General features: G+C 37.2%; 1 protein-coding gene across 1 annotated transcript; it reads left to right on the top strand.

The window, feature by feature from the left end:
• Positions 1-29,165: 29,165 nt before the first annotated feature.
• Positions 29,166-68,837, top strand: DEUP1 (deuterosome assembly protein 1). The gene is made up of 14 exons (XM_054269890.1): positions 29,166-29,209; positions 32,948-33,119; positions 34,455-34,550; positions 39,733-39,867; positions 42,718-42,831; positions 45,236-45,448; positions 49,469-49,614; positions 50,274-50,379; positions 51,971-52,168; positions 53,151-53,237; positions 55,721-55,920; positions 62,285-62,420; positions 67,161-67,202; positions 68,667-68,837. The coding sequence occupies exons 1-14, from the start codon at positions 29,166-29,168 to the stop codon at positions 68,835-68,837; spliced, it is 1,860 nt and encodes a 619-aa protein (XP_054125865.1).
• Positions 68,838-72,089: the final 3,252 nt, after the last annotated feature.

Below are 72,089 nucleotides of genomic sequence, written 5' to 3'. Positions count from 1 at the left end.
GAGCACGTGTGTGTGTGTGTGTGTGTGTGTGTGTGTGTGTATGTACACCTTAGAGAAAACAGACCTCCTACTTATTCAAAAACCAGCAATGAAAAATATTCATAACTTGGCCAATAAAAACAACAGCAATCTTATTTTTAGGTTGCTCTTTCTTAAAGATAGAATTAATTACACCTATCCTTAAAAATCTAATAAAACGTGTGTGTCTTGTGGCCCTATGGACAATGGAGGGTAGTTCCACTCAGGTTAATATTACATGCCTAAGAGAACTACTTTTTAAGTAAAAGCAGAATACTTTTTTTAAAATTGTATGCCAAAATTTCATCACTAAAAAGAAGATCAACCCCAAGACTTTTCTAAACATTAAGGTTAGGAATATATTAAGGTTAGGACATAGCAGCGTGACTTGGTCAGTTTAAATTCCTAATTCATCTGCTTGCCCTATTTTTTTTCACAAGGTGCTTGCCCTAGCTTTCATCTACCAGTTGATCGAATAATCATATATTATCAAGAACCTCTTGTTGATGTCTGCTTTTTTCAAGGTATTTAAATATAGCTGTTAATATTTTCGATTACAGACTGTTGGAACACCATGAAAATACTTCATGTAGCTTGAAGTATCTCCAAACATCTTGAAGACATTTACTTTGAAGAGTCTTGTTGTTTTTACTTTATTATTTCAGCTTTCATAATTATCCCATTGTATGTCTGGAGAGCAGCAGAACATGGTTTTCTCCATTATCACATAAGCATAATACCTTAGACAACAAGGTGAGGAGGATGAGAAACACATTTCTATATAGTCATTCTTCTCTTTAATGACCAAATTGGAGCAACTGAATTTCACAGAATCACAGAATCACTAGGCTGGAAGAGATGTTCAAGATCATCAAGTCCAACCCATGCCCTGGCACCTCAACTAAACCATGGCACCAAGTGCCACATCCAGTCCTTTATTAAACACATCCAGGGATGGTGACTCCACCACCTCCCAGGCAGACAATTCCAGTACTTAATCACTCTTTCTGTAAGAAACTTTTTCCTAATATCCATCCTATATTTCCCTTGGTGCAGCTTAGGATATGCCTAAGATGAATTTCTAATGCCACATATTTCTAATGTTACACATTAGTACAGGCAGATTATTTTTGATTGCGCTTTTCATTCATTTCAAGAATCTGTAAATTACACCTGAGCTCGTCTGTAAATTTTCTGTAACAAATGATTATATGAGAAGCATATAACCATTCACACTACTTTTTTGATGGTTGCTTGCCTGGTTCCATGCCAACTTGCTTGCTTTCTCAGCAGCTACCAAGGAACTTAGAAAAATTTCAGGTTCCTCAGCTTTTGAGCTCTGTGACTACAGAGGATTAAACACAATAGCTAAATTCATTGATTCTTCAGAAAATTATTGGCTGACTAATGAAAGAGCACTTGATTAGTTACCTCTACATTTTGGTTCTTAAGAGCTTCATAGTGTCCCAAACAAAAAACCCTCTTAGAGCTCCAACTGCAAAACTCCCAGACTCTTCTACAGGCCACCAGGCAGAATATTTTGGAACAGGAGACCTCTAGATCCCTGGAATAAATATTATCCCTTCAGGTAAATAGTAAGGAATTTTGACTCCATGAAAAGTTCTGGAGTATTAATTACTCATCCCTGTTCTCAAAACTAATTTTTAAGATGCAGACTTTGCTTTTTCAGCAAGCTTTGAACTAGACACCATGCACTAACAGATGTTACTGAACATCTCAGTAGACATCTCACAGCTCACTAGAGTTTTCATATTTGTTTGATGCCATGCTGCAAGATTTTCAAGGTTTTTACATATGCAAATTTTCAGCTAGAGTACTTTGAAGGCTTTACAGAACGGCCTATAGACATCTCATTCCACTGATTTCAAACATGCTTTTGCATTCTGTGTAATGAAAACAAACATTTCTGAAGTTGTCATTATTGCCTCTGTGGCAAATACTCTGCAACAGGAGACCATGTTCTGCAAAGTAGAAATTTCTCTCTATATTACAAGAATTACTGATGTTCTACTATTGGGCTTTAGAGCCCAGAAGGTATTCAAAACACAAAATTATTGTCAAACTGTGAGCAAATTAGCACTGTTTTATAAAAATTGCATGTATGGATTTCCATTTCTGAGTGGAAACTGGTCTTTAATATAACATAAATAAACTTTAGAACAGCAAGACAAATTCTGCCTTGACAGAAACACAGTAAATTCTCTGTGTTTTCCTGACAATGAATAGATTGCAAATCAAGACAGATTTTCACCAGTACTGAGCAATGGAAAAGTACCAGTCTTGGAGGAGATATAAGTTAATTTTTCTATTAAAATTGAGCTGGCACAGACAAACCACAATTCTCAGTCAACAGCTTTACCCATATGAGAAACAAAATACTATGCCAACCTTATGCTTTCAAGTGAAAATACATTCTCAATGTTATTAGCTATTTAAGGATGGATCCAAAACCTGTGGAAGCCTGCCATGTATTTTAATAGACTTTGGAAAAAGCCTTACAGAATCATAAACAGATTAATAGTAAATAGAAAATACTACAGAAAGCAATCTCAATGATTGCTCATTAATTTAGAATGCCTACTGTTGGAAAACTCCCTATAGAATGGAACTACCTATAGAAGTTGTAAACATATTTCTGATTTATGAAATTACATGTGCAGAGAAACTTGCACACAGAAAAAAATTCTTCATGTTTTATCTTTTTTTCTGCATTGTATACATAGGCTATTTCAACCTGAAACTCAGCAGCCTGAAGAAAGGTGTAGAGTTGGTAAAAATGCTGAATAAAATAGAAAAGGCAAAGAAATTGTATGTCAGAAATTCTGAGAGAAAGCTTTGTTGAGTTTAAAATGTTTCTGTAGATTACCAACAATTATATACAAATGGACTCATTTAAGAAATCAATGGTTGTCAGATTTATATTCTTGAAGGAAATTACTAATGTCACAAATTTTCTAAATTTTCATAATTTTTTTATATTTAGTGCTATTCTAATAGTTCTAGATTCTTTGAATACAGTAATAATATAGTAATTCTGGGCTTCATGAGAAGCTAAATGAAGTTTCAAATCCCTAGAGCTAAAGAGAAAGCAGCATGCCAAGGCAAAAAACCAAGTAACTAACTAAAAGGATCAATTAAATCTACAGGGGGTTTTTATCCCAAATCATACTTTTTAGAACTACTAGGATTTAGCAGCTGTTAGGAACTACTGCTAAGAATACAAAAAATTCCAATCTTGCATAATTTGGGGTGTTATATTCTCATTATGTGATTATATCCTCATTCAGGCTTTGTTAATCAATGTAATTTGGGGCTGGGTGTAGGATTTTGTTGGTGAGCCAATTTTTCTTATGTTACTGGCCGTCCCTTTATTTTTCTCCTGAGATGTATACTTGTCTGAAAAGAAGACTGGAATCCCTGGCAGTGCCCCCAAAGGAGTAATTTGAGCAGAATCAGTCAAAGAGAGAGCAGCAGCAAGTGTTAATACTTGGGTTCAGAAAATATGACCTGCTGGGGGAAGTTGAAAGAATCAGTATTGTTTAGACTAAATGAAAGAAAGGACATCATGTTTGTGTGCTCTTATATAAAATATTGCCAAAAAGCAGAAAAGACTAAGTCATTCTGCATTCCTCTGATGGACAGCATGAGTCACAGGATTAAGCTACAAGAAGGCTCACTTAGGTTAGATATTCAGTAAATGTAATTTGCCATGGTTTTACAATAGTCCTTTAACGTGTCCCTCACAAACCCTATCACTGAACATGTGTTAGGGAAAAAGCTGACATAGAGAGGATATTCCTTATATTACTGGTAACAGAAAAAAATACAGCATTCAGTTTTAAATATGAGTAGCTTCCTAGGTTCTTTAAACTATGGAAAGAAAAAAGACCAAGAAGGCTGAAGAGTAGAAATTCAGAGGTGACTTACAGATGCTTTTTCTGTACCCTTCAAGAGTACATTTTATCATAATGAATTCATAATTATAATTATAATAATGCAGGATTCCCCAAATGCTAGAAGAATTGTCCCATCATTCCCATCCAATTAACAAAAATTAATCATTCTTTTCTTGAACCACACTAATCCTGTCCCTTTTAAGACATTAAGATATATTATATTCACTCAATCACAAGTTTCATATAGCAAGAGTTTGACGTAAAGGGCTCATTACGCCAACCACTGAAATTATAAATTAACTTCTGTCAACTGCAACTTCTTTTTTAATCCACTAGAAAAATTATGTAGTTACATATATTTACTCTTTTTACCTGGAGATAGCAAAATACTTGAGAAATTTTAATTATCCTCACAACAATCCAATAAGATAGCAAAGTTTTAGTGTGACCTACTTAATTCATAAGAAAATTGAATGACAAAGACTAAGTCATTTTCCTCAGATCATGCAGAAATTAAGTGACTATCATTAGAGCATATTAAATAATTCTTCTTTTCTATTTACTAGATAGTGCTTCCTCTCTAACAATGATAATGTCACGATTGCTTATTTATGGCAGAATCATGCAGAAGTAATTCCACTACATTGCAATAACTGATGGAAATAAAATGAGAATCTGGTCCATCAGGTGTGGCATTTCTACTTCTGCTGTCATTTGGTCTTTCTCTCAATTTTAACATACAAATTTGGTGTTCCATAACAGCATCTGAACAGATTGAGCTTTCAGAACATCTAATTCACTGAAGCTGAAAGTGGAATACTTCACTAGGGAGAACAGACTCAATGCAAGTGGTTAAAGGTCAGTTGCAAGGTATTCTGCTTTTTAAACTGCATGTGGAAATCGTATTACTTGTGCAGCACCATAATAGAATAGCTGTCCATTAGACAAAAGTAGCAATGCAGAAACCTCATTGTGATAACACTGTCCTTCAGTAATGTAATTATTTCATTTGCCTTACAGCTTCATTCAGGTTGGAAAACATCAAGTCCACCCATTAACCCAACACTGTAAGTTCACCACTCCCCATCTGCCTATTTTACATACCTCCAGCAATGGTGATTCTACTACTTCCCTGGGCAGTTTGTTCCAGTGCTTGACAACCCTTTCAGTGAAGGCATTTTTCCTAACATTTAATCTAAAAGTCCCTTATTACCAGGCCATTTCTTGTCCTCTTGTTGTTTGTCACCCGGGAGAAGAGACTGACCCCAACCTCTCTACAACCTCCTTTCATACAGTTGTAGAGAGTAATGAAGTCCCCCCTGAGCCTTCTTTTCTCCAGGTTAAGTGACCCCTACTCCTCATTGAACTTGTGCTCCAGACCCTTCCCCAGCTCCGCTGCCCTTCCCTGGACATGCTGCAGCCCCTCAATGTCCTTCTTGTAACGAGGGGGCCAGAATTGGACACAGCGCTCAAGGTGTGGCCTCCCCAGTGCCCCCTACAGAGGGACAATCCCTGCCCTGGTCCTGCTGGCCACACTATCACTGATACAGGTCAGAATGCCACTGGCCTTCTTGGCCACCTAGACAACAAGCACTGGCTCATGTTGAGCCACTCTTGATCAGCACCCCATGTCCTTTTACACCGGGCAGTTTTCCAGCCATTCTGATCCAAGACTGGAGCACTGCCTGTGGTTGTTGTGACCCAAGTGCAGGACCCAGCATGTGGCCTTGATGAACCTCATACAATTGGCCTCAGCCCATAATCCGGCCTGTCCAGATCCCCCTGCAGAGCCTTCCAGCCCTCCAGCAGATCGATGCCGCCATTGTCTGTGAACTGACTGAGGGTGCACTTAATCAAGATTTATTTTTGTGAATCCAGTGAATCACTCTTTGATAAGTTTACATTTAGTTGTCTTCAATATATTTTTGTCTCTTGAAGAGTTTTAAAAGTACATTAAGTTCCTGAATTACCGTTTCTAGGTTTCATCCATACCCATAACAGCATAGAAACTAAAAATTTCTAATAACTTCTAATCAATATTCAATAACTCTATTTTTTTCTTGTCATTCTGGAGTGATTCTTGGATGTTTCTGAATGCTTTGAGAACTCCAGTTCCAAGTTACCGTAGCAATGAGTGTATACCAACTCATAACATCTTCAACTACACCAGATTTCTCAAAGTCCTGTCTAATTTCACCTTGAATGTTTCCAGGGATGGGGCATCAGCTCCAATCTGGGCAACCTGTTCCAATGTTTCACAACTCTCATAAAAAATTGCTTTCTTTTACCTACTCTGACCTGACCTCTTGCAGTTTAAAAACATTAGCCCTTGTCCTATCACATTCTACAGGTCCTATTAAAAATATCTCTCCATCTTTCTCCTTTTAAGTACTCAAAGGCCTCAATGAGCTCTCCCTGGAGCCATCTCTTCTCCAAGCTGACCAACCCCAAGCTCTCTCACCACATCTTCATATGAGAGGTGCTTCACCCTCTGTTCAGCTTTATGTTCCTCCTGTGCACCTGCTCCGACAGGTCTGTGTCTTTCCTGTACTGAGGACCTCAGAGCTGGACACAACACTGCAGGTAGAGTCTCATCAGAGTGGAGTAGAGGGGCAGAGTCATCTTCCTCAGCCTGCTGGCCACGCTGCTTCTGATGGAGCCCAGGATTCACTTGGCTTTCTGGGATCCAAGCACACATTGCCAGGTCATGTCCTGCTTTTCATTCACCAGTAGCCCCAAGTCCTTCTCTACAGGGCTGCTCTTGAGCTGGTCATTCCCTAGCCTGTGCTGATATTAGGGCTTGCCCCAAACCAGCTGCAGCACCTTGTACTTGGCCTCTCATGAGATTCCCATGGACACACTTCTTGAGCTTGTCCAGGTCCCTCTGACACACCTCTCAGGTGTGTCAGCTGCATCACTCAGCTTGATGTCTGCAAAATTCCTGAGGGTGCACGAAATCCCACTATGTCATCAATGAAGGCATTCAACTGCACTGCTCCTAATACAGACCACTGAGACACCACTCACCACCAATCTCCATCCAGACACTGAGACATTCTCCACTTACCCTCTGGATGCAACCATCCAACCAATTCCTTACCCCCTGAATAGTCCACCCATTAAGTCCATATCTCTCTAATTTTGACAGAAGAATGTTGCGAGTGGCCATGCCAAAGCTTTAGCATAAGTCCAGGTAGATTACACCAGCAGCTCTTCCCTTGTCCACTGATACACTCACTCCATTGTAGAAGGCCACTAGTTTACTCAGACTCCTCCCTGTCCCCCATGTGCTCCTATGTGTCTTGCTGACACTTGAACATTTATGCTTCATCCTATTAAGCCATTCAGATTCTTGCAGATAGGAACAGATCTACAGCAGATGGGAACAGATTCTGGTTCTTCAAATGAATGGGTTTTGTCCACCTAGCAGAATACATGCAGTAGGCTTGGTCCAGCTCTGCTTTGCTTCTTCTGAATTACGGTGCAAAGTAGTTGTAGAGTGTTTTATTAATAGTCCAGTGGTCTTCATTGAGGGTTCACTTAGCCATCTCTGCACTACTTCTCAGAGGCCCACTTAAGATGGTTAAGCAGATAATTCTCAAATGTCTTAAACTTCCTTCAGTGAAAAGCTTTTAACAGCAAACCATTATTATAAAACTGGATCCATAAATTCCTTTGCGAAAAAAATACAACAAATCAAACAAAAGAAGTGAGTTAGTCCTATGATATTTTTCAAATAAAACTATATCTTTAGGAACACAAAGATCTTTGTTATTTTATTTCTGAGCTCTTCACAATGACTTTTCGATATTGAGGTGTCCATAACAGTTCATTGTTGTGACAGACTCTAATATCTAACAGCCCTTTAACACCTCTGTGCACTCCAGTCTCCCATATCTTTTCACAGTAGGATCTATATATTCTCACTGCCCCAAGGGCACTAACAAGTCTACAGTTCTCTTTTTCTCTTATTTTGTTTACTTTTTCTAGGAAGACAGCATGATTAATATCTCCATGGAAAATGTCAGGCAGCATTCACTCCACTCTAAGTCAGCCAAACCAGTTCCCTTCTAGATTTATTAAACAAATCAGTCCTATTACTAGCAGCACTATTATTACTCATTAGTTGTACTGCAGGAACACTGCAGCACCTCAGTTCATCTTGTTAAGGCACTCCAGCAACATATAGCAAATAACTGAACCTGTTCTCATGAAAAAAAAATAAAAGAAACAATGGATGTGACTAATACATGAGAGGAAATGCAAACTAATAATGGGAAATATTTTATACCAAATTGATTACAGAGGGGAAAACAGAAACAATGAACGTAATTTTGGTGACAGGTAGGCAAGCTACTCATTATATGTAATTACAAACAGATGCTGTCTTCTCCAAAATATGAACATGCCAGTCTGGAAAAGGCAGTGCATCCTGGAGCAAAGGGAGAATCCCGTTTTTTCTTCTCCAGGCAGGAAGGCTTATAGCAAAGCAGACACAGAACCTGCAACATTTGTAAATTCCTTCCATCCTATATTGTGATTTTAATTTCATGATGTCCATGCTCTCCCAGCTCTTCATAACCAGCTTGGTATTTTGATACTGTGATCTCCCTAAGGGGATAAACAGACCCTTCAATACTTAAAAGTCCCCATTGAAACAGAACTTCACTGACATTACTTCTTTTCAGGAGTTCTCATTTTTTTCATATCTAATATCATCTGCCCTCTGGCGCATTCACATCCTGAACAGTGAGTATGGTCATAGTGCTCAAAGGGCAGTAATATTCTGAAAAACAATATTCAGAAAAGAAACCTCAAATGGCACTGTGTGGATGCAGCTTCCAATTTCTTCTTGGTGCCTCTAATGCAAGCTGTTTACTTTGGCATATTTGAAAGACCACGCTGTTATTTGTCCTAAAACTTGCTACAGATTGATTTGATAATCATGCCAAGTTCTTTCTGTTTCTTTCTTTCTTCAGTCCTAATAATTCAACTCATTTATCAATGGCAGTGAAGGAATGCAATGCCTCTTGCTGTGCAGCACTTGCAAAGTATGAGTCAAAGAACTTTATCAATTTACTTGTCTAGAAAGTGCTATGAAACACTCAGCATGGTTCCTATGTGTTGTGTTTCTGAATTCACACAACTGTAACTACTCTATTTTGCCCACTTTTCTGACTTTCACTGTATTTTTCAGAGCAGTCCTTGACACAGATGCATTCAGCCCACTGAGGATACCCTGCCCTAATATCTACACGGAAAAGCAGATCACCAGAAACATAAAGGCTAGCTTCAATCCTTTGTCAATTATAAACTTATATTCTGTTGTAAAGAAATTAAGTTTGAGGAACACTCAGAACTGTGTGATCTAAATCTACCTGCACCTATTTCCTGCAACATTTAACTGAATTTTCAGGTGAAATCATCACAAATGTAAATAGAAAGAATCTGTGTTCATCTGGGAAAACTCTGCTCATGGTTTCCATTTGCATGCACTTTCAAACCTCACAGTTCCTTGAAGAATGACTCTTTATATTGCATTGGACACAGTCTGAACGAGTGTGACTCATTTGCCTGTGCTGGAGATCTTGACATATCACAACACAAGAGCTCCTAATCTCAGAGTCAATATACAGTTCATTTGGAATAGGAAATCAGTTTGCCATGCAACAAACTTAATAGGAGGTGTAATTAAACTCTGAAGTGTCTGAAAGACCCACAGAAAATAGCACTTGATCAACAAGGGCAGGCGATCAGCAAGGTGTGCAAAAATGAGCCACTAACACTGGAGCTGTATTCATGGAATTTGATGTCAAAAGGACATCATTATTGTTTAAGTTAATCATAATAGAAAATAGTTGGTTTAACACATGGCAAAATAATGCAGCTAGCAAGGCAGCAAATGCACTTCTATAATTTGGCTGCCTTTATATAGGAACTGAATCTTACAAACCTGTGTAGCGACACAAATTCTGCTCTGCAGCTGTGGTAAAATCTACAGCAAATACTTTTTTATTTTCTTTGCAGCTTTAACAAAACTAAAAAACTGAGAGAAAGACTGTAAATAATGCATAATTGTCTTTATTTTATATCTTTTCTTATAAATACTTGACCTTATTTATCAAATAGGGGTAATGGATTTTTTCTCTACTCCCTTTTAAGTCTGTATGTTCCTAAAATTGCAAACTGGATACAAGTTTTACAATCCCCTTATTTTTACAGTGATTAGTATGCATTTAATCATAAGTATTTGTTCATTTTTTCCTTCCAGTCCTACTTCAGTGCTGAAGAATCTCATATACTGATAGACAGTTGGGTCCACTACAAACCAGTAAACAGAGCACTCATATATTTTGATCATTTTCGTCTCAGTGAAGCGAAAATATAAATGCATACTAAAGTATTTACATATCTTAGGCAGCAAGACAGCTGTTTTGTTAAAGTACAATGTCCCATAGGATAAGGACTGCCACTGCCTCTGGGTCCTTTGAGGAAATTCTCTCTCTTCACAATTTCAGACTGTGCCTATTAATGCTACAAATGCCCTGTTTTCATCCTTCCTGTTGCAATCTGTTCATACTTTCTCCTGCAAATAAAGCATACCCGGTAATCTGTTTCTTGAGCAGAAGTAAAAGCAATATATTCAAGCCCTGTAACATCCTAGTTTCTTTGATCACAGCTGGGTGGCAATATAGACTAGAAAGACTAATGACTTAGAATGAAAAAATATTCCCCACACATTCAAACACATTTACCTACCATTTGTACACCTTCCTGAAGTAACATGAAGAAATTCAGACAGTCTTTTTGGATAAAACAGGAGTTAAAAGCAGTGGGTACCAGATAATTGTGATACTAATTAGCTGTGATTTTCTTTCAAGCTTTTGTTTACCTCAGCTATTTAGATTGCACTTTATCATTAGACTGCCTTTTCTTTTCATGGGTATACTTACATCGTGGGCTCTGTAAACCAATTATAACAATGTTTTTGAAAATCATTTAGTCTTTAAGTCTATGAGGCAACAAGGACCAGGATACAAGATTCTTTTCCTGTCATCAAAGCATGTCCTCTTCCTACCAGTCTGTAGAATTCATCTCTCATTAGTTTTCCCTCTGGTTTTGAATTCTTGTACACACAGTAGCTTGATTTATCTCCAACAAACGTGATAGAAAGTACAGCCTAACAGAGACCCTCCAGATTTTGGAGGGGGTCAGTTTACCACAACTATTTTTTTCTAAAGTTTTCTAATCTCAAGGTTATGATGCAAGAAATGTCTCACAGCATTAGCGGCAAAGTCCAGCATTTGGCCTTCTGATTTCTGAAAGACACAGAAATCAGACATAAAAAAGATAAACTCTGGTAAAGCCAGGTTACCGTTCAAATATAGCTGCATCTTGTGTTTCCTATTGCTTTCTCCAGTGGGACCCTTCAATGTGATATGGAAAGTCAGAACACTGTCAATGGGGTGTAAAAGGACAGTGTAAGAGAATTTTCATGTTAATACTTCTGGCAATAAACACAGGAAAGCAATAGTAACTTTATGTAAACTGTGATAATTTCTAACTACTTCTAAAATCCTTAGTCATTATAACAGTCAGTCTTTTGTACATAGAATTTGTTCATCGGAAAGAGGAGACAATAAACTGAATCAAAAGCTTCAAAATGTACTAAAAATGTAGCAGCCATTGAATACAATGTGAGACAATGGGAGAGGAAGAGGGGTTCAGCAAAGCTGGTTGCTATTCAAGGATCACTTCCTCCATGCTCAGGGAAGATCCACCCCAACAATTTAGAAACCAAGCAAAGGTGGCAGGTGGCCAGTACAGGTGAGAAAGGAACTCCTGAGTGAACTTAGACATAAAAAGAAGTGTACAAGAGGTGGAAGTAGGGGTGGGTTAGGATGCCAAGGCCAAACCAGAGTTGAATCTGGTGAGGGATATGCAGGGCAACAGGAAAGGTTTCCACAAGTACATTTGCAGCACAAGAAATACTAGGAAAAACATGGCCCCACTGCTGGATGAGGCAGAGGAACTGATGACAAATTACATGAGAAAGGATGAAGTTCTCAATGCCTCTGCCTCATTCTCTACTGGTGAGCCCAGTCTTTAGGAACCCCAGGCATCCCAGGCCAGATGAAAAGTCTGAGACCAGAGGAAGACATACCTTCAGAAGAGGAGGATCAGATGAGGGAACCATTGAACAAACTGGACCTACAGAAGTCCTTGGGGCCAATAGGCTGTCCCCACAAGTACTGAAGGGGCCAGCTGATGTCACTGTAAGGCTACCCTTGATTATCTCTGAAAGGTTAGGGCAGCTGGAAAAGGTTCCTAAAGACAGGAAGGGAACAAATTACACTTATCTTCACAAAGAGTACTGAGAGAGGTTCAGAGAACTACTCCAATAAGAAAACCCAAAAAGATGATGGAGGAAATAATCCTGAAAAACATTTCCAAACTCATGAAGGACAAGAAAGTGACTGGGACTAGTCAGCATGGATTTACAAAGGGGAAGTCATGTTTAGCCAACCTGATAGTAACCTAACTTGATGGATGAGGCAAGAGAAGTGAATGTTGTTTAGCTCAATTTTCATATGGCTGTTGACACTGACCGTCTCCCTTAATATCCTCATCTACAACCTGACAAAGTACAGGCTAGACAAACAGACAGAAAGATGGAATAAAAACTGGTTGAACAGCCAGGTCCAGAGGGTTGTGATCAGCTGCAAGAAGTCCAGTTGGAAGCAAGTCATGAGTGGTGTGCTCCAGAAGTGAATACAGGGGCCTATGCTTCTTTAATGACCTGGGTGGTGGGACAGAGTGCACCTTCAAAGAGTCCAAATATATTACAAAACTGGGAGGACTGGCAGATTGGTGTGCCGTCAGAACAGACTGGATACATTGGATGAGAGTGACCTCCTGAAGTTCAGAAGAGGGAAGAGCAAAGTCCTTCCCCTGGGGAGGAATAAGGCAGTGGATCAGTTCGTGCTGACAAGGCAGACAAGGACCTGGGGTCGCAGCAGACAACAGTGCTGACCATGAGGCAGGAAATGTGTTGTGGCAAAAAGTCAGCAGCTTCTAGGGCTGCATTAGGAAAAGTGCTGCCAGCAGGTGGAGGTCCACTCAGGGCTGGTGAGGCCAGATCTGGAGTAGGGAGTCCAGTGCTTCCCAGTACAGGACAGATATGAACTTACCAGAGTGAGCCAGAGCAGGGCCACAAAATTGATTAAGGGAATGGAACTTGTTTCATAACAGGAGAGGCTGAGAAAGATGGACTGCTCAGCATGGAGAAGAGATGCCTCAGGGAAATCTCATCAATAAATAAATATAAATGCCTGGGGAAAGAGAATGAAGAAGAAGCAGTCAGACTTTGCACACTTGTGCCCACTGATAAGACAAGAGGTAATGGGCACAAATTAAAAAACATGAACTTCCATTTGCTTTTGTGCACTCTGCTTGAACAGTGGGATTTGACTTGATCTAAGGAGATTCTTTCCAAACTAAATAAATCTGTGATTCTGTGACAAAACAGCAATGAAAAATCAACTAATTTATCCTAAAGTGATGCTGTTCATAAATCAAGACACGGTAAAACATGCTGAATGCCTCATTCTCAGGAAATAAAATAATAATTTGGTCTTACAGAAAACCTAGTCTTGCAAATGACTGAAAGAAAAGCACAGTGTTTCTACAGAAACACTACGTAGCTCTGGAAACCAAAATCTTCTGTAGAATTATGAATATCAGTCATTTTGAATTATATTAGAATACATTATTGTGAGGAAAGATAGCAGAGTTCTAAATCAAAGGAAATACAAATTCTGCTCTCTTTTAAAAGCCCTGCTTTTCTCATTAAGAAAGCCTTAAGAAAATTCAAAGCTTTCAGAACTTACTATTATTGAAGCACAAGATATCTAATGGTAACTGCCAAATTAAGATGGTCAGGTTGAGCAATCTGGTAAAAAAGAATATATTTTTAATATACCATACCTCCCATGATGTTTATCCTATTTAAGCAAAGAGAAAAAATTCTGAATTTTGAACTGGGAATATAGTCCATGCCTTCTGATTCTGTTTTCTCTGTTTCTTGATGTAAGTTTTAGAACAGGCATCCCTGTATAATGTCTGATAAATGAGGCTTGAGATCCTGTGTACATTCTTAGGAGTCACTACAATGCAAATAAATAGCACGGAGAGCACAAGGTGAAAAAGAGATGGAAAATAAAACAAATTAATTTAAAACATAGTCTCTGTTTCTGATTGGAAAATGAATGGAAGGTTGTTGCCTGAGCTTCAGGAGAGTCATAGAATGCTGGAAAATCTGGCTAGACTATGAATCCCCAAAGCCATGAATCAGAAGGCCAAAATTATCTTTTTCTCTCATTTCCAAAAGAGAAAAAAATATGTTGGTTCTGAGGTCGGGCAGAAGAAGGCAGGGTTTGGCTGTCTCAGCACTGATGTCTGGTACTATAGTAGACACTGTAAGGTAACTAAAATACTAGTATGTATGAAATATAAAGGAAAATATTCAGGGAGTGCAGAAGCCCATCCAGATGAGAAAGAAATCATTTAGGGGCACATATCATTGCATTATTCACAGTTACAGACCTTCAAAAGATAATGCAAAGCTCCCTAGATTTTAGTATGCAGTCACAGAGAAATAATCATCTGAGAAAGCAGCATACACTCACATTAACTTTGTGCCCAAACTAAAAGCTAATCCATAGTAGTGCACAAGATAATGACTGCTCAAGATGTTAGAAAAATTCTCACATGGAATCTATGGAGTCTGGGAAAAAACCCTATGGATTAGGACAGAATTATTTAAGCCACTAATTATTGGTTTGACTGCAACCTTGGCAAAAGATGTGCCGATAATAGAACAGAAAAAGTCTGAGTTTGCGATCCCACTGGCAGAATTATTGTTGAAAATTCACAAGTCAAGGCATATACATTACAATGAACTGTAGAACTCTCAGATGGGTTTGTTTCCATACTTCCTTTCATCCAAAATTATAAAATAAGAATAAAACCTTCCACTTCCAAAGCACAGTATAATGAATAAAAAAGCTGAAAGTTATTTTTACTTGAAGAGGAAATATGCCTCTCCCAGTCTGAAATCACTGTTCTCTGAGAATAAATGCTATTCTAGAACCAGTGATGTCTGAGCATGATCTATACAATCCAAAGCAGCCAAGTTTGCCAAACACTTCACAGCTAACTAGCTACAATTCCTAAAAGCATCAGAAAATAGAATGAAAATAAGGGAATGTCAGAACATCAAAAAAGTCACACAATTCTAACTGCAGTACTATCTTCTTAACCAAAATTACTTATGTGTAACTCATCTAAAAAACCAGTAACTTCCAAGGCAGGAAACCTTCTTCTTCATTAACTGCTGTTTAATAAAACCCCACTTAGATCTCAAAATAAAATGCACATAAATACACTGTCAATAATCTGGCTTCAGGGTTCTCTGAGAGGTTGTAGTTTTCTACTGATAAACCAAATAAACAACACTTGAAAAACTACTCTTAGAAAAATTTCATGCTTTTCAAACAGGTGTTAAGGACACATCACTTCCTGTTCCCCGACATCCAAAACTGGATTCAAAAAGCAGTCTTTTGAAAAAGAAAACAGCAAGTCAAGGAATCAAAATTCTATTAAATAACATCTTTCACTTTCTGAGACATTGTTTTGACAAGCTTCTCTATATCATTTCATTAGCAGCAGCATTTTTAAAGAAAGAAATGTCACATTAAGTAATAGGACATATTCAAGCTACCTGTGTATTTTCTTCTATACTACTTTCTCTAGAGGGTGGAAAGTATCACATTGATGTGAAAAGGGTTTCCCAAGTTTAAGATTCAGTTCACTTAGCTTTAGGCATATAATATACAGTTTTCTATGTAAACTAAGCATTGTAACTCTCCTTTATAGTCACTGGACAGAAATAAGGACTTTGAAGGCAATTTTCAACAACTTCCTTTTAGTTATAAACAGAAGAAGAGACTAATTGGGCCTAGAATGCTTATTCCTGTTCACAGACAAAAAGTCAGAAATTTTGGCTATGGACAACAACTATGTAGATCTTTCCAGGTCTTGAGACCTAGTTTAACTTCATTTGACCTAAAATCATAGAAAAGCAGTCTGATTTATAACCAGATTTTTAGGAATTTGTTGCATACTTAAATGACATCTTCACAGAGTAGGTAGACAAAACAATTCCTTCTCTGACTGGGGACCAAGGACAAATGATCCAAATTTCAGGCCCAAGAGCATAAACAACAGTGGACTGAAGAGAGAAAAACAAGAAGGATGGGACTTCACAAGCTAAAGCTATAATTGGACCATTATCCCCAATATTCTAATGGACCAGAACTTATAGAAGTGAGACCCTGTGACAGGTTGCCCATTTTGTTTCTGGCACCCCAGGTGGGACACGAATCCACAATCCCTGGCTTAGGAAGCCAATGCCTTATCCGTTGGGCCACTGGGACCTGTCAAGTCTGAGGGTTCATGTCCCTTTGTGGTTGCCAGAAACTGATGTCTTGTGAAGGCTGACTTAGAACAGAGACTAGACTGAGTTAAAGAATAAGGTAGGTATTTATTAGGAGGCCTCAATGGATCCACCTTGGGCAGCACAAGAGGCCAGCCAGGGCTACACCCAAAACGAACCCAAAATGGTCACAAAATGGATGAACAGTCATGGGATCATCCCATCCACACTAATTGTCCAATTATGGCTTTAGGGTATGAAGTCTTGTCCTTCTTGTTTTTCTCTCTTCAGTCCACTGTTGTTTATGCTCTTGGGCCTGAAATGTGGATCATTTGTCCTTGGTTGCCAGCTAGAGAAGGAATTGTTTTGTCTACCTACTCTGTGAAGAGAACTTACTATCCCCTAATATGAAGCTCAGAACTACACACTAAAGCAGTACAGAATCTGAGAAATACAAAAACTAAAACCTGAGGCATCATCTTCTCTAAACTATGCACATACCAAACATGTACCAACAATAACTAGCTTTCCAGACAGTGAGATGGATGCAGAATTATAAGCCTGAGTGCACACTAAAAATTATAGAAGGCATTTCCAAATTCACCATTTATATAACAACATGTCAAGTTTCATAACTAAGAAAAATAACCTATTAGACCCTGAAAAATTACAGAAGGCAGAAGCAGAAACGTTCACAGGTTTGGCTCCATGTGGCAGTAACAGACGACTGGCCATGTGGCTTGGAAGTGCTCTTAGAAAAAAAAAAAAAGTAACATTCACTTCCCAAAACTCAAGGAAAGGACAGCAATGTTGTGAATCTGTTTAGACAGCACTCTCTAATGCTGCAAATATGGTTACTCTCTTTGCACTGATAAAGAATTCAACACCTCACAAGGACACATGCTTTTTTTTTCCCAAAGGTTTGGAAAAATGCAAGAAGAACATAAAAAAAATTTTTATCAGCATGTCAGTTGGTGCTTTGATCTATGAAATTCCTTTCAGCAGAAAACTCAGTAGGAAAAATCCTTTGCACTCTATAACAAGAATCATCAAAGCAGCTTAATTTTAAATGGTCAGAACTGGTGTATTTTTAGCACGAAGATGCTAAACTTCAACAAAGACATTTACAATATTTCTAAACAAATAAACTATTATTTCAATAATATATTAAAAATTGTATTAAATACCTAATTTTCAGACGTGGTAGTGCTTAAAAGCCATATAAAAATTTCTAATATCCCACTGATTCTGAAAATCTGAATGCAACCCCTCTGATTTCAATGCAACTCTAATAGTAATTTTGTAAAATAATCAATGGCATGTGTTGAACCATACTGGAAAACAGGATGAAAATGCAAAATACCTTTTCATTACAAGGTATTAACAGAAACATTAGTTTGCTTAGATTTATTTTTCTCTGTCAAAGAAGGCAAGATGAAATCGCATTAAACTACTTTTAGCTAAAGTGAATAAGAAAAACAATCTGTGAATGAAGAATGCATATGAATAATTAATGCCATGGCCACTGAGTTATTGAATCCCAGACAAGAGAATTATTGCATGAGATGACATGTTAACCAAGCCAAAACTGTTTCTTTCGTATTCCATGCACAACAAACAGGAAATGGTCACTGCTGCAACAGCCGAAGATAAAGGATAGATAAACAAATGAGAATATAATTAATAGTATGTCGAATTTCTGTGTCTGGAAATCAATCCAAATAGTTTGCTGAAAAGTGTATGAAGCCTATGACAAATTTCAGAGTTGAGTCCAGAATTCATGAGTTCAAAGAACCACCTTTTTTCTTTAATTGTTAAAGTTAGGATCATAAATTTGGCCTAGATAGTTTCCTTTTTTCGCAGTGACCATACGTAAGATGGCCAAAAATCCATTGCTCTCAATCATCCTCAGATACTTCAGGTGATCTGTTATCATACTGAGTAGCTACATTGACATAAGTGCAAGGTTTCAGCAGGAAGCATGAAATGTTTCAGAAAAATTGCTACCATGTAAGTGGCTAGCCCTATCTGACTGGCCTATATACACTGTAGAAATAGGAATTTGGGGGTTTGGAGAAATGAAACTAAGAAAATCTTGGACATCACCACTGGTGAGGTTCCAGATGACTGGAAGCTGTCCAACGTGACGCCCATATGCAAAAAAAGGGGGGAAGGAGGATTCTGGTAACTGCAGGTCATTTAGCCTCACCTCAGTACCTGGTAAGGTGATGGAACAGTTCATACTGAGTGTCCTCACACAGCACTAACAGGGTGGCCAGGGTATCAGACCCAGCCAGCATGGACTTAGGAAGGGTAGGTCATGTTTGACCAGCCTGGTGTCCTTTTATGACCAGGACACTCACCTGGTGGATGCAGGAAAGGCTGTGGATGTTGTCTATTTGAATTTCAGCAAAGCCTTTGATGCTGTCTCCCACAGCACACCCCTGGAAAAGCTGGCAGCCCATGGCTTGCACAGGAGCACTCTGTGCTGGGTTAGGAACTGGCTGCATGGCCGGGCCCAGAGGGTGGAGGTGAACAATGCTGCCTCCAGCTAGGGCCAGGTACCAGTGGTGTCCCTCAGGGGTCTGTGCTGGGACCTGCTCTGTTCAATGTCTTTACTGATTACATGGATGAGGGGATTGAGTCTCTCGTCAGTAAATTTGCAGACAACACTAAGCTGGGAGTGTGTGTCAAGCTGTTGGAAGGTAGGAGGGCTCTGCAGACCTGGAATGGTTGAATGGATGGGCAGAGTCCAACGGGAAGAAGTTTAATAAATCCAAGTGCCGAGTCCTGCATTTTGACCACAATAACCCCCTCCAGTGTTACAGGCTGGGGATGGTGTGGCTGGACAGTGCCCAGGCAGAAAGGGACCTGGGGGCACTGGTGACAGCCAGCTGAACATGAGCCAGCAGTGTGCCCTGGGGGCCAAGAAGGCCAAGGGCATCCTGGCCTGTGTCAGGAACAGTGTGGCCAGCAGGAGCAGGGAGGTCATCCCTTCATCCTTCCCCTGTACTCGGCACTGGTGAGGGCACACCTTGAGTGCTGTGTCCAGCTCTGGGCCCTCAGTTTGGGAAGGACCTTGAGACACCCGAGCACATCCAGAGGAGGCAACGAGGCTGGAGAGGGGCTGGGAACACAAACCCTGTGAGGAACGACTGAGGGAGCTGGGGGTGTTTAGCCTGGAGAAAAGGAGACTCAGGGGTGACCTTATCACTCTCTACAACTCCCTGAAAGGGGCTGTAGCCTGGTGGGGTTGGTCTCTTTCTCCAGGCAGCAACTGACAGAATGAGAGGACAAAGTATTGGAATGGTCTTCCTGGGAAGGTGGTGGAGTCACCATCTCTGATGTGTTTAATAAAAGACTGGATGTGGCACTTGGTGCCACATGGTTTAGTTGAGGTGTTAAGGCATGAACTCGATGGTCTCTTCCAACCCAGCGATTATGTGATTCTGTGATTTACCCAAAAATCACATCATTGAGGTCTATCTGCTTGTTGAAGAAAACCTCCTGAAACCTACTGTTTCAGTCAGTAGAATCTAGACTGGATATAAAGATGATTAGAACTGGCCTTTAAAGATCATTATGACTTTGAGAGAAGTAGGTAAGGTAGAAGGTTCTTTATAATACCGTGAATTGAGTGGGGGAAGCTATTTTTAGTCCTCAATTTTATATTTGGGTTCTCAATTTAAACTACTGGGAATGTGGAGAGCTGAAAATATTGCTTTAATATCTCCCCAGCTGTGAACTTTCTCTGATTAGATGGAAAATACTAATATCACCTTATATGTATGCAGCTGCCTTTGTCCCAGAGGATCCTAGGACACCAACAAGCTATTCATAAAGAAAAGTATGTTCACTCAATCATAGATTGCAGCAATCAGGTAATAGTCAGGAATACAAAACAAGTAAAAATACGAGAATAAACAAGGACATTTTGAGCACTGATCTCACACAAATCCCTTTGCTTATAGCTCATGATTAGACAACCCTGTAAGATAATAATTATTCAACAATTGAATTTGAAAAGTAAGCAGCCTCGGAAAGGGAAAAAAAATTGAGCCCTTCCTGGGATGTAGACGATGCAGAATACAGCATTTGTAGTCAAAGGTGAACTTTTAGCTCAGTGTTCCTAAACATGGACAAAGATGTGCAAGACAACTGTGGAGGATATGGAAAGTTTCAGAGATGGAACTGGAATTGTTTTAAGGCAGAGGAAGAATATTCAAGACTCTGAAAAAAATCACTATAGAACAAATCCATGGTGGCTCTAACATTACTTCATAACCATGCTATTTAACAACAAGGTAATAACCATGTTATTTAGTAGTTAGTAATAAGTAAATAGTAATTAATAACTAATAATAATTTAGTTATTAGTAATAACCATGTTATTTAGTCATTTAGAAAAAAATTAAGTTCCTAATGAACCAAGATCTTTTCTGCAGACAATTGTTCTGTAAAACAGAAAAAACAGTACATCTGGTTTTATGCACCATTATGAGAGTAGCTAACGAAGTTCTGGAAATCCCATTCAAATGTTCTTCATCATAACTGGTGCAAAAGTTTGAGAGGAGGATTGATTCTTCATTTAGTATTTGTTCAGTTCTCTGTTTCAGATAGCCTGTAAGCCTTTCCTGCTCCAGTAGCAAGGCAGTGCTTCATGAACAGCAGTGTGCTTATACCCCCAATGGATGTGACAATTAAGTAACACAAGTACATCATAATGTTTGTGCCAAAAAGCATAAACATTATTTAATGGATATGATTTGTCCTTCTAATGCTCCTTTGCCCAGCATCAGTGTCTGTACAGCTAGCAACTAGCATCCCAAATAGCTCCCAATACACAAAGGTGATTTGGGTCCTTGCTGGCAGAATATCATTCCTCTAAGAACTACTGTTGTCCAACACCCTTCCTCATGTGCTCTGCACCTCCCTTGTCTTTCATCTACCTAATCCTTCCTCAGCCTCCCTCAGCTCCTCCCTTAATCTTGGTGTTTCTCATGCACCACACTTATATCTGCAAGGACTGCTAAAAGACCATCTTCATCTTCAAGTCTTGTGTTTCAGATAGGAGGAAGCAAGCAGGAGATAAATATCATTGCCCAAAGGCCAGAGACACAATTAAAACCAGGGCTGATTTCTATCCTACTTTCTTGTTTACCACTTTACAGCAATGGTAGTAGGTGCAAAGGTCTAAAGTATGTGCACATATAAAAAAAAATACACAGAAAATCCTGATCTAATTGCTATTTCCTAGAAAGAGCAATGGAAAAGGTAACATGTCGGACGTTGAAGTTCATGACATTCAACAGTGATGTTTCCTGTTTCCTTGTTCCAAAAACAGGCTCAACCCTGGCATATTATTCATGAGAGAAAATTTGAAAATGTCCAGTAGCCTGAGGAAACCATTCCCTGGATATACACTTTGCAGTTGATATCTTCATTGCTTTGCCTTAAGACGTGATGGAGGTCAGGCTGAAGCTAACAAGTAGCAGAAGGTGGCAGGTTTGAAAGTACTAGAAAGGAAAAACACAGCCCCTACCCCAGCTGGCTCAGCCTAGCTGGGCAGGGAGGTCAGCACGGGCAGCTGCTCTGACGAGAACTCTGCCTTATGTCCCAGAAATGCCAATCAGAAACTTGGCCAAGCAACCCTCAAGCCATGAAGGAGCAAAGGCTCGAGTCAACTGTAGCATTTTTCTTGCCACATGTACTGTGTTGGAAGATGGAATACTTCAAGAATACCTCTCCAAGAATCTTTTGCTCTTGACAGTCAAACACTCAACACAAGTATAAGATTCAGACATCTGTGTTTGTGCATGCTTGCATAGCCAAGGGTCTGTGTTTTTCTCCATGGGTCCTGCACAATTTTTCCCCACTAATTTGATTAGCTACCCTAAATAAAAAACAAACTGACCATGGCTTATATCTGTCTGGTCAGTTAACTTTTTGGCTAACAGCAGAGTGCTTATAATATAGTAATTAGTTATGCCTGCAGTAAAGTTGCAATGTAGTCTTACGAGATGGTGGTGTTCGGGTTCGGAGGGAAAGTCAAGGATTAAGGCTCCACCCTTACAAGTAATTGGGTTACTCTGATGAACAATCCTCATTTTCAGCTTGTAGAAAATGTAGAGTATTTCTGTTAGATTGAATTTTCTAGGAACGCTTTGCTTGCTTTTGCTTTTTTTACCAGGAAGGTGAAGCGAAGTTTCCATTGCTGCTGGTGGTGTTATACATTTGGACACAGTTGGTCCTGCAAGGAGCACTCACACTAACCCAAGTCTCATCACTGTGAGCTGCCATCTGCTAAGCACAACAGGATGTTCAAGCAGATGCAGTATTTGCTCATCCCAGACTCAGCCTTGAGCATGTAAATGCTCAGAGCAAGTGTCTGCAGAAGGCAGGGACAGCGAGCAAATACTGTGCTACTGTTATTTGCACTCTGATTAGAATTATGGCTCTCAAGGTCAGAAGGGTGAGTTTAGATGTTAGATTGATAAAAAGCTCTTTTCTGTTTCTAGAGGAAAGCAAAATAATGACAAAGCCAGTATCCTATGTGCCTGCCTCTGAATCCCCAGCCAAATATCTCTTTACAGTCAAGTTAAATGGGGGTTTTACTGTTCCAGGTAAGCCAAATAGCTCAGGCCTCATCATGCACTTCTATAGAACGTAACACAGCAATACTTTTTAATTGTTCTACCACTGTACCCCAATACTAAATCTGAAAATCATGACATTCAGTTAATTAGAAAACTAAACAGGGACTCGAAAGATAAAAGAAATAAAATTAGTTAAGGCAGAGCACCTGATCACTCAAGCATAACCTGAAAATATCATCTTAATACAACCAATATAGCACTGTATTCTATATTAGTACATTCTTATGCAAGTGAGCAATGTGAACTCCCATAACATCTACTCAATTGCTATCTCTGAAACCCCAAATGACAACTTAAATGTCAGCACTGTTAATTATTTTTCTACAAGGTATTTCAACAGAACATTCACTTAATGTGCTTGATTCAAAAAACAAAAACTTAAATCTGTGCAACATTACAAAACTTCCAATTACACACTCTTCCATCATTAAATTTCAATATGATCAAAAGTAGTTTGTACAATTGTTAGCACATTTGTGCCATTGAAAACTAAAACTGTCAAACTATCACAAAATAATTTACATTCAGGATGAAAACAAACCAGTTTTTTTCCTGTAATCCTCTCAGACAATAAAAGTCAAATTTATGCTTCTAGAGTGTTTATTTTTTTCTATAACTTGCCTATTTTAACCAGAATATTTTTTAATAAATTCTTATGTCACTATGGCACAATATAGAAACTGAGGCAACTGTGGCAGGATATAAAGCCACAGATGAAATGTACAATCTGAAGTTAAACAGTCTTTTTTTTAACTGCAGACAAGATCACAGATAACATTTGAGAAGTAAAAACAAGTTAACCAAGAAGTATTTTTGTCTATAGAGCTAGAAACCATCCACATGCTGCCAAACCATAAAATATTTTTATATTTTTCTGCTTCAGTAGGAATAACTACAAAGGAAAGACTATGCCATACAGAAAGATGTTGCAGTAATGCTAAATGCTATTATGAATTTCCAAAAAAATATTAGGAGCAAGCTTTAAACAAGTGATTGCTCTTTTGTGTGGAAAATATCTAGCACTATACAGATAAAATTCAACAAAGATCTTAGGTCACAACAACCTCACGCAATGCTCCAGGCTAGGGTCAGAACGGCTGGGAAGCTGTCCAGTGGAAAAGGACCTGGGGGTGCTGGTCAATGAGTGGCTGAACATGAGCCAGCAGTGCCCAGGTGGCCAAGAAGGCCGATGGCATCCTGGCCTGGATCAGCACTGGTGTGGCCAGCAGGAGCAGGGCAGGGATTGTCCCCCTGTACTCAGATTGGTGAGGCCACAGCTCCAATCCTGCGCTCAGTTCTGGGCCCCTCAGTGCAAGAAGGACAGGGAGGGGAGTGTGTCCAGAGAAGGGCAATGGAGCTGGGGAAGGGTCTGGAGCACAAGTCTGGTGAGGAGTGGCTGAGGGAGCTGGGGGTGTTTAGCCTGGAGAAAAGGAGGCTCAGGGTGTACTTTATTGCTGTCTACAACCATCTGAAAGCAGGCTGTAGCCAGGTAGGGTACAGTCTCTTCACCCAAATAACAAAGAATAGGACGGGAGGAAATGGCCTCAAAGTAGCATCAGGTGAGGTTTACATCCTACATTAGGGAAAATTTCCTCTCTGAAAGGCTTGTCAAGCACTGGAACAGGATGCCCAGAGAAATGGTGGGGTCACCATCCCTGAAGGTATGTATGAGATGTGTAGATGTGGTGCTTGGGGTCATGGTTTAGTGATGGACTCGGCAGTGCTGGGGTAGAGATTGGACTCCATGATCTTAAAGGGTCTTTTACAGCCTACACAATTCTACCATTATTTTTTGTCATCCTCAGGGACACAGAAAGACTAATTTGTGTCACAAAAACAGGCCTAATGGCACCTTTCTCTCCTGTCTACATCCTCCTACAGCACTACCCTTAATTTTCAGGTTTCCTCTTACAGGATAAATTCTCAAAATTCTCCACTCCAAGGTTTCAGCCTACAGTGTGACATATCAATTGGTTTACCTGGCAAATCCTACTAAATCCAAACTCTTTCTGTTCTTTCCTTCAGTGATTTCATAAGCAGCTTAAGAAAAGAGCAGTTTTCAGTTTAAACTAGAAACAAAATATTTAGAAACAGTACTTTTCATCTATGTCTGTATTATGTCAGGATTTAGCAGCTCCTGCCAGTAAATTAGTTAGGCACTTTCAAAATCTTCAGGCACATTCTATGCCTGTCTCATTTTCACAAGCAGAAATCCCTCTTGCAAAGGTTTGGGTTTTTTTAATGTCATTCTTCTGTTATTACTTACGTCTTAAGGATCTTTTTCATAGATTTTATTGTCTCTCAGTGACTCCTGCATAGTTGTTGATGGATGGCTATTCCTTTTCTTTTCTGTAAATTAAGTTGGGGTGTCCATATGCATTCAAACTAACATGCAGAATGCAATTAATAAACTTTTATGGAGCTGCTATGAATCCATCACATAAATATCACTAAAATCGTGTGGTTTCTATGCTAAAGAAATGAGTCTGTTTCTTATGAGAATTATACTGAGCTTACTGGAACAAAATGTTCAATCAAATCTGTCATCTGAGATTGCAAAGTAAGTTGTGAATATATCCTGTAAATACAATCTGTATTTAAAGTTAAATACACAAATGCACTTAGGTTTTACCTGTTATTACATATTGCACTACAGACCCAACAAATATTGAAGAATTCAAGTGACAAATACCTAGGAAGGAGAACTAGTAGGCATATAATAATTTATCACTGAAATTATATCTAAATTATGCTACTCCTTTAACACCACCACTTTTATCCTGCTCTGAAAATATTCTCTATTGAATTGTGTATTATTGCTTTATTATTAGAAACTCTCACCTGCTAGGTACAGAATCCAACATTTTGACTTGTTAAATTCCATCCCATTAATCATTGCCCAATCTGAGATCCCTCTGCAAGGCAGCTTCCTAGGTAATGCTTAGTTCCCCGCATTTTTGTAAACAGATCAGTGTTGCACCTTGTCTTGCTTGACATTTGTTCACACTCTGCTGTGCACCTGCCCTGATCTACTTTCTTTTTTTCCTGCAGAAATGCACTTATAGCTTTCCATGAATTTTAATCTAAAAGCTGATTTGAAATTAGCTTTTTTTTTTTTTTTTGGCTGACTGGCTGTCACAATTTGTAAAGCATGTTCTTTAAAGTCAACAAATAACAGTTATGAGTCTCACAAGACAAGCACTAGTCAAGAGATGATGTGGATGAGCAAAAGCAAATAAAAAAGGTCAGAAATTTGACATGGGAGTTTTTTAATATAGTGGGGGAGGTATTTGGATATACCTAAGAGAGTTAGAAATACAACTCCAGCTAGTGGCAGTGGAATTGTCCTTCTAAAAAGCTTTGAAAATATAGAAAAGTAATTTAAAAATTCTTCTTCTGTATTTTTTTAAGTTGCTCCCCCCCAATTCCATTTAGGCATGACAGATGGAAGTTAAATTTCTGAATAACTGATTACCACTGAGAGAGGGTAAGACATGGAAGAAATTAAAATATATACACTGGGAATATGGCTGAAAAGTTCATTTCCATTGAGCAGATGAAAAAATAGAAATTTGCTGGCAGTTGCATTAGAAATTACTTCTAGTACATAATACTTCAGATCATCTCAAAGCTCTGTATTTAAAATAAATAAACCCAAATTTCACTATTTAAAAAAATCTCAGAACTATTTCAATTATAAGAAATTATATTTGAAACATTAACTCAATTACAGTATGTAAATAATGAAGAAAAGTGTAATGAAGTATTAAAAGTGTAATGAAGAAAATGTTTTCAGGGCTCAGAGTGCAGCAACTGGTTCTACGGCTTTCTCCTGTCATCCTGACTGGCTTGGCTACAAGGGAAAACTCTTATTTTCTAGAATGAACAGACAAACCTCATCAGGGAGTTCCTGTCACCTATGCTAGGTGACCCTGCCTTGGCCAGGGAGTTGGACAAAATGATCTCCAGAGAGATGATCTCCAGAGGTCCATTCCCATCCTAATAATTCTGTCATTCTGTAACTTTCCTGAAGCTCCACATTTAATTTTACTTTAGTCTCTTATTTTAAAAAAAATTAAAAATCATTTTTCACAGCTTGAAACAGCATTTCTGCTGACACGAAAACCATCTGACACAGCACAGTATGTAGAAACCCAATGAAATAGATTATTCCTTAGAAATGGTACTAAAGCTTCCATTCACTTGGTTAATTTCAGTAAACATATTAAGAAGAACAAAGCAAAAGATGGACATGTAGTGCACAGAAATAGACTAGCAGGTCCTGAAACTGCTCTGTGAAATTTCAAGACAATACACGCAAAGTGAACGGTACCATCCTGGTAGAAAACCTCACTGGTGTTTGAAGAAATTTAAAGTCCTTCAAATTATTACTGTGAAGAGCTGAAATAGCTGTGATTCCTAAAAGCAATTTGTTGTTCAGTAAGACAGACTGAAGGCCACAAGAATGGAAAGGCATCAGGCCAAGGTCGTTTGCAAAATAATCTGAAAATCGTTTGATGCCCTTTGACAAAAGCATAGCTAGTCATTGAGGGAGGAAAGGGTAATGTTCAGCGTTTTCATTATCTAGTAATAACAGAGTTTTAAGATGAAGGAGGAAAAAAAAAAAGAAGAAAAAAAAAAAACCACCTTGCCTACTGATTTCTGAAATTATCTTAAAGGAGAAGTACATGTTCTTCACCCCGGGTAAATTTTCCCGTGGTGAAATTCACTTCAGCTACCTTCGGCTCGAAGGAGGGATGGGGGCAGTGACCCCGGGACGCCCGCGCCCCTCCCCTGCGCCCGTCGGGGCCTGTGCCCAGCCCTGGCCCTGCACCGACCCTGCCCCGGCCCTACCCCTGTCCCGGCCCTGCCCCGGCCCAGTCCCGGCCCAGTCCCGCCCGCCTTCCCGCCTCGCCTGCCGCCCTCCCGGTTACCGCGGCGACGGGCGGGCGCTGCGGCGGGACGGGCTCGGGGCTGGCCGGGCTGCGGGGCTCGTACCGCGGCCACAGCGAGGGCGGCAGGAGCGGAGGGGGGAGCACGGCAGGTAACGGGAGGGGAGGGGGGCGCGGGGAAGCCCGGGGAGTGTTGTCCGTGCCCCGATCTCCTCCTCAGGTGCCCGGCACACCGTGTGCCGGTGTCACCTCACCTCAGGTGGCGGTCTTCTACGGCTGGTCCTGTGGCAGCATCATCTCCGGTGCCTGGTCCTTTTTCAGCCAGTGCCCCTCTGGCAGTGTCGCCTCCGGTGCGGGTCCCCTGTGGATGCAGCGCCCCTTTGGCCGTGTCACCTCAGGTGCCTGCTCCCTGTGGAGCCAAGGCTGCAGTGCCGTCTGTCATTGCCCACATGTCTGTGGGTGCTGGGACCGTGCCCTTGAGAGCCCCACTGCTGTCCCCACCAGGAATTAGGAATTAGGGCTGTTTCATGCTCTCCCGTCACCCATACTGTTCTTGCATGCAGGCTGGCATGCCCCCACACACCCCTGTGTCCTGCTGGACCCGCAGAACTGGGCTGGTCTCAGCAATAGATTTGTTCTGACGGTCCTGCCGAGGTATTTGAGGGCTGCGTGTCTCAGACTGCACCTGCCAGGAAAGGCAGCGACCGGACAACAGGAATTTGTGTTTGAGAGTAGCTACAGCCGGCGTGCAGGTTAATCACGATGTACAAAGGTACAAATGTTTGATGAGCGCAGCCATGGATCTATGGCAAATTAAGATTCATGTGCTTCAGAGTCTTTGCAGATCGTTGACATCACACAACAGGGAATGGTCCAAAACAAATTTCCATATGGAGACCCAGGGCAAGGTTCAAATTCAGCACCACCTCTGGTGTCTCAGTGTTGCAGCAAGTGCAAGAATTGCTGTCAGAGCTGAACTTACTCCCAAAGTTTTTGTCTTGCCCATTCCAGCCTGTTATTAGAGCTGCACTCTGCTGTCCTTGTTTTTAATGAGAAAATAGCATAATATGAAAGGAAAGCACAGAACTATCCAGTTTGCCCTACTTGGCTATGTAAAGGAATGCATTTAAGAATCCGAATTATTTGATTTTTGGTGTTTTAACAGACTAAAACGACCATCAGTGGTATGGAGGAGGACTTAGAAGTGTTCCAGGAACAAGCTGTGACTAAGTACGTAATGACTTACTCTCTTGGGAGTTGAATATATGATGGAATTGAACTATGTATGTTTATTAAACATGGGAAACGCAAAATATTAATGATTTTGGAAGCAAACTTGATTCTGTATTTCTTCTGCTTTCCATGCAAACTGGAGAAGGTGCTGATAATTAAGACAAGACATCTTATTGCTTTGGCTAGTAGTCTACTCACTGTTTCTGTTCGTTATTTTAATGTTTTAAATATTCATACCTGAACCAGAGGTGGAGGGGGGAGGATGAAAGCTATGTAGGGTTTTATTAAGATGTTAAGAAACATTATTTCAAACTTTTTTTTTTTTTAAGTACTTGGAGTTGCTAGGCTACAGCAATATAAACTTACATATCACAGCTCTTAAAACATTAAGAATCCTGAAAACAAGATTCATTGCTAAAGCCCTAGCCTTTTTTGCACAGATAATAACTACAACTGTTCCCCCAAAGTATTAAGCGCACTTTTCATAAGAGCACATAATCATTTTTTATTTTTATATAATCCAAGTTTAGTTCTTTTAATGTTAATCTGAAAAATATGTTAGTATTTAGTTAATCTAAAAAATATGCTAGCATAGTCTTTCTAAAGAAATGAGAACATGAGTAAGATTTGATGTAGGAACTCATCCCATTCAACAATTTTAAGGAACAGACAAATATAAGAAGTACTTCCCCACTTAATTACTTAAAACAGAATACTTATCCATCATAATTTTGTAAGTAAACTTACTAACTACTTTTCAAATAAACCAGGTTATTCTGCCATCATTACCAAGAAACAACACAACGTGATATGACACATATTAAGTGTAAAAGTATTTCTTAAAATAAAAGAGACATGATCTGCCATACCTTATTCTGGCCCAACAAAGTTTTCAATGGGATTTAAAAGTGTTCTTTGAGGGAATTCTTTTTTCACATCATGGTTACATTATTTGTAAAAGTAGCCATATAAAAACTTGAATTAGAAAAACCCAAAAGTATTGCTATTCTTTGACTACAAGTCAGAAGCCTATTTCAGAAATTCAGAATTCTGCCTTTCCTTTATTTTAATCAATATATGGAATTTCAGGCTATTGGCAGATGCATCTAGAAGAATTTGTCCCATCATAAACCACAATTCTTGCTAGCTAGTTAGTTCCATTAACTATACAAAGATGCTGGAAGAGTAGCTTAGGATACATCTTCACTGAAAGGAAACAATTTCAGTCCATGCTGACAGTATTCCAGGGATAATACAGTGCCTTTAAAACTTGGGATAATGGCTGAGTAATGGTGGTGAAAATCATGACAATTACATTCCAGCTGCAAGGACTCATAAATCACAAATTGTCTATGCATAGATGTGTGTGGCTGTATGGCTGAAAGTTATTAAGTGAGTTGGTTGTAGTTCTTATAATGGAACTTTGGGGTAGAAGATTCTACCACAACTGGTTTGTATATTTCCTATTTTTAGAGCACAGTTTGCAATAATTAAATTCATTAGTATTGACTGTAGAAGCTGTGGTAAATATACAAATCTAATGAATATACTATGTAAGATTGAATGTTTTACTTTTGTTTGCATAAATATGGCCATACTTACTTGCCTATTTGTGAGCAAATGTAAATAATATGGGAAGAAGGTATAAATTCAAGACAGAGAGTATGAACCAAACATTTCTTAAATCATCTGTTTTTAAGTAACAACTTTATTCTAGAGTGTATGGACAATACCATTCTTTCTATCATTCATTTTTCTGTCTGTTAGGAAACAATCACAAAAATGCAGATCTATGCAGAACTCCAAAGCAAAAGATGGATGAATAGAGCTAGAAAGGTCTAACCAGTGCAAAAATCCTTTGTGGTAACGACAAAGGCCTGAAGGTGGTGAAACTTTTTATCTGGATTTTTGCCTTAATTTGGAAACATTTTGTTTTACATGAAGATAAATAGTTATTAATGACAGTAGAATATGACTCATCTCTATTTTCACTTATATGGAGACAGAGTAAAAGAAGACTAAGAGCTTGCCTGCATCACTTTAAAATGAGATAACTTTAAGTGTTTTGAGCTGTTTCAAAGTAAATGAACAAAAAAAAAAAAAAGTAGCTGCCACTTGCTGAAGTACAGGTCATTACTTCCCTGTGTGGCAAATCCATTTGAGGTATGCATTCAGCAAACTGGTAATGCTGAATCCACATGGGGAAAAAAACCTATGCATACTTCTTTGCTTATGAGAAAATGTGTTCTTTGTGTGTTTGCTTACACATGTCTTACTAAAGAAACCATTGCATTATATATCTAATGATCAAAATAAATTCTCATGACTGTGGTGCCAAAAATTTGGCCATATTCTGAGGGAGCTAACGAGCACTCTTTCCAAAACAGTAGTGGACTAAAGCAATAGTTACTGCACCAAGTAGCACCTCTCTGCTAGTGAGTGGGGATAACTGCAGGTCTGTCTTCAATACCAGAGCCTTGGTACAGAGTAGTTTTGGTAGTAGAACAGCAGCAGTAATCTACAACTTCACATATGGATTTCCTTTTGCAGCTGCAAATGTGATTAGAGCATCCAGGTAAGAAATTAAAGAAAGTGAAGACAGAGAAGCTGTTTCAGAAGGGGTTTTTCTTTTAACAGTTCCCTTTTATATAATCATGACTCTTGATTCAAGGAGCATAGAAGAATTGTTAAGAGAAATTTTTTATTAGCAGCAAATGTGGAATTTGCCATGTGCAGGAAGATCTGAAAGAGGCAGGTGAAATTTAAGAGTGAAAGGTGTCAGCCATGATGGATCTGAAAGGGTAATGTGATGATCTAGGCTAGAAGTTGAGTTCTTACTTGCATAACAATATTTAGATTATCCATATGACACACGATAAAGCAAGCACCTGTTTCTGAAGGCTAAAATAGTACAGCTGAGTCATTGCTGGTGGTTCAGCAAAGCGTTGCCATCAGAGGAGGCTGAAGTGCACAGGTCTTTACAGCAGTATCAAGGAAAAGGTATTCCTGATGTAACAGATAGACCTGATAAAGCAGTATCACTTCATCTTCTGTTTTCAAAATCCCATTTTATATTCTACCCAGAGGCAGCAAAGTTTACCCATCATTAATGCTACTTTTGAGCTGGGTTCCAGGCACTTAGGAGAGGGGTGTTTTTGTTTTGAGCAATATACATCACTTGCTTGTATTTCGGCTATTGTCATCCTGTGATTCACATTAAATTTCAAAACAGCATTACCAACAGTTTTAACATTAAAAAGTCATTAAGATTTATGTGTGCATTTAAAAAGCCCTTCCAAACTTAACATTGATACCATCACAGTTTCAAGGATTTGTGGATATAAAAGAACCTCTAAAGAATTAAATTCAAAAAATTATGCTAAGTTTTAATTATGATGTTATAAATCTAACAAATTCACTCAGATTTCCTGTAATAATTATCAAAACAAGGGATGTACACAATTTAAGCATCAAATAAAAGATTTGTGATATCCACATTAAGGAGCTGTTTTTTCAGTTTAGTGCAGTCAAAAGTTGAGTATGCAGGCTAACTCAAGATTGATGAGTGAGGTTCCACCTACAGTTGAAGGCATCATTAAACTTTCCCATTTCTTTCTGTTTTTGAAAAGGAGTTAGTTTGGTCACAATTAAAACAGAATTATAAATAAATGTACATAAAAAATTGTTTTCTCCCTTATTCTTTATTTGAAAAAATAAATTTCTTCATGTTTTTAGAGCTTCTCTATGTGAAGCTGAACTTCAGGAATTAGTGCATCAAATTGACATCATGGTAAATAGAAAGCAAGTAGAATGGGAAGGAAAGATGAGAGCTTTGGAAGCAAAGATGGATATCCAGGATCAAGAATTAGCAAGTGCCCAAAGCAAACTGGATCAAAAAGGTCAAGAGGTATTTAAGAATATCACATTCTATAAAGAAAGTATTTATTCTTGTAGTTTCTTATTAGCATGCTTTAAATTCTCCATAAGACCATTTGTTCTATCATGTAAAAATACCAAACACCCCTTAAAGGTCACTAATTATCCTTAGTGTTTTGTTTTAAAGTGTGCTTCTGTTCTGAAAAGTGATTGTAAAAATGTCATTGAAAATCTCATATTTCTTCTATTTCCCTAAAGTCTACATCAAATATTCTCGGGTTAGCTGTAAAAAGATAGTTTGGTGTTTTTTCTAAATGCCAGCATTTCTCATTTCATCAGAAACTTTAAATGGAAGAACGCAGTTCAAAAAGGTTCCCAAAATCATGTCTTTGTTACTCCTGTTTATTCGTGGTTTTTAACATTTTACATAATATACTGTCTTTGTATGATAATTTTACTCATTGTGAAGAGTTGAAATGTATTACTACTTCAACTTTCATATGAAACTTAAAGCCCCAGTGTAGCCCTGGAGTTGTCTGTATTTCACAGTCTTTTCTTCTGAATAATTATTCAGAAGCATCAAGAAATCCTTGCATAGCATTCAGTTCTAGTTCAAGCCAGCTGAATTTTGCATGAGGGAATCCTTGTGTGAGCTATGTGGATAAATTGCCTGTGGGAGTTTTGAAAATGGAGTGACTTTCCCTAATGAGCAATTAGGAACTTCCCCTTAGTCCCTGCAGTCAGAGGAACCAAGACAAGAATTCAAGTAGCCCATCCTGGAAGCATCAATTTATTTGCTGTATAGAGACATTATCTGAAATACTTCAGCATATTCTACCAAGCTTCCAAGTGCCCCTCCAGAAAAGCACAGGTGCTGTGTATGCTCTCTGTTGTGTTTCTCAGGTCTATGTTAAACTCAGTAATAATTTATGATATCACAAATGGCACTGCACTTAGGGAGCTGAAATGAGTTCACAGTGTCTTCTGGTAATTTGTACATAAATACCGGAAGGTAATTTGTATCATTTTATAAGCCAAGCAAGGAAAATTTTCACAATGGGGAACACTGTAGTTGCATTGAAAAAGCTTTCAGGAATGGTCTTTCATGACAGACTTGTACAATATTATGACTAAATCATAACATCAGCGTGTAATGAGATTTTTTACCACAAAATTCCTAGTTTGATGTTGACAATCTAGGTCTGTGGTATGCAGTTCTATTATCAAGCTACTGATTTAATACTTATTTTTAATATCTCTTCTTAAAGCAGTGATCTTCTTTTAAAGTTTCAAATTACTTTCCCAAAAATTACATATTTTGAAAAATGTCATAAAAGGTACATTTGAATGCTTATTTTAACTTTAGGTGGGACTACTTCAACAAGAATTGGAAAACTTACAGAAAACTAAAAATGAAATGGCTCAGAGTTATGAAACTCAGCTTCAAGCACTGAAATCTCAAGTAAGAAAAATGTCAGTTTCATTATTTTGTGATTGCAGTATAAAAAGCTTACACATGCCAAATTGTATAGATGTGCCATCATGGATTTGGGAAAGATGAATCGTGTCATACAAATGATGATGGCTACAGCTTCCTACCAGGCTCCATTGTAATTTATGTACTGTCATGTCAAAACTCTTTGGATGGATTTTGATGTGAATGTGACATCTGTTATGAAGACAAATACTTGATTTCCTAACTTCAGACTAATAAACTAAAGTCTTGGTGAATGAATAAAACAGGTAATTGGATTCATGTCAATATGAGTCTGATGCATGCTAGGGATTTTAAGAGTTATACTGTGTTTATCATGTCTTTGCTATATCTTTTTCTGGTTTTAGTTTCATTGATTTACACAACTGTTAAAGTAGCCTGATAGCTTTCCATAAAGTATAGATTTCCCTTGTATCAAAACTGGAGTAACCCACATTAATGATGTTGGAAATTTGTTCTGACTTTATTTATTTCAGAGTGTTCGTGCAGCCTAGAAAGCCAGTTGCATCCTGGGCTGCATAAAAAAAATGTGGCCAACAGATTGAGGCCACAATCTCTCTCTTTTCTGCTCTGGTCAGGCCCCACCTGCAGTGCTGTGTCCAGCTCTGGGGTGCCCAGTAGGAGAAAGATTTGGACCTGTTGGAGCAAGCCAAGAGGAGGCCATGAAAAAGATCAGAGGGGTCTGGACCAGCTCTCCAGTGAAGACAGGCTGAGTGAAAGGACAAGGGTTTTAAACTGAATGAGTGCAGATTTAGACTGTACCTGAGGAACAATTTATTATTTTTTTCAGTGGGGGTGATGGGATGTTGGAAAAGGTTGCCCAGAGAAGTTGTGGATGCCCCATTCCTGGAAGTGTTCAAGGCCAGACTACATGGGGCTTATAGCAAGCTGGTCTAATGCAAGGTGTCCCTGTTTATGGCAGGGGAGTTGGACTAGATGGTCTTTGAAAGGTTCATTTCAACCCAAACCATTCTGAGGTTTTATGATGCAGTTTGGCTGTGTTTGCTCTGCACCTGTCTGTTTGTTTCTTCAGTATTTTCTACTTCAATCATGAATATAAATTCAAAACAAACTTGAGTTGATTCTGTTTCTCAGATTTTAACAACTAAGCTACACAACTCTGCATTGTTTTTCCTGCTACTTTTCTGTTCCCTTCACTGGATTCTTCTACCAGAGATGTAGTGTTATAATTCAGAATTTCCAGTCACCACACTTAGTACATAATGATGTCAGATTGCATAAATTGAGTGTCATTATTTTCATTTAGAAGTGATAGTACACCTGAGTCCATCAAATGAATAAATCTATTACTTATTTTTAATGTTATGTTGTATTTAATTTATATTTTCTTTTACAATTGAAAATGGATTTGGAAAACAATTCTTTAAATAGGCAGTGAATGCTTTGGCTGTTTTGTAATTAACACTTCTAATCATTTGGGAAAGTAGCTAGAAATAAAAGCTGGTTTATAATTTACACAAATCGCAGAAAAGCATCATCTTAGCATGATTGTTGAGAAGATAAACATCACATAATGAAAAGGAGTGTGACATTTTATGCATAAGTAGTGGGGTATCTTTTAGCAGTGCAGAACTATTCTCAGAAATATAGTAAAGCTCTTTTTTCTTTATAACATTTGCTGCTATATTTTTCACTTCTTAATTATTTTTTTTATCCTGTGCTAAAAATGCTTGGGTTTATGTTACATGTTGTTGCTAATATCTTCACTGAAATTGAACCTTCTGAAATTGAAAGTCCAGGCAATTTTTCATAAAGATTTTTATTTTGGAGTGTTTAATTATCCTACAAGTCCTTACCACGGGCAAATACAACGTGTTTTCTCTTTTATTTTTTTAAAGAACCTGACATTTTCTAACCTACAAGCTTTTCTCTTTAAATCTGGTTATATTTCTTCCCCAAACTATCCTTTTTAGTTACCACTCAGACCATTTAACCTTTCTTTGGGTTTCTTGATTGCTTCTTCTTCTATCTTTATGCAAGATAGACTTGATAGAATTTTGGATTTCTAGCTCTTAAGAATATAGGTCACTTTCCCAATCCATGTCTCCAAACAGTACATTCTCTCAGTCATCCTATTCCTTTTTCTAAAGGTTCCCGCACTGATGCTGTTTGCATTTTATTTTCCAGAGCCCATTCCTCTCCTTTGACCAAACCATATTTCTTGATGATATATCCACCTCATTCACCTTGACTGAAAAAGAAAGTTGTTAAATGCCTCTGTTAAGGGGCCTGCCTTGATTCTCCATGTGATAAACAGAAGTCTGCCTGTCAGAACAATTCCTAGCACCTATGCTAGACAATAGGACTGTCCCACTCTGCTCCTCTAGCTTTTGCCACATCTCCTTACTGAGTTTCTTTCCTGGATTACAGTGCTGCATTTGCTGCAATGGAATGACTTTAATGTCCCAAATTCTGAGCTGCACAAGCTCTTATCTAAAATACAGACTTTCTGTGGCAATATTAATTTTTGCCTTATCTCCTTTGATTCCCTTCTTTCAGTTCTTATTCTCACTTGGAAGGTATCCCACCTTCTAAACGGTACAATCTTATGAGCTGCAATTTAGTTTTGCACAAATTGTGTGTTACTATTTACCAGTAGCATTGTATCTTCTCTACAGAAGTATTCTTAAAATCTCACCCAAGATTTCTTCCTTCCTAATCGTGATAAAAATAGTAAGGATGACTTTTTCTAGCTGTCAGAATGCTAAGCTATTCAGAATGAATTTATTTTCTGTTTAATGAGCAGTATTCCCTCTGAATTGATTGTGTGCCTGTTGAATGCAGTAAAACCTATATTTTTCTTGTATTAGGGAAATAATTCCTAGTATGTAACCTGAAACTCCTAGACTACACTGTTGTATTCGTTCAAACATTCGTTCAGCATTTTTGTCATAACTAAATAGCAAAAATTTCTGAGGTTCATCTGCATTACTTTGATCCTTCTTTTTCTTTTTTATTTTTTTATATTAATGCCTAGTAAATATTCTGACTTTGAAAGTGATGGAAATCTCTCAGCAAAAGAACAAGGAACCTTTCTTGCTCTAAGAACTTTGCAACTAATTTCCTCACTTAGACGTGTAAAACCTACATCTGAGCTATCCCAGGCTCCCCTTAGAATCACCAGAAAGAAATGGACACCCTCAGAATACAATTTGTGTCAGGGTATGACAAGAATTTAAGATAGCTGAAATGACTAAGCATTTACAGGCAGATTTTTCTGATGCAGTGTATCTCAGGCTTGTATGTGTAACTTTCAGAAATCTAAACTAAGATGGAATCTACCCCAGAACTCACTAAAATGCCTTTTTTTTTTAACGTGCACAACATTCAAACAGAACAACTTGGATCTTTTAAAGCAAATATCTGGCCTTAAATGAAAGGATTTTGTCTTTCAGTCTGGTTTCCAGTGATTGTAACATCCAGACAACAATTTGCCTTTAATATCCTGCTGTCATTAAATATCTAAGATTCAAACTAAATGTTCTCATTTTGGCCACTCTGTTCCATTTTGGCCTGATTTACTAAATTGTTTGGATACTATATTTCCTAGCCTTTTTAGCATAAGCATTCCAATACCTGTCTTATCTGAATTGAATCTTCCCAGGCAGTTCACATATGCCATAACATATTCAAGAGCAAATCTCTTATTTGAAAAAGGATATCTTTCTTCCAAGGTCAATGAGTTCCATGTTGTTTGAGCCTGGATACTCTGACTCATTTTAAATATTTTATCTTAACTCTGTTCTCTGACAAAGTCAATTTCAAATATAGGCAGCTTCACTGCAAGACTTTTGATTTGGGTTTAAAGGTGATAACTCAGCTCTGTTATGCCCATGTTACAGAACTGCTATTCAGACATTCTGAGTTGGTGAAATCTGTGCCTGGGCCTCTTCATATCATGAAACTTCCTAGTCCAGGACAATCTGTCTTCTTGTCATCTTTTCAATTAGTTTTTGCTGTCCCATATTATGATTCTCAAGTTCATCTCAAATGTGTCTAGGAAGTTTCCAGATTATTTTTTAATTTGTTTCTGTTCTGTATCTTTTCTAGACTTCTTTTTGCCATGTTTGTTATCTGAAGAGACCTCAATTGCTCATTCAGTGTTGACTCAACAGGATTCCATTCCATTTCCAAACAGTAGTTCACTTTGAGCTGTTAACAAATATATGAGATTTTATGGATTTTGTTCGGGTATACAAAGAACTTTACGTGAGAGTTAGGTTTTTATAAAGTCATATATATTTTAATGTAAAGGAACTAAACAACAAGAGACATGATCACTATTTATTGAAAGCTTCTTTTCTGCATAATATTATTCCCAAAGTCCTTTCACTCAGCTTTCCACACAACGGTATTTTTAGTGTTTCCTTTATCAATATCCTTGGGTCTGCATTGTTTTTTCAAAACCAAATGTACATATTCCTAGCAAACAGTATCACTTTTCTGTATCAAATCTGTAAACAGGCACTAGACAGACCCTTTGTTTTGTGCAGTGTGATGTGAAAAAACTGATGTGAAAACTGGCTGTTTTTCTGGAGAGGCTGGTCCTTCTCCTGGCACCTTTTCTGCTGTGCCTCTGACTCCTAAACCAGGCTTTCATGGTGACATGTAGGCAGTGTCTGTTGTGTATTTACTATCTAATTCTGAGACCCACACAGTAGTACCAGAAGAGTGCCATCATCACACACATAACATTTCAACAATTTTCATCATAAGAAAGAACACGCAAGTTTAGCGTACATTAATGATAATCTTTCATTCTGACTAGTGAAGCACCCTTTAAATTGCCAACACAAGATGGCAGTAAACAAGTATAGAACAATCCATTTGAACACCGTAGAGGAAATGACTCTGAGGGTAGCAATGCCATGGAGAGCTGCAGCAGAATTAAGTAGCTGTTAAATGAACCCATTCGAACAGTTAGTTAACATTTATATGAGAGCATAGTCTTGTTCATCTGTGATAACTTTATTAATTGATTTTAACGTCATTAATAGATTTTTTTTGTTACATTGATTAAACATTTAGAATGCTAAAGATGCAGTTGGTGATTCTAGTTTAAAGAAAACTTTGGCCATGTGATCCTCCTTGATAGATTCTGCATGTTCAACTCTTCTTTTGTTTTTAGTTTTCAAAGTTGATACATAGCTATGAAAAGCTACAGTCATACCAGCTCAAACAAAAAAAGCTCGAAAGTAGAGAAAAATGTGAGGAAAATCTGGAGGCATCATCTAACCCAAGGAATTTATATGTGAAACTGGAGGTAAGAATAGTTGTCATTATATTTTAATTTTAATCGGCTTCTAGAACTAATCTTTGATTTAAAATTGTAAGCTTTATTTTGCTCATAGTTCTATGAAAATTATATCATTGTCTTGCTTTGGTGAGAATGGTTCTTAGTTTTAATATTATTTAATAGCAAAATTTTTGTAAATGTAACTATAAATAAATTTTACTTTTTTCCTGATGAATAGATGTGTACTGGGTAACACAGTCTCTTTTGAGGCATGAGAGGTTGTACATGTACAGGATACTGTCACATAATACCTATCATTAATTCAAGTTTTATAGACCTCAGGACAACCTTGAGCACATTGGGCTACATAGAAAAAAGTTTTTTGGATTGGAAAAGTGCTTGTTAAACCTCTATCCTGTCAGTACCCATATGCCTGTAGCAATCCATGAGCTTGACCTCAGTGCCTAATTTCCCTAGGCAATGTATGAGGAAGGATGAGGCACTTAAAAAAACATTCTGCAGAATCCAGCATACTGGCTGGGGGACTACATAATAGATGCTGAGGATAGGATTCAGTCATACTCCCTATCCCTTTGGACACAGTCTGGATTTTAGTGGACTTATTCTTGAATACAGGAAGACACAGATTTTTTTTCATAATTCCCAATCTTGACTTCTCAGAGGTTACTTTATGATCTGCGGAATAATATGATAATAATATGTGGAATAATATGATCTGTGGTATTTATTGGACCAGCAGGAAAGTCAGGCAAGATAGAGAGCTTGTAGAGAGTGTGCCCACAAGTGGTGTCTTCTCTCCAAATGGCTCTGGCTACATTCACTGGGGCAGAAACTGATATCCAGTATTATTTTCTCCAACTGAGCAATATCATCTCTAGGTATGCTAATTTTTGCTACTTCTTTTTTATCTGATAAATTTCCTGATATCCTGAGCTAAATGAAACAACTTCAAAAGGAAGAATTTTGGAGCCTGTTGAGAAATAACATTTGTGTGTTAGGTAGGAAACTAACATGGGAAGATTACACTTCAGGTTCTGTCTTGAAAGATTTTTACACTGAGCCTTCCACTAATGGGAAGAACAGTCTAAGCAATAATCTGATGAAGCATAGGATGATCACAAAGTCCATGTTTTCTCTGTCCATCCTTTGTGAAGAGCATAATAAAGTAGTGTGTGCTCCACGTGCTTACTGGGCTGGGTGCTGTAGGCAAAGCAAGGAGAGTGGAACAAGTTGATTTGGGAGCTGCTTGCCCAAATCTAAGCATGGGGAGGACTTACATGTTTATGATGTAGATTTATGATGTAGGTGATTTGGACACTTTGAGGACTTCGCAATCAAGAAATTCAGCACTAGTAGATTTTAAGTAGTCTCCTACTTTTAACCCAAATTAAGCAGGGTCTTAGGATCTGTATTTTGGACTTGCCTTTTACGTTATTCTGTAAGATATAGGACTAACTTCTGTGACCTCCAGGTTCCTGTATCCACATAGACACATCCCAACTCTATCTGTGTTGAGATGTGTCTGTCTGATGTTGACTGTCTGATGTTGGCTGTCTCCTCCACATGGAAGTTCTCACCATCAGAAAAGCTACGATGCTTTGGACTGCAGCATAGCTGCCAACATTAGCTACTACAAGAATAATAAATGGGTTGTGCATCTATCATTGATATATCACTGCTGTCAGCTAATTTGAGAATAACCTTACTCAAGATTAAAATGTGAAAATAATATAAGACAATGCTATAATTTGATTAATTATGCAGTATGAAAAATGGGTGCTTGGAATATATTCAGCAAATTCGAGTATTCAGGAAATAATTACTGTGGTGAAAATCTACTAAGCTCAGCAGTACTTTAGTAAGGCCTTGAACCTACAGTCCTTATTAAGTAGTCTGAAACTCCATTTGAATCATGTTTTATAAAATAGGGAGATGTTTATTGTTATAAATGCCAAAGCAGATATCAGGAAAGCTGTGAAAGAAGATTTGTATTAATATGTGTTGAAAAATAGTCAGGTTTTCTTCAGTAGCAAAAAAATTCCTTATTGTTTTAAATTTGGGGAATATGCCAGTTTAGCTTAATTAGAAAATATCATCTGTCTTTTTGAAACAACATTTCCATTAGTTTTCAATATATAAATCCGTGTACTGTTATTTTGCTGAATTTTCAAACTAAAAGAGCAATGGTTCTAGTAACTGAAATTTTGCTTATTTTTGGGTACTGCCTTTAAAATATATTTATGAACATACAAGGTTTGGCATGAGTTTAAAGCATATTCAGATACACTATAAATATAAATGTAAGTGAAAATACAAAACCAGTATTAGATATATCTAATATAATACAATTTCTTAAAAAGCTTTTTGTTTAAACCAGATGAACTCAGAACCTGAAGCAGCAATTTTAAAGAGAGCAGGAAGTAAAATTTATTCAATGTAGCTGCTGTCCCATTAAAAACCAAGGTGAAAAGTGATCACTTTGTGTCTGAATATTAAGGGTTTGATTCCCTGCTGATTACCCTGCTCAACACTGATACAGCTTTAAACTCACAGGAACTACCATCCAATACAATTTGTGTATCATAGTAATAACTCTATTTTATTGGTTTCATTCAATTATTATGTTTACACTCATTGTTCTCAGATCAGTAGCCCTTAAGACTGGTCTTTCTCTGGTGGGGGTGACTGGATGGCTGGTTTATAGAATTGTTCTTTTTTTAACTTATTTCCAAAATTGTGGAAAGATTAATTTAAAAACTAGGTATTTCTTAGAACAATACAATTTGCAAAATTCTTTATATTGAGGAAAATAGATATTTCCTCCATGTTTCCTAGGCTTGTTTTGCTGTCTTTCAGGGATTTAAGGCAAAATCACAAGAATGGGAGAAGAACAGGACAACCTGTGTAAATAACCCTGTTTATGGAGATATGCAACAAAAATTATTGCCTGAGAAATGTAATTTATTTCAGGTAAAATTCCTACCTTCCTGCTTGAGGAAGAAAATTAACTCTTTGCTCAGCTAGAGCTTACTTTAACTTAATTTTTAAAAACTAAGATTACAGTGAATCTTACAATGCATGTGTGTATTGGTAGTGAATATATGGTAAGGCAGAACCATACTGGAACATCTAATGATACATGGACTTATTTTAATTTAGTTTTTCTCATGAAAGTGAGAAAACAAATAAAGATCATGATGAAAATGTTAATATTTCTAAAAAAAAAACCACAATGACAAAAAACACTGACTGTTCCTTTTTGCTTTTTAAGCATATTATAGATACACTTTTCCATGTTATTTGCTAATATGCAATTAATTTGACAAGTTATTAAAAAGTATCTTACCAAGTAAATAGTGCATGCCATTGAGGTATCGATGCAAGTATAAAGTTCCTTCAAATCTGATAGCCTTCTTTTTTTTGAAGATCATAATTATACAGTAGCATCAGTTATGCAGGAAAATGAATTTTCATATGCCTCTCCAGAATCACTCTTGGAGTTGTTTGTTGGATTGCTTAGCCCCCTTTTTTCATAGTTTTCAGCCTTCTGGTTACTATGCAGTTCCTTGCTTGACTTTATGACTATTTTTTACTTGCCAATTTGCTTATTGCTTTTTTTATAGATAGACTATTGATACTGTATATTTAAATTTTTTTAATTCCTTCTACTCCAGAAAAAAAATGCTATTTAATTCTATCATGGTGACCTATCCTTCTCTTAAAAAAAACCAGAAAATAACTTACAAATTTACTGCACCACAAGACAGCTTGAAGATTAAGTAAGGGGAAGCCAATTATGTTGCTCACTGGTAACTCCCTTTTCCACTGTTACTAAGCTCATTGGATCTTAATCTAGTGAAACACTTTCTTAACAATTCCTGTGAGACTCTTTACACATATCCAGAGTTTCCAAGGATGACAGTTATGTTTTGGGTTTAGGTGCTGTAAGCATTATATTCCAGCAATTGAGCTTTCATGCAAATGTGTTAAAAAAGCAAGTCTTTGACTAGACAAAACTATTGACTGATGACATGTTGATTGTACACTTAGACAAGTCATAATAGAGTAGTGAGGGTGATGATTCACATTTTTCTGTTGAAGCTTTCAATTCCATCAGTGAACTTTCTTTGAAGACAATTTCCTTCACAACTGTAACATAACACCAACTATTTCTTAACATCCAAGTCTGATGGACCCTTAGCTGTTTCAAAAGTGTTAATTGTTCCTGCATCTTTGCCTGAAATTCGTCTTTCATGAGACCTTTGATTTTCAGTTGCAGACTTGCAGTGTGGTTTTCACAGGATATATTGACACTTGGATATATCAGAATTCATAACTTGGATGTCAAAGGGACCTTAATTTTTTTATCTATAGAAATGAAACTTAACCTGCAAATATTTTTTGGCTTTTTATTTGATATGCAGCCAGTGGTCCATTCTGCTTAGGTTCTCAGCCAACACAAATTATGGGGACATAGTCAATAACATCAAAAACTGTCTAAAGTATGACTTTTTGCAATCCTTGTCAGTGAAATATGGTATTTTTAACCCTATTTATTTTCACTTTATATTTTCTTGCCCAACTTGTTCTCTGCACATGATGTATGATTTCCAGGTCATATTTTGTTGTCATTTTTCAAGTAATTCTCAGTCTTCTGAAAGATTAGTGCTGCTTTTTAATCTCCCAGTAGTGGGATTCATGTGGATAATTTTCTAAACAGCAAAAACAGTTGCCATAGTAATTATGCTTCTTCACAATGCCTGTGGATTCAGAAATACTGGCAATACCAATTTTCTGAAGTTTTGTGTTTAGGATTTTAATTGGTACAAGAAGCTGCATGGGGTGTAGGACTCTGCCAAATGTACAAATGATTCTTTCCCAAGTTTAAGGATAATGATCTCAAAGAAGTGCAGTTCCTGTAGTAACTGAGCTGTTTGTACATGACCTATGTAATGGTAGCCCTCTAGTCAAAGGTTAATATCTATCCTGAGGCACACACACACACAGCTCCTACTGAGTTCAATGAATCAAAGAGGAACATTTCTCTCAAATTATTTCTCACAGGTAACTGCTTTGAGTAGGTCATCATAATCACCTTTTTCACATTTGAGGCTCATTAACATTAAGTATTAGGAAAATACACAGCACAGGAGGAAAAAATCCTTGAAAAACTCCCGTGCCCTTGAAGGTTTTTGAAACTTTTCTTATTTTTTAACTGAGGGCAAGTAATTCAAACTGTTTGAATTGTATCATCTTTTATAAGCAAATCCAGGTGAAGACAGGAATAGCCTTACGATTTTAGTAGTAACGATTTGGTCCGAGCAATTTGCATACAATTATTGAGTTTAATTTAAAATATTTTCTTGTTTTATAGAGGCAGAGCCAGAATTATCAACTCCAAATATGCAATAAGAAACAAGACCAGGAAGAGCTAATTACCTATACCCAGCCCAAAAGTGAAAATGATGATTTGATTATTGAAAAGCTAAAGGCAATTGTGAATGAAATAGCAAGAAACAAGAATAAACTGGTAGAGGAAAATGTGAAACTCCGCGAGGATCTAAAAATTTACCAAAATCAATGCCAGGTAGTAATGTTTTTTTACGATGACTGTGGAATTAATATTGGAAAATCAAGATGAGATGCCTGCATAAATATACATTAGGTGTATTCTGTGCTTGAGCAAAGAATAATCTGGGAGCAGTATGGGTGGAGTATTTTAGTAAAACAGAAATAAGTTTGAATTGTAGCAGTATATTTTTTCTCTTGTCTATGTATCTAGGGCTTTATAACTCTCCTATATCCATGGCATCTACTAGAACTTCCCCTGGTTTGGTTCCTTGAATATAAATGACTTCTGTAAAATCTCTTTATCTGATTTACACTTTGTTGTTCATTGTGCCATATAACTAGTAAATAAGTATATACAAACATGTATGGTATATTTTGTTTGTTTTGAAATGAGATTATGCAGTCAATTAAAAAAAAAATTCCATTTCTGGCTATTGTAAATAACCATCAGATAACTAGTTCACTGTTTTTCAGCATAGCACAGATCTATGAAGGCAGCCATTTGCTCCTCTTCTTTTGGTCATGGTATATGAATTTTGACAAGATTGAGATAATACAAGATCTTTACAACCTTTTTATTATCTCTGAAACACATCAGGAATGAGATTCCTGTTGATTTTTTTTCTGGTGACATATATCAGTTATGCTTTTGCTTATTTATTTAAGCACTACTAGGTTTAGTAATATACCGAACGCTATATAGTAACTTCAAGTCTTTTTGGAGAAAGATTTGTTTCCGTTTACAGATAGTCTCACAGAGTGCTAACAGCATGTGTAATGTACTTTATAGGAATTAGCATATATGTGGCAGAGGTTAATTTCAGATTGTGTTGTCAGAAGAGCCAAGTTTATACATGCCATTTGCACATTAGTTCATTGAGTCTTTTGCCTGTGCACAACTTATCAGTGTGCAAGCAAAACTTCTGTTTTGGGGCCTGTAAAAAAGGCTGCAATCAAAGCAGTGGGACTAGAATATGCAGTGGAACAAATCATGGCTGTTGGAGCAAGTGGATACAAGCTGTATGGTGGAGAGATTGTGCTGTCACCTTGGAGAAAAGCTTCAAGCAGGAAGAATTTTGGAATCATGTATTCAAGAGAGTTCAGGAGCTGTAGGAAGCTTGAAGACACTTTAAGTAGAAGTGGAGCTGGATGTACATAACAGTGTCATCTGAAGGGCAGAAAGTTGCAGAATAACTGTGTTGGTGGTGTGGAATGCTGTTATGTTAGTTAGAAAAAATGCATTTGGAAATAGCTGCATAAGGGAAACACTGATATCAAAGCTTGATGAAAAGGAATAGCTCAGGGAAAATATTTTTTTAGGAATGTCTGTATGAGAAAGAAGAAATTACAAGGCCTGTTGTCAACCAGAAAAAGTAAGCAGGTTTATGTGAAGGAGAATTAGGTGGAGGATGGCAATAGTTGGATATGATATGGGTAGCAGAGGAAGGAGTAGATGGAAATATTGGTGTGGAGAACTCTGATGGCAATGAAAGCAAGAAACATTGAGCCTCATATATTCCTTTATGCCTATGATCATTTCAGTGTGCTTCTAATTGTTTCACCTATACTATTAATTAGCAAATAATAAAGTGAAATGTATGGAAGAACAGTTTGTTGACTTTACAGAAAACGCAAAGTTTAAAAGATCTAAATGGAGACTGCAGTCTGTTTCTCTACCCTGTGAATTATCTGACAAACTTATCTGTAGGCATAACATGAGAGGTAACCTGAAAATATCACACAAGGGTCTTGGTTCTTGAAAAGTCAGCATTAGGTCAGCTGCTGTATACTAATTTGTGTAAAAATACACCATATAATTATATTTCAAAGGTTGAATAGTGTTTTGGGTTTGTTTTGGGAAGGTTTTGGTAAGGGGGGCACTCCAGGGATGGCCTCTGTGAGAAGGTACTAGAAGCTTCCCCCATGTCTGACAGAGCACTGGAGGGGAGGAGGTGGAGAACTGAGGAGTGAAGGTGAGCCTGGGAAGAAAGGAGGCATGAGGAGAAGGTGTTCTAAGATTTAGTTTTTATTTCTCATTAACCTGGTCTAATTTGATTAGCAATAAATTAATTTCTCTGAGGTGAGTCTATTCTGTCCTTGGCAGTGACTGGTGAGTGATCTCTCCCTGTCATTCTCTCCAGAAATAAACAAAGAGCATTTCTCTTGCTTCTCTGCCCTGTCCAGCTGGAAAAGGCAGTGACAGTGTGGCTGTGGTGGGTACCTGGCATCAGTCAGGGTCAGCCCACCATAAACAGCTTTGAGAAGAATCAGAACAAGAGCTGATCAGGAAATTTTTGGGACTTTATTTTGATTGGCAAGCTAGTAGAAGCAAAACTTTTCATAGAAGGAAAGAAAAGATTTAATGATTTTTTCAACTTGAAATAGATTCTTTACATGAGATATTTTCTAAACAAATGCTAAAGTTTTCTGCTTCAAAATTAATTTTCATTTTAACCAGATGCAGTAGATATTTTGTAATAATAAGTGATGCATATCTAATTTTTTATAACTGATATGTGAAACTGTGAAACTCTTGACCTGAAGTTCTGTTTCAATTATTATTGCAGCTGCTGCTGTGGCTACTGTTGTTCCTGCTACTATTTTAATTCACAGGAAAATAAAATTTATGTAAATATGTGTGCTGACTGCAGTCTATCACAGAAAATATGACTTCTGCCACACAATTGTGTGGAATTCATTTCCCTTATCCACCCTAGAATGAAGTCAGATGGGTAACCATCTCCCAGGTTCATGTGTTATAAAGCAATTGTGGCTATTTTTTGAATGTTGGAGTCATGAAGAGAATAAGCAAGTCTTACCAACAACTTTAGCAGTTTATTAAGCTTTATTTCACTTGAATATACCCAGAATTGCATTTTGGCGTTTCAAAAAGCTCTCTCGGTCTTAATGTAACAAAGGATAAGATTAATGAGTCCACATTTGCAGCCCTCCCAAAAAAAAAAAAACTCAAAAAAATGCAAAAGCACTTCAATATACGTCTTCAGCAACCCTGTCAGCCTGAGGAAGACCACTGCCTTCTTGGGAGGAGGGTCATTCTCATAGGAGCCTCTAGGGGAAATAAACCTTTGAAGTTCCTCCTTGCAGTACAGTTCCTGGAATCCACTTCTCTTTTGAAATTTTAAAGGCTTTATTTTTGCTCTTAAAGATGGAAGCTATGTTGAAATAAAATGCAGAAATTATGAAAAATGTGAATGTTTTTAGTGTAATAGTTTGAAAGGTAAAGGATCAGTATCCTTAGAATAATTTATTTTTTTTTTAATCTGAAACATGCTTTAGGATCTTAGGTAAGAAGCAATACATATTCTCTGAATATTACTATTGCAAGCCCTGATTGTTATTGTTACTTTTGTAATTTGTGGGTTATATTTCCAATTTCTTATAATTAGTATGTTTTCAGTATATTTTTGTGAAATTCTGATATTTTTTGGAATTCATATTTTATCATGCCGAATGTAGCATGTGTCTTCAGGTTGTCTAACACACTATCAATCAGAAATAAAAGATAAAACAGAATAAGGTTTGTCAAGTCCCTAAGAAAAATCTTTTTTTTGATTGTTTGAAAATTTTGTGATGTTCATTTAAATAAGCAATTAACTCCATGCAGATGGAGCTAGTTTTTAAGATTTGTGCAGCCTTTTAGTTTCTAAAGTTTATAAATTTGGCAATGAAGAATGGAAGCCACTTATAGCACCAATTCTGGCATATGAAACATGTTCCAGGATGGCAGAACCTGCTAAAACAGCCAAGCTATATATTTTAGATGCATTTAGTACAATAAAGAACTTCTGAATTATGTTTCCTATGATAATTTCAGAAGCAGATTCATTGGAACATTGCAAGGGCTAAAGAATATTCAGAATCTGATTTTTAGATGAGAGGAACTGACGTGGAAGCAATATGTTTTCCTGAAATTAAGATCATGTATTTACAAGTATTGAATATGATGTGTTAAAAAAACAGCATTTTAAGCTGTCTAATTTTATTTAACTGTTTTTGTGTTTGCTTGTTTCTTTAGAACATGGAGGCAGATATCTCAGACATGAGAAATGAGCTTCAATCAAGGGATGGTCTCTGGAGAAGGATACAACTGGAATGTCAAAAGTTGTATACAGAATTATTGAAAATCAAGGAGTACAAAGATATACAGGAAATTCAAATAAAGTATGGATGGTGAAGACCTGTTTAAATTAACAAGTATTTCTGAGCTATTGACTTTTTTCTTACATTTGTTTTAAATTAAGTCTGTTTGATAAGCTACTCTGTATTCAAATGTCAGCTTCTGAATTTTAGACTGGATGTTTTCATTGACAATTATATCCGACAATTTCAGGCAATAGAAATTCATTGAAAATTATATCAGACAATTTCAGGCAGATGCAGGCTCTATTAAAAAGATTTAATGATGCCTAGATTTTTACAAATCAATGCATTTCAGATATTTCTGCCTATATCTTTACAGTCTTTCGTTTTCTCAGCATTAAAACACTTGGAAACAATGCAGCTGAGATCTCCCTAATCTCCTTTGAATAAAATCATCATGGTTTTATGGCTTGTCTAATCTGCTGTAGCCATTTCAAATTATATTAAATACCAGTCTATAAGAGCTTTCAGGAGTCTTTCTCCACATAGTTGTATTGTCCTTGATTCCTAGACATCTCCCAAAATCCAGCCTCATTTAGGCCAAATGTTGGTTGTCCTTGGGGATATTTTTTCATCAGCAAGCACATGTTCTACAGTTTTACACTGTGGAGAGGATACTACAAGGTGAAGAGTATTGAATGTTGTGGTTGTTTCATGTTTTGTTTATTTCTTACTTAAAGGCATCAATCATCTCATGTTCAGCTTACTGAGCAACTAGAAAATAAAACCCCTGAGTTATTGCTATTTGCAGAAAGTCAAGAATGCCAAGAAGAAGAGCTGAACAAGGTATTCCATATCATTTCCAGATCTTAGCTGCAGTATAGGATTTTTAGGAGAGGGTACTGAGCTAGGGTATGTGCATGTACTGTACAGAGCAGGAGGATGCATTGTTGGTACTGGAGAGCTTGAAGTTTTTTATGTGAAAAAGATTTCATATATGGTTGCATTTAGTTGTGTAGCTGTAAAACTGACATTTTGATTCTGTGCCTAGCTACTCCATTGAAATAATGGAAGAGACCATGCCTATACATTATTGTGGTTCAGATAATAACAGGCAACTAAGAAAGCCTCCAAAGCTCCGATTAATTGGTAACCCGTAGAGCTAAGCTGTAATTTGTAGGTGGTCTCAGACGTGGGATATGCAAACAGATCAACTGATACAAGTCAGTGTGGCAGGTGCTCACACAGGGCTGAGCTGACCCAGGTACCTGCTGCACTGTGTAGGGCAGAGCTCTCTCCTTGGAGCTGTGCATCTTATTGCATTGCACATTTCAGAAGGGCTGAGCAAGCAGCAGTGGCATGGCACTGTGGAACAGTGTATGGCTTGGCAGGCTGAAATACTTTGGAAGTAGAGGATGCTCAGAACTCATCCTACAAGCATGTTGTGGTTTTGCCAAGTAGCAATGTAAGCAAAATCACAGAATTGTTAGATTGGAAGGGTCCAATCACTCTGCCACCTATGGCAAATTACAGGAATGCTTACCAAGTGGGTTTAGAATGTCGCTGTTTGGATGCATCTGACTTGGGTTCATCAGTTTTGGCATGACAGTCATGATCTTGCTCTTAGGTTTTTTGCATCTATATCTATTTTTTTTTAATTCTAATATTTCTGTGCTGTTTGCATAAATAAAATCGGAATGCAATCTGTTAGTCATTGTGTATAGTACTGCAAAAAGTTGGTAAAATGTCTTCAAAAGTTGCTGTGCTGGGTTTTGTTGTTCTGTTTCTTATACAATAAAAAAATCTGTCAGTACTAAATTGTTGGCTATAGTAGAAAGATTAGGAAAACAATTTTTGTGTTGATACTTTGCAGAACTCTGCACAGGAGGTATTGAAGAAAGTTTGACCTTAAATTCTTACATATAATGGCTGGAAAAATTCTCATAAAATTATTTTCCTTATGTACCCTTTATTTCTAATGTAGTTTCTTATTAAAGAACCTCTAGATTGATTTATTTATATTGCTCCTAAGTTAATTTAAGCTTCATCAAACTTTTTCAAAACTTAAGTGCATTATAACTAAATCATACCTAAATTTATTGAATGGATATTTTCCTGGGTATTCTTTACCATGACTTCTAATTCTATACATGATTTTTATTACTTTCTTTTAAAAGGTTAACTGAAGTGTATTGTGCTTTGTTCATTTCTAATATTAAATAGCAAATTAAAGAGAAGTGAGAAAATATGTAAAAATAAACAAAGCTCTGTGCACTGACTTCCAAAGACATTTTATTTTACAATTTCAGAATCTCTTGTTCAGTTAGAAGAGTTGGTGTCTTGGAAGCAACAGCAGAAAAAGTCACTGATAAGTAGCAAGTGATGCAATCGTATTTACTGCACAGCATTTTTTCCTTTTGAAATGTATTTTCTACAGATAAGAAACCATGTTTATCGAGAGGAGCAGTCCCATTGCTCTGAGCAGGAAAGAATGAAGACAGAAATCTCTGACCTGACAGAGGAGCTTCATCAGAAGGAGATCACTATAGCAACTATCATGGAGAAAGCTACTCTTCTGGAAAGACAGTTAAAAATGGAATTAGAGACAAAACATAAATTGTTAACAAAACAGCAGGTATGCAAGTAGGCAAAAGCAGCCCACATCATTTTACTCCACTATTGATAATGACATTTATTATCTGTGGAAAAAAAGACATCCCATTTCTTGCTATAGTTTTTATCAGTGGCGCTGTAATATCTGTGAAATATTACAAAAGCAGCCAAATTGATGCTGGAACAAGAAATCACCAGTAAATGTCAACTGTACCTCCAAATAGAAATTCATTCTGACCATCACATCTAGTTGTCATTTTAACATGCAAAAGATCTTGAAAACTTCCAGTTTGTTGTTATTATATATGCTTTAAGTTTCTAGTTTTTCAGTGTTTTCCAAAGCTTTTTGAAGAATGGTACAAATCTGCATAGAAAATTCTAGTAATTTTATAGCTGGAAACTGTAAGATACTAGTGGGGATTTCAGTGAAAAATTTTTGTTTTAAAAAAAATTGTCAGCCTCATTACTTAGTTTATAAAACAAAAGAATCATCAGTATTAGAGGTTTCTGGGTATCTCTGTGTTTTCTGAGAGGGTCACTACATGTGGAAAACTGTGATTGAAATAATACTTTACTTTTGACAAGAGTAAAGTTAGTGTTTGGGGAAAATGAGAGATATGTCCTGTTGTGTGGCACTCTTTACCAGGTATTTCTGTATCAATAAAAGAATAGATATAATTCCTAGATGTCATGAATAGGATTTCATCTAGTTTCAGTGGCCTGTAAAATCTGTCCTCTTTCTATGTAGTAACTGCATGTGAACTTGTTTTGGTAAGTCATTACTTCTTTCAAAAAGGTAAATAAATTCAGAGGTATTGTATTCTTTTATAGATGGTTTAATACTTCTTCCTACTTTGATATTGTTAGATTTGAAAATATTATAGTAAGTTTTGTAGTTACTAATGCAAATTTTGTAAAATTAAGCTTAAATATATCTATACTCAGTGTTATTTCAGTTTAGAGTAATATTCTTGTTTTTAACTAAGATCTTAATCTTTTCCTAGTTGTTGGAATTCCATTACCAAGTTATCAAATCTGAAAACACACATCTAAAAGAAATGATGGAAAACCAGGAATGTGAAAGTTGCATGGTAAATTTTTATAATCTATGAAGTATGCAGAATAGTTAGTTATATTTATTGTAAATGCAGATTAAGATCATGGCAGATTTAGAGATTTCTGGTTTGCATACATTAAATAAAAAAAAAAAATATCAGGTATGCAACATAATCAAAACCAAGCGGTATTCACACACAGACTGAAGATGAGTATAACTAGGAGTAATTTTTACCTTAATTGTATTAAACTACAAGTAAGTTAAATTTTTCAGTAATTGTCTAGACATTAAACAATTTCTGGGAGCTTCTTTTTTTTGTAAGTGATACCACTTATTTAAGTTTAAACAGTCATCATTCTCACAGACAAAAATATGCCCCTTTTTTAATATCTTACCCCTTTGTTCACATGGTATTTAAATAGCAGTGTAAAAAACTGACACATTTTGCTCCCACCCAGCTTATTTTCAGAGTCTAGTATTTATATCTCTCCAAACAGCAGGGCTTTAAAATTTAATTGATAAAAAGTGTGCCATAAAATTATCTAGAACTATGGTTTGGGAAGGTATAATAAATAGTATATAGGCAGTTTTCCACAAAAAGCTTCAAAAGATCCCCTTCTTACAGAACATCTGCAGTTACTGTATCACTAAAAAAAATCCCACTGGAATGTTGTTCGGAAATACTGATGTAAATACATTTTGGGGGGATTTGTAGCCTGTGAATTGTCATGAAAGAATGTTACACTTACCCACACCCTTAAAACAGCATGGATGTCCATCAGTGATGTCTTACCTACACATACACACACACTATTATGGATATCTGTGTGTGTGTATTTGATATATTATTGTGGAAGCACAGATGGATGTGTGTGTGTGCATGTCTAACTCTTCTCTGCAGTGACACTTTTCTTGAAGATTGAGAAGAGCTGTCTGACAAGGGTCCTTGGAGACATCACATGTTTGTTATATTTTAACAGTAAAATCCAGTTACTACACATACCAAGGTCAATACATGTTTCAGTAGATTTGTGGACTTAAAAATTCTTTGCTCCTTTACTAATGCATTGTGAGGATCTAAACATTAGATTGTGATGTATTTGATATTAAGATTCCAGGGACTGGAGAGATTTTTATGGACGTTTGTGCTGTACAGTGCAGCACTACACAGACCTCTCAGACCAGTGCCAGCCTAAGTCAATATGGTGTAATGCATCATCAGGCAGGGTTACTGTCAGGGTTGAGATGTCAAAAGCAATGTAGCTGGGCCAGCTCAGTTTTGGGGTTCATGCCATTATAACTTTACTGCTGATTCTAGAGCTATTAGTGGTAGGATGACTTAGTGCTCTCCTTCTCCCTCGGTTCTGCCACTTCTCCCACTTGTGAGACATAGCTGAGCCCCTGCTCCCCCATAGTTGCACAAAATATTAAATTTTATTATACCTTCTGGCATTTCCATGCCAACTTGGCTCATAAATTCACCCTGAAACTGAGGAAGGCAAGGTTCACAGGAAGAGATGGCATCAAATCAGTGCAAGGAATAGACAAGCTTTCAAATGCAGGAGCACAGTTGTGCCAGCAGTGTACAAAGAACCAAATCTGTAAAGAGTTACTGAGTTCCCAGAGAATAAGGTAGATCTAGGAATATATGAAAGCACAAGTTAATGAAATGCGAGGGGTTTTAGTCTTTTGTATGTAATCTGATAAACCTTTTGAAAATTTCCTGGTGATGACAGCATACTGTTATTGCAAATATATTACACAATGCAGTGCAGTACTCTGCAGAGAGATAGTTCCAAAATAGCTGGCTCAGGTGTGCAGCACAGGCTTTGTGGATTAAGTGATAGAAAAAAAGGAACAGAGTATCCTGGCTAGACAACTTCCAGAGCTAATCTCCATCTTCCCTTCTTGGTATCCTGGTGGATGGGGCTCTTTAGCCCCTTATCACAGTGCACCTGTGGCTTGCACTTTCAGTATTTTGCCTTGCACTCAGTGTGGGCTAACCCAGCTGAGCAGCAGGGTTTAGTGACAAGGACAGAGAGCACTGGGCTAATGTGAAACTGAAGGTGACTGTCTCAACACACATATTAAATTGTGCCTGTACACATACTCTGTATCTAGTGTAGTAATGAACTATAATTTTGCTTGTTATTTTTGGAGGAATTGTTACTGGAGGGAGCAGTAGAATCTGCAGCTATAGCTGTTAATGTCATCAGTTTTACAAAGCAAGCGATAAATTTACAACAATAATATTTTGAATGCATGTTTGCTGAGAAATTTTAATTTGTTTTATTGTGTTATAGAGGCTGTTATCCCTTCTTTTCTATTTATCTACTGTGATTTTTTTTTTTTTTCTGGAGGCAATTCTCTTGGTTTGCCCTAAATGTTGCATGATTATATATGGTAGCTAGGTCTTTTCTTTAGCATAGAACATTGTTTTGTGTTTGCTTGTTAAAAATATACCCATTTACTGTGGAAAAAATAACTACTTAATGATGGTATTATCTCCTTTCACAGTGTATAGATTTATGTAACAAAGAACATGGAAATTTCACAGCTTCTGTTCACAAAATGAAGCATGAGAATTTAAGACTACAAAATAGCCTTGTTAAACCACAAAATGACACAGGAACATCTATACTGAGTTGCATGGATGCATGCAGAGAAACAGAGCACAGCTGCCAAACCCATTCAAAGATGCAAGAAAAGGAAGAGAGGTAATATTTAGATTGTACACATTTATGAAACTTCTTGTAAGTGTTTTGGAAGGTCTGACTGGGCCAAACTGTCAAGTTTTTTGCTGTTTCTGTTCATTCAGAACTCCCACCAATATAACTATCAGATCTAGTTAGTATGTTTGTAAGGACTTCCTGCATTTTTCTGCATGGCTAATGGAAATTGGCAGTAAATGAAGTCCCAGAAATGTTTAATATCTGTTTTAGTATTTATGACATGAAACTTTAAAACTTTTTATGTGCTGCTCAAGCTATTCTCAGTTCCAGGTTTTGCAAGATAGAGAAAACTGTATTTTTTACTACCAAATAAAAACAAGACAAGGAAAGGCTAGAAAAATCAACATGAGTGTAAACTTCTAGACAGGAGGTTTTCTTAATAAGCAGTTTGAACTATAGGCCCTGCTGAAAAGCTTTGTGTCCTCCAGTTTCATTTGTTGGAAGTTTCATTAAATATGTTTTAAATGCCTTATCTGGTTTCAGTGTTCTTGGGTGACCTGATTTTGAATTGAAACGTAATTTCAGATGCTCTGAGTAAGTCATTACTACAATAAACTCCTTGTTAGGGAAAAATAATGAGAACATTCAGACTCATAGAAAGCATTGTTGTGATGACTTTCTTCTTATTTCCCTGTATTCAGTGAGCCAATGAATTACCTTCAAACATATTCTAATCATGCCATTGCAATTAAAAAAAAAACAAAAAACAACACCCTGCTAAACAATATTTCACAGTACAGGAAAATAAAATGAATAGGAAGCTAAATATGCTGATTATTTGTAATAAAGAACTGACATGATAGCACTAACATGAAATAGTTCTGTGAAGTAAAGCTGAAAGAGTTGGAGCCAAAATTGAACATGTTAAGATTTCAAACTCATACATCTAGGTTTTGGCAAAATTTAAAAATATTTTCTTTCTGCAAAATAGAGCAGCATCCCAGTAAATGTAGCTCCATAGCCTAAAATTTCTTTTTAAAGAGTGTTGCTTTGTGTTGGAGATAGCATTCACGTGTATATAAAAATAAATAGATATATGTGTATATATATATATATATATATGCATATACAGAATGCATGAATATATATACATACAGATACACCCATCTTTGGAAGTGGCAGGTATGGCTGATTTCCTATGAAGTTTGAAATTATGTTGAAGATGTTGGTGAAACAAATACTTGTAAATCAAGATACAGATTATTCTGCACCAGTAGGTCTCATAACTTAACAAAATTGGTCAGTGCCATTTTTGGTCATGCTTCAACTCCTCTAAAGTGAGGAAAAAAATAAGACTTTTTTCTGCCCATCTTCTAGGATTCACACTTGCTGTACATAAGAGACCGTGAAATTTAATTTATGAGAACATAAATATTTGATACAATAGAATTATGCATGTAATTTGCAGGACTGTGATTTCATAGCTGTTGGAAGATCAATCAAAACTGTGAGAGAGACACCTGTGAGATTTGACCTTTCTCACAACAGAAATCGCAGCCAGACTACTGAACACAATATAAATTATTATTATTATTGTAGCTAATATCATGAAACAGATATATTGAGCCTAGATTTCAGGATCTAAATCATTCATTAGAATTCCTAAATGTAAAGCTATTCAGATAAATAAATACACAGATTTTAAAACGTGCAAATTTGACATGTACTGTGCAGCCAGTGTTTTTATGATTGGGCCCTCTCTGTACTATAAGTTCTTGGTTCCCAAGCAGGAAACTACCTCAGAAAACTAAAATTTTTCCAGAAAACTAAAATTAAATTTTCAACAATCAGATGTATGCAGATAAACTAGGAAGTTGATATTGGTTAAGTTAAAATCTGGGGTATGTTTATTTTATTCTGAGCATAAACCCTGTTATTTCTGGTTTAATTTGCAGTTCTGTTTCCATGGTAATTGTGGCACTGGAGAAAGGGCACAAAAGACTTTTTTATATGGTAAAAAATGGTGTTTGTGCAAGGGGCAGGTGTATATTCTACAATAATTTTCAGTTGTGTCTCAGTCAGTACTGGAATCCTGGGTACGGGCACCATCGTGTCTTAGGGAGGAGACCTCTAGAGAAAACACAGGAAATTGCAGGAAGTTATACTGGCAATCCAAAAAGCAGAATGATTTCTTCTTTCTTTCAGTATACAGTAAATTTCTAAATATTAGAAAGTAAGATATGCAGAAATAGCATCTTTTTGCTAAAAAAGGACTGTGCCCACATTCTGCCTATAACCACCTTATTTAATTACTGTTTTCTTATGTAATTATCTTACTTCTAATTGCCATTTACATAAGTTTTCCCCACTCTCAAGATTTCAATCCTTTACTTAGCCCTTGACCATATGCAGTTGATTTAAATTTGTGCATGGTCAAAGAGAACTCTCTGATGAAGCTGATATGTTCAGTTTGTTTCTTCCAAAATTAAAACATACCTGTGAGTTATGAAATGAAAAGATATTTATTTTGCACAAAAATATGTACAAAAAAGGTAACTGATCAAGCCAAAGTGCACTTCCATCATGTGGAGAAAGTGAAGGGTAAATTCTAAGGCTTAATGCCTGCTGAGATAGCTGGAGATCACTTAATGGATGTGTGTTTACAGTGAGTATCTGTGTTCAGGAGGTTTTTGGAGATCATACAACTCTTAGTCACACCACTGTATCAGTTACGGCAATAGATAAAGTGGAAGCAGTGAACACAATTCTTCAGCAAAAGGCTTTTTATCCATTTTAAAATCAAGCTAGCTGTTATACTTGCCAGGTTAAAGCAATAACACAAATTCTTGAAGACATTCTGGCCATTAAAGATCAGTAGTTTTCTTTCTCAACCCTGGTCATGTCAGCCAAGCTGAGTAAGGGATTTGGGGTTTTTGCATCACTGAAGTCATTGACTGCACAGGGACCAGGCAGATTTTATGTATGAGTCAGGAAAAGTAGATCCTGTTTAAATTTCCTTTGTGAGAACACTTATTTCACTGCTTGTCCCCTATGGCACCATGTCAACAGTGATATTATTTGTGTGGCATGTGTACATGTTAAATACTCTATGACTAATCCCACCAAAAGCATAAGTTGTTCAGCTGCAGAAATAGTGTATTTGCATTGGTAGAGTTAACAAATAGACAGCTTTTCACAAATGTGCAGATTGTATTTAAAGTAGATCTGTGTTCTTAGATATTATTTTGCACATGAACTGGTAGAAGTTTAAACCACAACTGTGGAAACCATCCAGAGTAAAGGCCCAGTATCCCTATGAAATTACCTCAATGTAGGTGTCATGTTTTTCCAAAATACCAAGCAGCCCCAGCAACCCTATGGATTACACTAGGAATGGGAGAATGGGAGTTCCTTTTAAAAAATCAGTCCTTTTTTTATTTTTTTACTTTTTTGGGGGGGAGGGGAGGTGTGGTATCTGTTTTGATTATCTAAAGGTTACCATAACCCAAGTCAAGCAGGCACTCAAGTCTGAAAATTCTGTTCTTAGAGGAATTATAACATAACAGTAATAATTTTTATTAAATACATAAAGAAGCAGTTCTGGCGGGAAAAAAAAAACCACAGATCACACAGACTTTACTATGGGTTTAGAGAGAAAATTACTTCCAAAAAGGTCAGAACATGAGATTTTTAAAAAAACCTGTGATTTTATTATTCATGCCATCTATCTTCAGTTACGGCAGGCTTTTTTTCACAGTGCCCTTCATCAACACTATAGATGGAATTGACTTTAAAATAGGGAGAAAAATAAAGAAAAAAAGTATTCTCCTGTGCCCAAAGAGCAGAATATATATGTAAAGAAAAGCATGAAAGAAAGGAAAAAACTCTGTATCCACAAAGGTAAACATTTTAGGTGCTTTAGAAATCTGGAAAGTTTGGTGAATAGTCTGAGAGAGTTTTATGTTAGCATGTATAATAATAGTATTATTATTAGAGTAAAAATAAAATTATAGTAACAAACAGTAATACAGCGTCATGCATATAATTTTCATTGCCATAGCATTCAGGTTATCTTAATCGCAGCTCCTTTTATAATCAGAGAAAAAAAATATTTTCTTCATTAGTTCTCTGAGTTGTTCTGCACAGTCCCTGTGCAGAATACTCAGTTTCCTGGTTTAGGGCTGTTGGGGTTTAACCTGGCAGGTAAACAGCACACAATCACTTTCTCATTCCCCCACTCACAAGGAAAGAATTGGAATTTTAAAAAAGTGATATTCATATGTTGAAATACAGTTTAATGGGACATAAAAATAAGGTAGTAGTAATAATAAAAACGGCAATAATTAAATAATAATAATGCTATAATTAGAATATATAAAACAAGTGATGCCCAGTGATAACAGTGCAGTTGCTCACCACCTGTCATGATGCCCAGGCAACCTTCCCCCAGCTTTTTATTGCTGATCCTGCTCCCATATGGTCTGGAATATCCCTGTGGTCAGCTGGGATCAGCTGTCCCAGCAGTGTCCCCTCCCAGCTCCTTGTGCACCCCCAGCCTTCCCTCTGGTTGGATGGGATGAGGAGCAGAAGAGGATTTGGCTCTATGTAAGCTCTGCTCAGCAGTGACTAAAACATCCCTGTGTTACCAGCACTGTTTCCAGCACAAATCCAAAGCACAGCCCCGTACAAACTACTGTGAAGAAAATCAACTGTGTCCCTGTAAAAACCAGCAGAAGGGCTTCTGTAAAAGCAGGTCCATCAAGGCTCCACAGCCACTCTCTCCCAACACCAAATATTTAAATTAAGGCTAGAAAATGATGGTGTGATCTTTCTGCAGAAAACACTGTCTTCTCCCTGCACTTGGCAAGTTCTTTTTATTTAAAAAGAAAAAAAAGTACTGACTAGCACTGCATACTCTTGAATATTTATTAAATTATATTTTAGTGGCAGAGAACATGCTCTTAAAAAGCTTTTATAGCTGCATTTCAAGTTACTAGAGTGTTTTAGGATACTTGCAACGATAGAATCTGTTCAAACTGCTATTATGTTTTAATAGTTACCTCCCAAGATTAAAATTTCATCATAAGCACAGACCTCAATACGATAGAAATTTTTATCTCAGCTAGAAATACTGTAACATAAAATTAATAGAACCTGAAATAAGTTTTTTTGCATGTTTTGGTATGTAATACAAGAAATGATGCCATTGAAAATTAGTGTAATTTTGCAGACATCTGGGCAAGTGAGTCTCAAATTTGTCTGCTTTTATCAATACAGTATCAGAATTGTTCAGTTAACTATTTTGGGAATGGGAGGAAAATGGCTTTCTTTTTTTTTAAGTTGCTACTAACCCTAATAGTTTTTGCTTTACAGAAATACAAATGATTAGAAATATGTACTTGCACACCAATTCTGATCACTGAGATCCAAGAGTTTTTGAAAATCCTAATAATATAGGATTTAAAATAGTTTTTTAAGCTTGAAGATTTCATTTATTGTTACAAAAGAAAGTTATTGCACAATTTTTCAGAGAGTGCATTTTAAAAATCTAATAATTTTTATATTAATCTCCAAAGTGTTACCATTAAATCAGTGGCAAAATTATCATTGCAGTAAAAATGCAGAATCAAAGATTCTTGTACTATTTTTGTTTAAGTATTTATTCTAAATTCTAGCCACTTGAACATAGTTGTTGAAGTTACTATTAGATCAAAATTGACTAATTATCCAATCACTAATAATAGGTTTTTTCTCTCCTCTTGCACTTTCACATTTTAATTCCTCTATTTGTGTGGCTGAATTCACTCTGGTGCTTGCATAGCTTTTTCTACTGGCAAAAGGAATGGTAGCCATTAGCAAAGGATAGGTAACAAACACTTAAGGATAACTGGCATCTTCAATACCTGAGGTGAGTTTGTGTTTAGGCTCATTCTGCCACAGTTACATCAACCAAGGCAAGGTTCTTCAACCTAAGCTCCAGTGAAAGGGTTTAAATTAGGGTGGTTTAATTCACAGCTGAAGCAGACAGAGAAAGCACACTGAGAGTTTTACAGTAACCTAGGTGGAAATTGCTCAATTGCTGCAATTTGGTAATGCTGAATCTTATGCCCATGCAACTTCATGCATGAAGCAGTTTGAACAGCTAAGTAATCAAAACTGTGTCAACAAGTAAAATGAAAATTCCTTGGCTTTGCTGTGATGGCTTAAGAGTTTTAACTGGGTTTCATATGTAGATTTTTTTTTCTTTTAGATCCTTCCAAAAGAAAGATTCATGGGAAGTGGAATGTCAACAGACTGCTATGCTCACTGCTGGTGGATACCACAGACACTGCACTCCTGCTTTGTATGGCCACTGCAATATCACTGGTTCAAAAAGTGATAGCACTTTATCTTCTCATCCACTTCACAGAGGCCATGAAAAGAAAATAGATTCTAAATCTCCCTTACCACCAGTGGGGTATCCTTTGGGCCTTCCTGGGCCATTTCCTGAAGTGACCAGAACAGGCAGCTTTCAGAGCCCTGCTGCGGAAGAAATCAAATTATCGGTAAGTAACTATTTTCCTGTAACACATATATTCTCAAAAATCCATCTGTGGACCAAATGCAGCCTTGGAGGAGCCAAAAATTAGATCACTCTTGTTGTCATTATTATTTATACAGTGCCAGCCCAGCAAAAATAGAAGTACCTTATCCTAACAGAAATGCTGTTTTTCTGGAGATTAAACATCCCCTACTGAGCCATATCTCTGTTATAATAACAGTGGTGATAATTACCTGCCATTATGTGACTGTGAGAAAGATTTCTACATTTTATTGGCTTCTATATTGGGGCACTTTGCTTTGTATTGCCTATATAAGAGCACTCTGCTTCAAGTGTATTTCCATAATACCTGCAAACTTACTGCCTTAAGTGCTGTTAGACAAATCAAGTTCCTATTTGATCTACATCTCTTTGACTGATGGATGAAATCAGAAAAATCATAGCAACTATTTTCCATATGTTAGCTATTGCATTTGAAAAGAAACAGAAATTATAAGTGCTGGGATCCTTATTTTTCTTGAAGTGAAAGAGTAATAGGACAGCATTCTTTCTTTTTGTCTTCGTAGTCTGGAGACTATCACCCTCCATGACAAGTGAGACAAATCCCACTTTGCCTAAGACAATTTAAGAAAATCTTTCCATAAGTATTTGGATTTAGAGCTCCCTTTAAATTTAAGATTTTACCTCTTCATTAGTATTTTCTCTTCTACCTTAGGCCTCCACTACCGGCCACTATTGTTTTGCACTTGACAATTAGCACCTTCCTGACCTCAAGACACAAAAGCATACTATCAGTGAGCAGTGAAACTAGGAATGTCAGTGAGGAATGAGCTACAGGCCTCCCTCTGTCCAGCTGTGATGCATGGATCTTTGTAACCAAGAGATTCTCAGCTGCAGGGCTCTGGCTGAACCTATAGAGGCAGAAGAGGGAAGACTTCTGCATTTATTAGGGGGGATTGACAGGCTGTGGTACCTGTGGTTGTTGTACCCCGGTTCTGCTGTCCGCTTCAGAAACAAATGCACAGCCTTTGCTGTCAGAGATGTGGCTGCTGCAGAACTATCTCCATAGTCCAGAACATCACTGGTTTTTGGGAGGGGAGGTGTGGTATCTGTTTTTATTATCTAAAGCTTACCACAACCCAAGTCAAGCAGGCATTCAAGTCTGAAAATTCTGTTCTTAGAGGAATTATAACACAACAGTAATAATTTTTATTAAATACATAAAGAAGCAGTTCTGGCAGGAAAAAAATGTGATAGGAGGAACTGTAATGATGGTGTGCTTGTGAAGAGGGATTGCAGGGTAGCCCTTCACTGACCGTGGTCCATCAGCTCTCCAGTAGTCTGAGAACACTGAGAGCCATGTTGTCCCCGGTACTTGACCTCACTTCCATTTTATATTCTTATGTTTCACAGGAACTTGAAGTAAACAGCTTCTGTTTTCTTATGGCTTGAGAGTTTTCCTCTTTAAACTGCTAATCATGAAGAGTCATTTGGACTTATCCAGATGAGTCTGATAAACACCAGTTCTTCTCTCTTCTGTCAGAAGTGTCAGACAAAGACATCAAATCACAAAGCTTCTGTTTCCAGACAGCCTGGAAAAAATGTACCTTCTGAGACACTTCTGTAAGCTGCAGGGAAACTGTTTCCCAGCTGGCACTCAGGCCAGGGTCAATGCCAAGACTTTCCAGCTGGTGTCTGGGCAAACACATAACAAAACTGTTAAGCAAGAGATATTTCTCATGCAGAGTCTAGGTTCAAATCGGTGGCATTGAAGCAGGTACAAGTTCAGACCACTGAAATTAAATGATCACTCAGGCTGACATTAGATACCACAGCTTTAGTGCAGAAATCATTCAACAGTCTGTTACTCCAGAGTTCTGTGTTCAAATGCAAAGCTGTTCCAGTGAAGAGAAAGAGGGAGGAGAATGCATAATATGTTAAACCAGAGTTCTTTGACTGACTTCTGAGGTCTTCAGGGGTATAGAACACAGGACCCATGTGAAATCTCCAGTATGTTCAAAATTTCTGAAAATCTTACAAGCACTAGTTTTCTGAAGAGTATTTGTAGCACAAAGTGAAAACGTCCAATTTCCAGGTGATGTCCTGATACCTACCAAAATAACTCTTGGTATCGAGGGAAGAGAGAAAATAGTCTGTAGGGCTTTAGACAGTGACTTATGTCTCTCTCCCGGTAAAGAATCTTCAGACAGAGATTAGTAAATGTTCCACTGCAACCTCTGCCCTTTCACATTCTTACTTAGAGGTGACATGTATAGAAAGAGTCATAGAAAGCTCAGCTGGGATTCACTGGAAATTCCCATAACCCCAAAAGTTCTTGTTTCAAGGGTTTCCAAATCTAGGGAAATACTTTTTCCTCTAAACACTACTTTAGGGTTTGCTCTCTTTCTGAAATGAACAACTTCAGAAAATGATTGGTTGATCTTTTAGTCAAAAGATCAACCAATAAATAGTTTCTCATGTTTCTCTTGAGATGATAGACAATTGTTTGTTCTGGCTTTAAGGCTTGGAAATACAAGATTTAAGCTGTAGTAATTAAAATTTAAATTAGGCATTAGGAAATTTTCTAACATTAGTATGGGAACTCGCTTAACAAATAGATTGCAATGAAAAGTTGTGGCAATTCCACCCCTGGACATCATTAGGAATTATTTTGACAGTCTTGATCCTACCCTGAGGCATGCTATAGTCCATGTCTCTCACTCCTAGGTATTTCTATTTCCTAGCTACGCAGGCCCTCTGAAAATCTTCCTGTGTCACTCAGCAATTTTCTAGGCATCTCAAATTTAATTTTCATATATGAGCAGAAGCGCGTTTAAGACGGCACCTGCTGCCTAACATGTATTGCAGTGTAGGGTTAGAGGAAACTGCTCCCAAAACATCCCAAATTTAGTCATTGTGAAACTAAAATTAGCCAGACCAATTTCTACTCTTGGTACTACAAAATCTTTCCTGGAAAGCAGAAGCACCTAAACATGAGAAGACTCTTAATACTGGGATTTGACAGCTCATGATTTGACCAGTAAATGCTAAAATATCCCACGTGTTAAAGCTTTCTTGCTGCCTTGCTGAAGGTGCATCCAAGAATGCTGGGACAACTCATGGGGCAAGTGAGAGATTACCTCTAGGCAAATTAATTAGGCAGTTCTGTCTCTCTCTCTTTAAGAGAGCTAATTTCCTGAATGGCTCCTCCCCAGCAATCCAGAATGAATTCTTAACCATTAGTTCTTATTTAAGGAGAAGACATACTTAGCATATATTTCATCTATAGAAATATGCATCTCTGTCAGGTGCATTCCTTCCTTTCCAGCAAATGATGAGGCAGAAAGGTGTTTCTCATTACTGGTATACACCAAAGAAATATGAGATCAGCTGGCATTGTAGAAATGAAAATATAGAGTCTTCCTTGCCTTATTACCCAGACAAGTTAGATGGAAAGCTTATTATGCACCCATCCCTATCCAGTTTCAGTTAGAAACCCAAAAGACATAAAAGCAATAATATCTGAGAAAAAAGAAATTCAAAACCAAGAACTATGAATCTTATCTGAGACATGGATTAAAGCCCTTTCTTTGTGGTTTTTCTTCATCAGAGGCCAAAAGTAAAGACAATAGAGAACAGAATGAAAGAATAGACTAAAGGCTTGGAATGCAAAATGCTGCTAACAAGGAATGTTGCCTTTTAGACTTGCTTAGATAAAACCATCTCTCAAAGTGCATGAAAAACAATGCATTAGGGACCTATCTAAAATCATAGCCTGTGATGTCTGACCCTCGAGTCAGGAGCTGTGGGGAGCCATGACCTGCTTATACTAAGTGATAAACATTCTTCTCTCAACTCTGAGGAAATTCAGAAATGTCTCTTTCAGAGTTTACAGTGTATTTCAAGAAGAAACACATCAAAGTACCAGTTGAAGCAAAGGACATTTAACAATTTGGGAAGATAGCTGGATTGTGAGGCCAGTCTGTTTCCAATGAGAAGTCAGTAATTCTAAGCATCGTTATCCTGAATCTCTAAGAATCTTTTCTAACTAGATTTTAATTTTCTGAGACTGGCACCTGTGTAAATCTGCAGTCCACAAGGAAAAGTCTAACATGACATTTTTCTCTAGGGGATGACAACTCTTAAATTTGTATTTCAGATTCAGATTTTCCCAGTTTCTCATGCTTCTCAATGAAAGTGTTTTATTTGCTCAGCATTGAATCAACAATTTCATTTCTGGTATGTAGTAAGGGGAACACATGGTGATTCTTCAGGAAAAGCCTCCAAATTCAATGTATTCTCCATAATACAAAAGCCTTCTTCAAATAATTTAAAATAGTACTAACAATTCTGTCACTGAGTCTTGACATCATGAGGAGATGTATTTGTGACCTAGCCCATGAAGGAATAAATGGCATGTAGCCATGGCATTCAGCATGTCAGGAAAAACTCTTCATATGGGAGCAGTGATAATTTATGAATGGGAAATCATGCATGTGTTTATGAAGAAAATCAAAGGCAGGTGATGTCCCTCCATTTTCTTAAACTTTAGAGGATTGGTGTTCTTTCTTATTCTTGCTAGTACTAGGATTGAGGTGTTATGGTAAAAAATGATCCATTACTTTTAGGTTTTTTTATTCATACATGTCAAATTAAGTCACTTTATCTTGCCATCATTTTAAAACATTCATTTGGAGGGATTGAGAAAAGGAAGATTCTGCTTTTTCTGTGAATTTCATTTTAGGAGCCCTATACATCAGGAAGCCTCTCTCACTCAAGAAGGATGGTATTAAACTCTGAATTTATTTCCAGCTATCACTCACGTCTGTACTTTGAAAAGAAAAGGGGTTTCGTATAGGAAATCTCTACATTTCATCTCAGAGTCTGCTGCAAAGGGTTTCAATGGATTGGTGCTTTAGAGCATTTTTCTAGTTAGTATCTTTTAGCCTTAAAAGCTGCTAAAGAGCAGTTTTCAACAAACTTGAAGTCCAAATCTGTCTCTAGCTTCTGTGGAAATACAGAATACCCCATTCTGATACAGTGGAGCCTGGAGTAAAAATTGGCCTTTTCCACAGACCATCTGAATATTTGAATTCCTATTTGATGTTCTCAACTAATGTGAGAATGTGAGAATCTCAGCTATGTGTTATAGCTAACACATAAACTTCAAACATTTTTAAATTCTAGAAAAAAAACCCTGAAATTCTAGATTAATAACTTAATCAGTAGCAAAAGCTATTTAAGATATTTTTAACTAAGATTAAATATGTCAATAATTTTTCCCAGTTTATGACAATATAAAAAGAGAGGATTACCTCTCTTTTTATATTAAAGCCCCTATAATAAGTTTTTTCCTCAGCCAAATCTTAAAAAAATCATGTCATAAAATTGCATTTATCTCTAAAAAAAAACATTGAATGTATTTAAACAGGCATAGTATCATTCATAAAAGAAAAATTATTTCATATTTCTATTGATAAAGATATTCCAATGAATGCATCTTAGGTATAAGCAAGAAAATTAACAGAAATTGGTGCTTAAAAATTTAGAACTTGTTCCAGCAAAGATTCACACATGTCCTTTGCTTTATAGAACTCTGCATCCCATGACAACCATCTAAAGGCTGATTTTTGGTACGGTTTCAGTCTGAGTCTACTAAATGCTCATTAAATGGAAAGAAGATTTTTCAGTGAATTACTTACAGTGAACAAAAATTTAGTACATTCTCCAGAATGTCAGGGCTTGTAGTTAATAGTACTGAAATGAGCACAAGTTTTCTTCCTTTCCTCAGAAAGCATCATACCACAGAAGCAGAGAGCTAAAATTACAGGAGACAATCAGCAGTATCCAAGATAATTATACTCTGTCATTCCAAAAAAGATTATTGTCCTCTGCCCTGGTCTACATTATACAAATAACTAACATAATCTGTAGTTGATAGATTTTGGAGGTTCTGCAGCAGTTTAATTCTGTCTAGTGGGATATTTAAATTTTTAATGGCCAAGCTATATCGTAATGTTATGAATATCAGAGATAATCAAACACGACGTTCAGTCCATGTCATTTAGGCACATGGATGCCTTTAAAAATGTATGCCTTTAAAAATGGTGCTTTCTTGAAGAGGTGTAAAGCATTAGAGTGTTGTTAGCTGCTGTAGGTCAAGGTATTTTTCACATGTAGAATTTGATAAGGCAAACACTTGTAGCACTTGCTGGTTTTTCCTAACCATGATTTTCTATTCATTGCTCAGTCTCCCCCTGAGATGTCTTTCCTTGCAACAGCAGAAAAGTTCCTTCAAGAGGAAGAGAAACACGCCAGAGAATTTGAAGAACGTTTAAATTCACACCTTGAAGAGCTGCAAAGATATTCTGAAAATACTCTAAAAAAATATGCCAGGATGCAGCAAAGCAGGCATACTTAAGACAGTCACACAATTAAGAAAAACAAACCAAGTAATCACTCATGAGTTTCTCAGAACTAAAATCTGCAACTAGCTGGTTAATGTATTTAGGCACATTGCCAATAGCATGTATTTGTAACACCAAGTTTTCAAGAAAATCATCATTCTCCTACAGATTTAAGTATATTGTAACTTGAGAATATGACAAAATAAACTCTGAACATATTCTAAATTATACCGGTGCGTTTTGCACAGTTAAATTGTGTGCAGCAGAGACCCTGTTGGAGCACTGTAAATTAAAATACTTTAAATTCTGTAATGTACAGAGGGCTAATAAGTGGAATTATTCCCTTGAAATTAGAATCAATTAAGACAAATTCTCTGGATTGTACAGAAAAAAAATAAAGGCCTTTAACCATGTCTCAGTTCCTGGCATGAAAAGCTTATCTATGCTCTGGTGGTTCTTGGCTGCCCTGGGCCTCTGGAAATGCTGCTTTGTGAGAAGAACATTAAAACACCAAGCACATGTTTTGAAGCCACCCATATTTCCTCTTTTACCAGACCTATGGACTTCACCTGGAGCAGAACCTGATCTCAGGCACTTTCTATTTAGACTTTACAATTTTTAAAACCTGTGTTTAAAAGCACCTATTTTGGATTGAAGCTTTGTTCCCACGTTGGCTCGTTGTTTAACTGTATTGGAACAGTGAGGAAAAACTTTAACTTCACACAACATGTGATCAGTCTTAGGTAAGGCTCTAAATTCTTTACATTTTCCTACATCATAGGAAAACATTATATAACCAAGCAGAGTTAATTCAACTACATGTGCCGAAAATCTGCATAATATTGAGATTCCTTTTATTTGCAATTCACACTGAATTCTATTGCTGTGCAAGCGAAACAGAAATTACAGACACTGTTGATGAACCACCAATTTCAGTGAATGAGATACTGAAGAACTGCTTTCCACCATATACTGTTGCCAACTTCCTGGGAAAATCTGGATAAAAATAATACCAGGCTGTCAAACTGCTCCAGTTTGTGAGTAAAAGAAGTCTCATTAATATTCAGGACCATGGCTAAAATGTAAATTGTTTTTCGATGCTATATTTCCACTAAGACAAAATACACTACATCATACTTACACAAAATACCAAGATTTTAAATACCAGTTTGGCTCAGCTTGCAGTAAAATGAGCAATGAAGATGAGGACATCAAAGAACCTTTTACAGGAAAATTCGGGAAAATTACTAGACTCAGCTGGAGGAACAAGGACTGAATAAAAAGATGACGGAAGGACATCTGAACAAACTAAATATATACATACCCTCAGCTTAGGGGGAGATGCAGTTTTAAAAGAATTAATGAAGAAATTCAGAAACCTCTGAAAATAAAGCTAAATTTTAAGCTGGGAAGATCTGTATAAGCAAAAAGACAGCAAAATACTGCCTTTCAGAAGAGCAAAATAAATAGCCAGTTAGCCAGAGTCTTTTTCCACTGTCAGATTCAAACATACAAGATGACAGTCTGCTCCAGATCTTTAAAGAAATGTATGTGTCTGCCTCCAGTTCAGGCATGAGGACACCACTCAAGGTATAGATCTGTGACATGATGCAGAATGAGTGAATGAAATCATCAAAAAATGGATAAAATGGGGTTTTTTCCTAAAGCTTTTTAAGATCTACCTAAAAAGGGCATTGCTCAATCCACTAGCAGAAACTTAGATACAGTAGAACTTTTAGTTTAGGGCAGGATACTAATTTTGGCTAATAAAACACCAGAGTTAGTTTCAGCCTGGCTTTTGTGCAATGCCATATAATGAACTGCTTGTGAGAAGCACTGAAAACTGTGAAGTACCTATATCTGAACAGCCTGTTACTGGTATTGCCTGCTCAGAGAGCACTGTGCCACAAATGTGCTGAGACACGATGGATCAAGGTGCCATTTTTTAAACACCTACTAACCAGAAAGGTTGTCCTTCTCTTTCTCAACCAAACAGCAAAAGTTGCTCATCTGACAATCCCCAGTTTAAATGAGGCCAATCCTACCATAGTATAGTGGATAGTGTAGTGGAGCCAGGCCACTGCTTTGAATGTCTTAGTTGCATTAAAAGGCAGAAACTCAGCTGAGCAGGTGAGAGGTTTCTGAAGGAAGGTACATCTTCCTGATGTTATCACACCATAAAGTCTTTTTAAAGAATGATGGACAGCAGAAATAATAAAGACTGAGAAATTACTCATTTATGGACAGGGGTTGGACATGGATGTATATTGTTAAAGAAGGAATAATCAGAAGGGTCCAAGGCTATAAATTCCTCCAAACACCAATAAAAATAAAAATTAAAAAAAGTATTAATCGTTAGGCTCATTTGACAGGACAAGGTGCAATCTTCAGGAGCTGCAAATTGCCAAAAAATACTGAAAATGTCTATTCTACTTTGTGAATAGCAAGGCAATGGAAAATTTTTGTAAGCTGCTGAACTTTGATGATTTTTCAAAGCTGTACTGAAAAGCAGTTTTTTGGCTCCCAGTTGAAAGACTTGTTTTAAATACAAAGAACAATGGTTCAGGCTGTCACCAGCTTTTTTTTTTTTTTTTTGGCTGAAGGAAAAACAGAGGTCAAATGCATGCAGTTGCCAACATGTTTCATCAAGATGTAATTTTGAAATAGTTGGTGGCATAAGAGCTGCCAGAGCATTGCTGTCCAATTCACTTCCCAAAACTTTCTCAGAGGGGGCTGAAACAGCAGTTACTGAATACTAAATAGCCATTTTAAAGTGGCTTACATGAAAGCTGGATATTTAGCACATTTTCTTCCATTTCTTACTCTCTCCTTTTATGTATGGGAAATTTAGGAGTATAAGAATGTAAGAATGTCAGACAGTGGGTACTCTGAGCCAGTGTGGAGAGGAATGCAAACTGCAGCAGCAAAACACAGTGCCAGATGAACCCAAAAATGAACAATCACAGGTACAGCTCTCTGCTTTTCCAATGGGTAAGACTTAAACAACAGCCAATAAATCTGTGCTGTGATCAGAGACAGTACAGGAAGTGCCTAACCCCCAGTGTCACTGCTCTGGCTTTATTGTAGTGGAACTGGTTCTAGTTCCTGGTTTAACAGCGCTACAACAGCACACAGAATCAAGCCCACCAGCAAGCAGTAATTCAAAGCTCAACTAAACACCACTGGTGGAATGAGAAGGAAGCCATCAACAGAGCCTGCTGAATGCACGAGCCCTGAGTGACTTCACATCTACAGTCTGTCCTGCC

The sequence above is a fragment of the Melozone crissalis genome, unplaced genomic scaffold, assembly GCF_028551555.1.
Source record: "Melozone crissalis strain CALT ecotype California unplaced genomic scaffold, PUWL_Pcris_2 ptg000008l_1, whole genome shotgun sequence".
Lineage (NCBI taxonomy): Eukaryota > Metazoa > Chordata > Aves > Passeriformes > Passerellidae > Melozone > Melozone crissalis.
The sequence above is the reverse complement of the archived record's forward strand: the minus strand, read 5'-3'. Positions and strand labels throughout refer to the sequence as shown.

Coding starts and splice junctions, on each gene's coding strand:
- DEUP1 (XM_054269890.1), top strand. CDS start 29,166: ATGGAGGAGGACTTAGAAGTGTTCCAGGAACAAGCTGTGACTAA. Junction 42,832..45,235: donor AGAAATGTAATTTATTTCAG/GTAAAATTCCTA, acceptor CTTGTTTTATAG/AGGCAGAGCCAGAATTATCA. Junction 50,380..51,970: donor AAGAAGAAGAGCTGAACAAG/GTATTCCATATC, acceptor TATTTTCTACAG/ATAAGAAACCATGTTTATCG.